Here is a 68,560-nt window from a genome sequence, read left to right on the forward strand (position 1 = left end):
TACTTTGTATCTTTCCAACTGCAATTTTTATACATATACTGGCAAATATGACTGTATCTTTCCCTTCTACACAACTAATGGCAAAGAATACTCACTGTTCACAACTTCGTGGTATTGAATTGTATGGATGTACCACACGTTACTGAAACAGTCCCCAATCCAATCTACAAACAACCTTGTACACACATCCTTTTTCATGTGTGTGAGAATATACAAAGGATACATATACCCAAAAAAATCGCTGTTAAAGGATATCTGCATTCATCATTTTGGTGAACTTTTACAAAATGCCCCCAATAAGACCTGGATTAATCCTACACTCAGAAATGCGGAAATCAAGAGAATTTTAGATCAGAGATACTACATGAGAGATGTAAACACTACACAAAATTAGACTATAATAGTGCCACCCGCTTGGCCATAGTTTTATTATCCCTGAGGAATCAAAGGCACCACAGTGGAAAACGGTACACTCAAGTACAACTGGTTTGAACCTTCACAGGAACAGCATCAAGGAACCTCATTCCCTTCCCAGGCGCTGAGATAAGTGCGCCAAAACCAATCAGAAGCAAAATGTCTAGCGGAACGCTCAGCACCCAGGAGCTGTGAAAGGCAGCAGAAGCGGACAGGGGGCCTGAGGACCCCCGGGACGTCTACGGTCCTTCGCAGTCTCCCTGGCGGAGTCCCGCCTCCAGGGCCGCACGCCCCTTCCACGTAACTGTCTCCGAGGGCAAGCAGCAGAGAACCGCGCGGCGGTGGCCACAGACCCGACTGTGACGCAGAGAACGCCGAGGTCCGTGGTCGCGGGGCTCCGGGATTCTCATCACAGCGATGGTCGGCCCGAAAAGGCCACTGCGGACTATGGACGGGAGGAAACGGGGCGCCTCGGTGGGTTTCCTCGACGTGAGAGGGCGCCTGGACGCCTGTCAGGTGAAACGCGCCCCGCGGCCAGCTCCCTACCTTGGAAACCTCCGCACTCCTCTCGGGTCTCCGCGTCTTGAGGCCCCAGGGTCGGTGGTCGCAGGGAGTCTTGGCCTCGGGCCGCACCCCTGCCGGGGCCCGCGCCCCCTTCGCGCCGCGTCCACCCGCTCCGCCCAGGCCCGCCCGCGGCGCCCGCGGTCACGTGACAGCGGCCTCGCACGTGACGCGGGCGGGCGCGACGTCATCACGGCGCGCGGCCGCGGGCGCGGCGCCGGAGCCTCCGGGTCCGGGCGGCGGCGCTTGGGCACCTCCCGGGCCGCCCGCTCGCCCCGCGCCCGCCCGGCGGGCCGGAGCGCAGGTGAGTGGCCCGGGGGCGGCAGCCGGTGCCCTCCCCCGCCGCCGTCCCCTCAGGGCGGGCGGGGGCCTCCAGGCGTCGAGCGCCGCGACCGCCGTCTGGAGGCTGTCGGGCAGGGGGGCGCCGCTGCTGTTGTCGCCCGCCGGGAGGCGGCCCCTCCAGCGGGGAGCTCGCGGGGGCCCCGGACCAGGTGCCCTGGGGCGGAGCGCGGCCGGGGACCCCGGGAGCGGGCAGCCGCACGCTGGGGCCGTGTCTGTCTGACAGGCAGAGCCGGCTGCGACCCGCCGCCCCAAGGTCCTCACCGTATAGTGGCGTCCGTGCGGGCCTTTCTCGGTCTCCAGAGTTGAAACGAAGTTGACTGCAGGAAGGCCTTTCTGGATATCATCTTATGCCTGGATGAGCCACCTCCTTTCCTGTAGAATGGATCCTGTGGAGTGGCTGGAGACCGTAAAGAATAGCACGCTACCTATAAACAGGAGTAGATGAGGATTTAGGGGCTCGTTTTCCCTTTTCGTATAAAACTATGGTTGTGAGTTGTGGATTTTTGAAAAGCATAGTTTGATTTAATTTTCTTGGATCCTTACAGAAAATTTTGGATTCCTCATAAGACAGACTCTTAGTCACCTTCCAATTTCGTTCCCCAGAAATTGTCCTTGAAGCAAATAAACAAAAATAAAATAATAACTTAACTGAAGCTTGTCAAAAATCAAGAAATTACTTCTATTAATTTTTTTAACGTGTAGCCTGTTACTGAGTTCATTTAATTTATGCCTACAGTGAACTTTACAAGTAACTGGCTGTGGCCATAAAATTAGTAGTAGCGTTTTGATATGTTTTCTATCCCAGTAATTCTCTCATAGTATAGAAGAATTACTACAAATACTAATTTGTTAATATTGATGAATGTATACTAATAATTAGAGTAGGTGGACTTTCTATAGAACTTCACTAGCTTAAGCTTGCATGGTCTCCATTATTCAGTGTAAGTACTGCATCCCCTGGAGAAGGATAATGGCATCCCACTCCAGTATTCTTGCCTGGAGAATCCCCATGGACAGAGGATCATGGCGGGCTACAGTCCATAAGGTCACAAAGTGTCGGACATGACTGAAGTGACTTAGCATGCAGGCATGCATTGGGTCCTCATTTGAAGTTTCATTTTAAGAACAAATCCAAATATAGTTGGAAGTCATCATAAATGATTAATTGGGTGCTTCTTTAGAAAAAGTTTATTTTCACTGATACTGGCCTTTTGCTCTAGGTTGAAGGTGCAGTTCCTTTCTTGCATTCTGTTACTGAATGTTTATTATACACTTGCTGGGAGAGAAAAAAAAAGATCTCTATATATAAAACTGGGTCCCCACCCTCTATAAATATTCAGCTACTTAATTTCCTTTAGGGTATTAAAAATAGTGACATCACACCTTTAAGAAATTGTATCTTCTGATCTTTACCGTGAGAGAGAGCAGGCTTGTGAAGATAGGTGAGAGAGGAATAGTTTCTTTCTCCTTGCAGCAGAGTGTTGATGACAGTTATGTCAGGTGGTTTGGGCACTCCATGACAAGGGGAGTTCAGAGGGAGGAGGGGTCCGATTTACTCAGGGGAATTAGTGGCTGGGTTGTGTCGGTAATGCCAGGAAGAGGCGTGCGCTCTGCCTGTGGATGTTTGAGTCTGATGGAGCCGCCTCCGTTTGTAAAGCTGACTGAATATATGTAGTGTCCCCAGGCTTTCACACATGCTCCCTGGTTTTGTTTCTTGTACTTACAGAATTCAAGGACCCCTTTCACTCGCTCTCCACGTTGCTTGATGAGAGGCATCATGGCTCCCAAGGACATGATGACAAACACTCACGCTAAATCCATCCTCAACTCCATGAACTCCCTCAGGAAGAGCAACACCCTCTGTGATGTGACGCTGAGGGTGGAGCAGAAGGACTTCCCCGCCCACCGGATCGTGCTGGCTGCCTGCAGCGATTACTTCTGCGCCATGTTCACCAGTGAGGTACGTGGTGGACCGTCTCCTCACAGGTGGAGCCCACACACGTCACCTCGTGGGCATCTTATTCCACTGAATGAAATAGTGGAAATTCTGTATGATTGTGAATCGCTATAGCCTGGTGTTCAACAGCAGACTCTGGATAACATCTGCCATTTGACTGTGTGTTAGTTTTCTCGTCTCAGAATGAGGAATGATAGTAGTACACCATTTCATATGGTTGTTGTGACAGTTACCTGAGGAAACTTACATGTGACGTGCTTAGAACAGCGATGACGTGCTTAGAACAGCGTCCAGCATGTAGCAAACACAGATGTCAGCCATCGGATTTTACTTACCAGTGTTTTAATTTGTTTTCCTATTTTCTTTCTTCTGAAGTGTAACATTGTAAAGAAGACCAGGGAATAGGGAGGAGGGAAGGAAAGAGGAGTGAGAGTCCGTCCTCACCCCACTCCCTCCTGCAGTGTGTGAGGAAAAGCAGCTTTCCGCCTTCTCCCAGGGGAGTGTTAGTGCAGTCTCAGGTGGGTGGCCGAGGACTGGTGCCTGGCTGTGTGGGCACACGAAACATCGCCAGAAAGGTGCCAACTTGGGAGCACAAGCCCTTAACCAGGGAACTGGGGACACGCTGGCCTGGCAAAAAAAACATGGTGCTCGCAAAGTGTTAGGGAAAAGACTGCCGTAGTGATTGCCTGGCAAGACATGCAGCGTGTGGAGGAGCTGCTGACTCATGAGGGACTCGGAAAGCTGAGCAGAGGAGAGCGCTCTCAGCTTCCAGGATTGCAAGTCTGATTTTTTTATTTTAAATAAATTGTCTCGATTACGCTGTTTATCTGTACTTGTGCATAAACCTGACATACTTCGTCATGGTAATCATGTTATAATGAAGGTCGCCAGCCTGTGGGCCAGATGCTGTGTTAGACCATTGCCTGTCCCACTCACCCCAGGGGTGGTTGTTACCATCTCATTTTACAGGTGAAGAAATAAGGTCTCAGATACGAAATGCCATATAGCTTGTAAATGGCAGAGAGGATTTAATCCTAAATTAACTTAACTTGGTTTGCCATTCCCTTCTCCAGGAACTTAACTTGACTCTAATTGTGTTGTTTCCATCATAAAGCTGGAGCCGTGTGAGACGCCTAGCCAGTGCTCAGCCACAGGGCTGGCGGGGAGAATGTGGAAGCCTGACCATTTGCAGGTCCTCCCAGGCTGCTGCGAGTGGCATTGTTCTTTACTGCTTTTTCATGACTGAGTAATATTCCACTTGTGTATGTCTCTGTGTGTGTGTGTGTGTGTGTCCCCCACGTATATACCACATCTTTATTCATCCGCTGATGGACGTGGAGGTTGCTTCTGTGTCTTGGCTGTTCTAAGTAGTGCTGCTGTGAACACTGGAGTGCATGAATGTTTTCAAATTAAAGGTTTCATCTTTTTTGGAAATATGCTCAGGAGCAGTATTTCTTAATCATGTGGGACTCTTATTTGTAGTCTTTTAAGAATCTCCAGACTGGTCTCTATACCCTTGAATTTGTTGGTAACACTAAATGATTTAAACAGGAGGGTCCAGAGACCTGGATTTTAGGTTCAGTTCTCTTAGAAATTCTGTGTGAACCCTAACGACCATCTAACCTCACTAGGTTGTCTGTAGAACAGAACGATTAAACTTGCTGGTGTCTTCCTTCTCTCCCAGCTCCAGATTTCCCCATAAATGCGGCGCCACTGAAATAGCACAGGATGTGGCAGGAGGCCTGGCTTCAGTCTGTCTCTTATTATTAATAGTGAAGACCTAGGTTAAGTCACATTGTTTCTCTGAAGCTCAGACCCTTCGTGTGTTAAATGGCAGTGACATCAGACCTAATTGCCTTACCAGGCTGCTGTGACCATCAGATGAACTGACAGTAAATGAGAGGCACTCTGACAAATTGTAAAGCGAGTATTAATGTGAAATAGTGCAGTTGCTGTAAGTTCTTAGATAGTAAACTCATTTATATATTTAAACTATTAGGCTAATGGGAATATAGGTTACTGACTAAGAAACTCCTGACATGAATGCACTTATATATTTCTGTTCGTAAAGACTTACAGTTAGTAAAATGTTTTTCCAAAATAATGTACTGATGACATTTTCTGGTTTCTGGGATTTATTTTATTTTTGGCTTTGTTAGAGAATACTTTTTGATGATTCTGGACTGATGAAGGAATCACAGTTGATCAAGATGTTTAGTTTCTAACAGACACACACTGGAGTTTTGTAAGTAATTGAAATTCCTGAACTAAGATCTAGTAAAACATTCATAAGGTGACCAGTTTTCAGATGGTTACTGTCCTGTGAAGCTGAAGATTTCCACCCTTAGACAAACCGTTTTCTATGCGTGTCTGGCCTCAACTATACTCATAACCCCAAGGATATAGTCTAGACTAAATGTACCGCCAGTAATTCAGTAATCCCGAAAGAGAATCAACCCAGTATTTGAGGAAGTATCAGACAATCCAGTTGTCTTCAGTGGTACAGTGGGACACCCTGAAGGTGGCCAGTGCAGCCTCAGGACAGGTGGGACGGTGCTGGCTCATTCTGGAGGGTCTGCAGCCGGAACTCAGCGAAGTTCATGTTTCCTCTGAAAAGCCCATGGACGCTAGTGGCATGCTCATGGAACTTTTGGTTCTATTCCATGTCTGCATTTGTTTTAATAAGAGAGCAGCATATTAAATTATTCACAAGTAAAATTGATATTCTCAGAAGGTGTCACCTCTGTGTGCTCTTGGGTTGCACATAGCTCCCCCCATTTGAAAAGCTGCAAATATATGCTGTATTTGCTTTGCATAGATCAAAAGAGACGACCTTTTTTTGTTAAAGACGTGTATGCAGTTAATATTGTTAACATCCCTACAAGGACTCCGATACGAGCCTCTGCCTTAACCTTGTGGAATTGCAACCACCATGATCTCGTGCCCTTTTCACTTTCAGCTCTCAGAGAAGGGGAAACCGTATGTAGATATTCAGGGTTTAACTGCCTCCACCATGGAAATCCTGCTGGACTTTGTGTACACGGAGACCGTGCACGTGACTGTGGAGAACGTCCAGGAGCTGCTGCCCGCGGCCTGCCTGCTCCAGCTGAAAGGTACAGCTGCGGAGACGTGTACCCACAGTGGCCCACAGACGCGCCAGGTCGCGGGACTGAGGGGCACGATGGGCCTCAGGGTTAATGTCCATGGCTGAGAAGCTGAGGCTTCAGTCGCAGAGTAGAAGACCCTCCAGGTGTGCTCTCTGGCTCTTTAGTAAAGAGGGCACGTGCTTTCTATTTGTGAAAATATGCAGGAGGGGCCAGTAGAGGCCTTGCCTTCCATCTGTGTGCACAGCCCTCCTGTAGGGGGTCATGAGACACAGTTACAAGTCATTGTCTCCATGGAAGGGAGCTCCCGCAGGTGCCCGGGTGGGTAAGGGGGCTGGGGGCCACTCACACGGGCCCTTTAACCTTCTGAACCATAGAAATTGTATATTGAACATGTAGGTTGACCCACAAGAGTGAAAGTGTAAGGTTGCCACAGCACTGGAGACGGTTCCGCTTCCAGGTGCCAGTCTGCGCTAACCTCCAGATCTGTCTCTGATAGTTTTTAGAACATGACTGGAGGAGTGTGAGGCCTTTGCATTAGTGCCAGCTCTAAACGGACGTTACACCGAGAGCTTTTCAGTTGGACAAATAGGAGAGTGTTTCCAGCCCCTCCTGTTTGTCCTTCTTTGGCGTCTTTCAGTAAGTCCTCGTGTGGAGTAGGGATTAGGTGGATTGTGCTCAGTGACAGTTGGTTCTGTAGCGTGACGCCCAGGAGTTCTGCAGGCATGTCTGTGTGATTGTGGCGGTGTCCATAAACACAGTCCGTCCTGCTGCACTTGTTTCAAGGCTGCAGCACACATTTGTAAAGGCTTTGCTGAAGGCTGCATAGCACGTAAGACGGAAATAGGATTTGGATTCCCAAAGAATGAAATTTCTAAACTGATTCTTAGGCATTGAGCCAGGGTCCCTCTGATCCCACTCGGAGAGGTTGTGACCCAGGGACTGAGGCCCGTCCTGCCAAGTGTCCTCAGGACCCCTGTCTGTGTCTGTCTAGGCGTGAAGCAAGCCTGCTGTGAGTTCTTGGAAAGCCAGCTGGACCCTTCCAACTGCCTGGGCATCCGGGACTTCGCTGAGACTCACAACTGTGTTGACCTGATGCAAGCAGCTGAGGTTTTTAGCCAGAAGCATTTTCCTGAAGTGGTACAGCACGAAGAGTTCATTCTTCTCAGCCAGGGAGAGGTGGAAAAGCTCATCAAGTGCGATGAGATTCAGGTACCTACCTGCTTGGCATCACCTCTCTTCAGGACTGGGCCAAAGACCCAAAAGAAAGATGGAGCTGCTGTGCTTCTGTAGCAGGGCTTTCAGTCGGGTGTCCACATTAGCTGAAAGGTTTGAGCACGTGTCCCTGAAATTATATGCCAAATGGATTTGCATGTTTATGGGAGGGAGTTCACTTCTTCCTCAATGAAATCTGTGATCCCAGTGGTTAAGAGTCACTATTAAACAGCATGGAATAAGCAGAAATGGGAAGTTAAGTGGATTTTTGTAGAATACGTCTCGTTACCCATTCACTTCTTTTGAAACATGTACTGACAGTGTCTCTCCCACGCAGCAGCCACGGTCCGGGTGCTGGGGAGCTGAGAGTGAGTAAGGCACAGTCTTGTCTGCAGGGAATTCACAGTGTCGTAGTGGAGGCAAACGAAAAGACGCAGGAGCTAACGGTGTCGGGAGAATCACGAGCCTGCTCAGAGTGAGGAAGAAGAAAGCAGAGTCAGCCTCTGGGTCTAGATGAGGCGGTAGAGGAAGTGGGTCAGGAGGACGGAACGGAAGGCTGCAGACTGCACGCGGGAGCGCGGAGGCCGGCACCTCTGGGCGTGGCGGGCTCTGCTGGCTGAGCTGGGCAGCAGTGGTGTCCCGCCGGCCTGCGCCCCGCATCCAGGGATGCCGCCCCGCAGGGAGGAGCCTGGGGGCTCGTGTAGGTCTGTAGCTAAGCGGGACCCCGAGTGTGCGCAGTGGGGCCGTCATGTCGCTGAGGCCAGCAGCCATCTTGGCGGCCCAGCTCTCCCGTTGGCTTCTGGAAGCTCCGAGCAGAGGCTCATTCTTGGGGAGGAGTCCCTCTGGGGGCTTTGCTTCCCCAGCTGAGGAGATGGTGACCCTCAGGGAGGATCCATGAGGCTGAGCGTTCCCCCCTCTCTCTCTCACTGTCCTCAGATAACAATGAAAATGACTGCAGATGACTGGGCCCCAGACGTGCAGGGCACCTCAGTATAAACGAGAGGTGTCAGCACATTGGAAGGAAAGTTTGACTGATCCTCTAAGTGGTAGAAAAGGATGTGTTGCTTAAAGACAGTCTAATATATTTAGTAAGCATATTCAGTAAGCTGATTTATTTTGTTAAAACTAGGATTTTCATGCAGTAGCAAGTCTTCAGTGTATCTCTTAGCAGCATTCACCCGGCTTTGTGTTGGCACCTCTGCCAGGTGGCCTTTCTGAGGGAACTGGATCGGGGCATGCCCACACCCTTGTTTCTGACTAGGCTCACGTGTGGTTCACGTCTGCTCGAGACGCTGCTCCTGCAAGGGCTTCGGGGCCGAGTGTCTGTGACCTGTTCTCGCCCGTGGGGCGCGGGGGGAGCTGGGTCCTCGCACGGGACACCAAACCGGTGGTAGAGGGGGCCCCACAGACGTAAGCTTCACTGCGAACACTCATAAAGTAACTAACTCCTGGCTCATTTATCAAGTATTTATTGAGTTCTTCCCGTGTGCCCAGAGCAGTTCTGGGCTGGGGATCTGGTTATGGACAGAATGGACCAAAAGCCTTGTACCCTGGAGTTTCCATTCTCACGATACCATTCTTGGCATTTTAAAATGTGATTTAATTCTCAGAACCGTCTCTAGTTTTCCGAGATGAGTCATCACCCACACACGGCTCGAGGGGCAGGACTCGGCCACCCTCGCCTCCAGACCGTTCTTGCAACCACGAGGCCGGAAGCCGGCCTCTTAGTTTGGCTCTGCTTGACCGAATCAGGGAGCCTTCGTTTAAGAGCAGTGGAGACTGTGAATAAAGCTGGCTGGAGCCGGGAGGGCAGTGAGCTAACCCCTTCAGAAACCAGGACTAACTCTTCCGTACCATCTTCCTCAAGTATCTGGCGAGAATGGCCTTTGCTTTTTCCAGAAAATGACATTTTTTCCTCTTTTATATGCCAGCCAGAAGCACTAGCCAGATGTCTGACCCTGTTGCTAACTAACACTTCCTCTGGGCCATATGAAACGATACCACTCGAAACAACGGAGGCAGTATGGCACGTTGTGTAAAACACCATGGGCTTCAGAGTCAGGCTGGAGTCTGGTTCTGGCGGTGGGGCATGTGCTCCTAACCACTCATCTTCAGATTCCTCTCCCATAAAATGCAGAAAATAGTTGTACTTAGTACGTAGGGCTGTTCTAATGTCAGCTGATACATAAAAGAATTCTCTGTGAAAATTTATTGCAGAGAAATGTTCTCTGTAGTGAAGCATTAATGTTGGGGGCTTCTCCTCTCAGTTTAGCTGTTTCTCTGCAATGCTTGTTTATTCCATCTTTAGTAAGATCAAAGATCTCTGCTTATGATGGAAAAACCCCATTTTCAATGGATGTATCTCATTGAAACCTAGAATGTGTTCAGAACTCTGAGCCTGTCGTCCTTGCCAAAGCCAAAGTTCATTTAAAAATCACGGCCTCTCTTCTGCACCCTCCCTTGCGTCTGGTCCATCAGCAGACTGGGCTCGCTTGACCCCCTGTGAGCTCAGTGTGTGAAGCCTGTCAGCACTGCCATCGTCTCAGCCTCGCTGCCCTCTGCCTGTTGGGCCCAGGGTAGCCCCTGTCTGGGCTCCCAGCACGCAGCCCTTCTAAACCATCCTCTGTGGTCGCCAGAGTAACTTTACGAAACATCGGTGTGGTCCCGTCACTTACCTGCTTGGTGCCTTTTCACGGTTTGGAGGAAAGTCCAGTCTTGTGCAGGGTTTGCTCCTCCAGCTTAACCTTTTCTGTCGCCTCCCTCGCTCATCCCGCCACACCGGGCTTGGTCGTTTCCCAGGCTGTCCAGCAGAAGGTTCTGTGAAGGTGGAGGGGCCCTGTGTCCGTGCTGGCCAGTTCACTGACCCCAAGCACGGGTGGCCTGGAGCACTTGTGAAGTGCAGCCAGTGGGACTGAGAAGCTGAGTCTGTTTCCCAGCTGCACTGCGCGGCTTGCAGGATCCCAGTTCCCAGACCAGGGATCGAACCAGGCTCCCAGCAGCTGAAGCGCCATCCTAACCATTGGACCGCCAAGGAATTCCTGAAGCGGGATGTTTAGTTTTAGCTTCACTTGAATTAATGTAGATGTCAGCAGCACGTGGGGCTCGTGGCTGCTGTTTTGGACAGTGTGGTTGTAGGGCTTCTCCAGGCGCTTGCTGTCTGCCGAGGCTAACTGCTGCCCCTCCGCCAGGTGGAAACCTTCAGCTCCTACAGGAAGGCCTTCCCTGTCCCATCACTCTGCATAAAGAAATCTCAAGTTCAAGTCAGTCTGTCTCCAGCCCCCGGACTTTTCCCATTTGATACATAATAACAAAGTGAGATTGTTTGTGTTTCTGACTTAACAGTTATCTCCCCACGTTAAGAGGAAGGTTCATGTCTGATTTGTCCCTCCAGAGTAGTTCCTGGCACTTAGTAGGTGTTTGGTAAATCCATCAAATGAATGAACGTTCGGAAGCATTTTCTGTCCGTTCAGTTCTTTGGAGAAGCCCCCAGAACGGCTTCTCTCTCTGGGCGCTGTCACACTCTGAGAGGATCTCAGGACAGGCAGACGCCGGGGCCAGGTCCTCGGTGTCAGTCTTGTGAGTCCTGGTGCTCACTGTACCGAGTGCTCCTCCAGGGAAAAGGTTTCATATCCTGCCTGTCACATGTAGCTCAAACCTCAGTTCCCCAAAAGATTAATTATATGTATCATCTCAAATTGCATGGTACCTAGTACAGCATAGTTGCTCAAGTGCTCATTGATGATGCTTTGAAGACTCCGTGTTCCTTGCAATGTTTTGAGGGAGGTTCCTGCTCACGGGCCTGACTGAGGAGTTGGAGAGCAAGGCTGGACCTCCTTAAACAGCAGCTGTGAATAAATGTGTCCTGAGAGCCAGTTTTGAATAGGGCAGCAGGTTCCCCTTTTGCCTACTAACATTTCAGAAATGACCAGAAAAAATTCAGGAATGGAGAAAATTCTGAATCAAAACCTGATTTGTGGCTGATGGTCTGTTAGGCACCCTCTCTCTTTGATGTTTTTCGCCCATTCTGGCCATAACTCTTCTCATGATCCTAGCAAGTTGTGTCTGAAACGATTGTTTCCCCAAGAGCCTGGCTGCTTCTGGGAGATGGGAGTTACTCAGGGGAGGGGATGGAAGATGGCTCCAGCGCGCCCCAACAGCGTGTCCCGCGCCTGCAGGTGGATTCTGAAGAGCCGGTCTTCGAGGCTGTGATCAACTGGGTGAAGCACGCCAAGAAGCAGCGGGAGGGGTCCCTGCCGGAGCTGCTGCAGTACGTCCGCATGCCCCTGCTGACCCCCCGCTACATCACAGACGTCATAGACGCTGAGGTGAGTCGCCAGGACGGGCGTCTCTGCCGCTTCACGTCCTGCACCCAGAACTGGTCCCCCTAGAGGCACAAGCACCCCGGGGCCTGTCCCGGTGCCCGGGACGTGCACAGTGCAGGGTCTGCCGGCGGTCGCCAGGCAAGTCGGGCTCCCAGCAGAAACGAGAGTCTGAGGCTTCATTTAACTTTGCTCTTTGTTGTCTTTTGCTTTGCAAGCCCCTCATTATTTTGCATAGCAGTGTTGGATGATAAATTTTGTCCCTTTCTCCGTTTAAAAAAATGATTCCAAAAAAAATTCGTCCATGAGAGGGGACATAGGTAAGCCTATGACTGATTCATGTAAAGCAATTATCCTTCAATTAAAAATAAATTTTAAAAAATGCAAGGCAAAAAAGAGCAAAAAAAAAATGTTTGTTTCAAATTGCCTTGGAAAAGACACTTTCCTTATCAAGTCTCTTCATTTTTGACCTCTGGGAAGGTCAGCTTGAAAGGAGTTTGATGTGTTTCACATCAACTTGGGTCATGTCTTGTTTGTTACAAGCTTTTCTTCAGCCTCAGGTCCCTGTGGGGCGTTTCCTGACTTTCTCCACAAGCTATCGGGACCACTCTGGAGACCACCAGTCTGTAAAGTGTGGGCGAGACTGGCCCAGCCCGTCTCTGAAAGTTCATCACAGACACGCCTTTCCGGTCGTTGGTATTCGGGGGTTGCCAGCTGCTTAGTGTCATCTCTCAAACTCCGTCTCATTTGTGTGACTCCTTCCTGTGGTCCATTCACGTACCCTCACCTACCTTTGAACCGTGTGATGTCTGTTCAAAACAAACCTCTTTGAAATCAGTCCCGGAAACCCGCGGCCTAACCCCTTCTGGCAGCCCTCCTGAAGGCCCGTGGCTCACTCTCCTCCTGCTCTTCCAGCCTTTCATCCGCTGCAGCCTGCAGTGCAGGGACCTCGTTGACGAAGCCAAGAAGTTCCACCTGAGACCCGAGCTGCGCACCCAGATGCAGGGGCCCCGGACGAGGGCGCGGCTTGGTAAGCTGGCGGCTCGTGTTCGCTGTGTCGTCGTGGGCAAGGCCCACTACCTCCCTGACCTTGCGCTCCTAGAAACCAAGTTCATGTGACTGTTTGGAGGGTAAGATGAGATACAGCGAGGAAAGCACGTTATAAATGTCAAGTGTTAGGCAGTGTAAGTTCCAGGTATATTTCAGCGTTTTGGGGCCTGTGGATTAGAGCTCTCTCAGATGCCGTGTAGTCAGCGAATGGCCTGCTGCCCTGCGCCTCCCTCCTCCATGCGGAGAGGAGGCAAGGAGGAAGCCTTGCGGGTTAGGCAAGGGTCTGGGAGGTCGGAGGCGGTGCCGTGCAGCGGGCGAGGGCCTGGAGCCAAGCCAGACGGGCGGTGCTCACCCCCCGATTACCACTCACCGCGGGCGTGAGCTTTGGCAAGAAACTTAACCCCTCTGGGCCCATCACCGCATCTGTGAAACGGGTCATCACAGCTCCAGCCTTGCGAGTTACTGTGCGTGCCGCCTCTGGAGGCTGTCACTTCAGTGGACAGGCCTGGGCTCAGGTCCCAGCAGCCGCTGGCCGGCCTGTGGGCCTAGGCAGGGCGTCCGCTGGCCTAAGCTGACGCCTCTGCCTCTGAAATGAGGATGCCAGGGTCTTCTCACGCTGGTTGCCGCGGGGGCCGGATGAGATCGTGCGTGTACGATGCCTGCGCTCCACCTGGCGCGGGGTCTGTGCTCACATGTGCGCTCGCTGTCCCGGGAGCCCAAGCGTTTGGCAGCTTCTAACTACTCTGTGCACATGAGGCAGTGTTTTGCTGCTGTTATTTCCTGATTTTACTCTGACCTGACTGTGGCCTCGTGCGTGCTGAGGGGTTAATTGATAATTAAGTCTTTCATTCATAGATATAAGTAGAGTGATGATTTATCTCATTCTAGTGGCAGAATTAATAGGTCAGTAGACATTTCAGAAATAACGCAGAGCAAAGCGTAGGCGAGTCATCTGTGACCCCACCACGCAGAGGCGCTGCTTTCTGCTGCTTTGCCTTTAAAGGGTGCCACTCTGTTAGTCCCGGGAGGTGACAAAATGCGACTTGTGTCTCGTGATGTGTGCAGAGATTGATGATCAGCGTGAGACACGTGGAGAAAACATAAAAAGAAAATTTTTGAAAAAGATTGAAGGACTGAGTGTGAAAAATCATGAAAATATTAGAAGAAATTATAGGAAAATATTTGTATAACTTCTGGGTGGCCTTTTTTTCTATTTTTATGATAAATACAAATGACATAAAATTTATCATCTTACCACCTTGTATACATTTCAGTTGTTAAATACCGTCACACAGCTCCCATGTCCAGAACCGCTTTTATCTTACAGAACTAACGTTCTGTATCCGTGAGACAGCAACCTCCCCTTCCCTCTGTCCCTTTTTAACTAAAACAGGAGAACTGAGAGCCCTTCATGGTCACTTGACTGCATCAGGTTGATTTTTTTGGTGTTTTTTTAATGATGGCAAAAGACAAAGACACGGACTGGTGGACTGGGAGAAAATACACTCAATACATCTGACAACAGGTTAGCATTTCTACTATAAAAAGAACCTGTGCGTAGCGACAAGAAGAAGAGCCGTGACCTCGTACAGCAGGGCATGGGAAGCAAACAGGTAGTGCCCAGAGCACCTTGTGAGAGGGAGGCTGGGCGCCCGAAAGACGCTGCACCCGCAGGTCTGGACAAGGTGCACACCCTGTGTGTCCCACCTCGGGAGCCTGTCCTGTGGGGCCAGTGTACAGTATAGACGTAAGCACAAAAGAGTCCAGACACAGGCATAAGAATGTTCACCACAAATTGCTAATATCGAGAAAAAAAATGAGTATGACCTGCACGCCAAGTAAAGGGGAGTGGGTGGTTGAATTAGAGCGCAGCTGGAATGCCAGGAAACTTAAAAGGCGTTGAGTCAGGTTCACTGCCTTAATTGTGTGCTCTGAGTGAGGGGAAAGAAAGACTCTTCTGGGTGTGTATGTTTACCTGAGCACAGAAAAGGGTGTGTATGCAGGACAAACACTAACCCTTTAATAAAGTGAGATTGCAGGGGGATATTAACCACTAAGGCTTTGTTTACATGCCTCTTTGTTACTGCCATACGCTTGTGGTTACGCAGAATAACAAGGAGTGTTCTCTGAATACCAGCTGAGCAGTGAGGTGCTGCAAGGAACCTGGCGCTCGGAGACAGGACATCCCACTCGCTTTGGTTCCTGCTCCCACTTCCGCCACTTGCTCTAGTAACTTGCTGTCTGAACCCGGACGCACCCTTCAGCACCTCTGGATTACCACCAGCTGCACAGCCGAGGAGTTAAGTCAGTCACTAGAGTTCTTTCCAACACGGAAGATGTGTTTCTTTTTTGTAGAGCCGAAAGGGCCCCAGCCACTACATAATTCTTAAGTGGAGCTACAGTGACACTCTGTGTGAACCAGCAGCCCAGAGGGGCTTTAGACTTCGATTCCTGCCTTTGTTTGAACAGACAGCAGAAAAGCTCTGTGGCTCAAAGAACTGGCTTGTGGTTCTGCCCTGGAGGGTTAAGAATGTGATCCTGCACGCCCGCATGGTGCTGAGGTCCTTTTTGCAGAAGTCCTCAGTTCAGTCACTCAGTCGTGTCCGACTCTTTGTGACCCCATGAATCGCAGCACGCCAGGCTCCCTGTCCATCACCAACTCCCGGAGTTCACTCAGACTCGCATCCATCAATTCAGTGATGCCATGCAGCCATCTCATCCTCGGTCAGTCCCTTCTCCTCCCACTCCCAATCCCTCCCAACATCAGAGTCTTTTCCAATGAGTCAACTCTTCGCATGAGGTGGCCAAAGTACTGGAGTTTCAGCTTTAGCATCATTCCTTCCAAAGAAATCCCAGGGCTGATCTCCTTCAGAATGGACTGGTTGGATCTCCTTGCAGTCCAAGGGACTCTCAAGAGTCTTCTCCAACACCACAGTTCAAAAGCATCAATTCTTCAGTGCTCAGCCTTTTTCACAGTCCAAATCTCACATCCATACATGACCACAGGAAAAACCATAGCCTTGACTAGACGGACCTTAGTTGGCAAAGTAATGTCTCTGCTTTTCAATATGCTGTCTAGGTTGGTCATAACTTTTCTTCCAAGGAGAAAGAGTCTTTTAATTTCATGGCTGCAATCACCATCTGCAGTGATTTTGGAGCCCAGAAAAATAAAGTCTGACACTGTTTCCACTGTTTCCTCATCTATTTCCCATGGAGTGATGGGACCAGATGACCTTCGTTTTCTGAATGCTGAGCTTTAAGCCAACTTTTTCACTCTCCTCTTTCACTATCATCAAGAGGCTTTTTAGCTCCTCTTCACTTTCTGCCATAAGGGTGGTGTCATCTGCATATCTGAGGTTATTGATATTTCTCCCGGCAATCTTGATTCCAGCTTGTGTTTCTTCCAGTCCAGCGTTTCTCATGATGTCCTCTGCATAGAAGTTAAATAAGCAGGGTGACAATATACAGCCTTGATGTACTCCTTTTCCTATTTAGAACCAGTTTGTTGTTCCATGTCCAGTTCTAACTGTTGCTTCCTGACCTGCATACAGATTTCTCAAGAGGCAGCTTAGGTGGGCTGGTATTCCCATCTGTTTCAGAATTTTCCACGGTTTATTAAGTGATCCACACAGTCAAAGGCTTTGGCATAGTCAATAAAGCAGAAATAGATGTTTTTCTGGAACTTTCTTGCTTTTTCGATGATCCAGCAGATGTTGGCAATTTGATCTCTGGTTCCTCTGCCTTTTCTAAAACCAGCTTGAACATCTGGAAGTTCATGGTTCATGTATTGCTGAAGCCTGGCTTGCAGAATTTTGAGCATTACTTTACTAGCGTGTGAGATGAGTGCAATTGTGCAGTAGTTTGAGCATTCTTTGGCATTGCCTTTCTTTGGGATTGGAATGAAAACTGACCTTTTCCAGTCCTGTGGCCACTGCTGAGTTGTCCAAATTTGCTGGCATATTGAGCACAGCACTTTCACAGCATCATCTTTCAGGATTTGAAAGAGCTCCACTGGAATTCCATCACCTCCACTAGCTTTGTTCGTAGTGATGCTTCCTAAGGCCCACTTGACTTCACATTCCAGGATGTCTGGCTCTAGATGAGTGGTCACACCATCGTGATTACCTGGGTCGTGAAGATCTTTTTTGTACAGTTCTTCTGTGTATTCTTGCCATCTCTTCTTAATATCTTCTGCTTCTGTTAGGTCCAGACCATATCTGTCCTTTATCGGGCCCATCTTTGCATGAAACGTTCCTGTAATTTTCTTGGTTTCTGTAATTTTCTTGATGAGATCTCTAGTCTTTCCCATTCTGTTGTTTTCCTCTATTTCTTTGCATTGATCACTGAAGAAGGCTTTCTTATCTCTTCTTGCTATTCTTTGGAACTCTGCATTCAGATGCTTATATCTTTCCTTTTCTCCTTTGCTTTTCGCTTCTCTTCTTTTCACAGCTATTTTTAAGGCCTCCCCAGACAGCCATTTTTTGCATTTCTTTTCCCTGGGGATGGTCTTGATCCCTGTCTCCTGTACAATGTCACGAACCTCATTCCATAGTTCATCAGGCACTCTATCTATCAGATCTAGGCCCTGAAATCTATTTCTCACTTCCACTGTATAATCATAAGGGATTTGATTTAGGTCATACCTGAAAGGTCTAGCGCTTTTCCCTTCTTTCTTCAATTTAAGTCTGAATTTGGTAATAAGGAGTTCATGATCTGAGCCACAGTCAGCTCCTGGTCTTGTTTTTGTTGACTGAATAGAGCTTCTCCATCTTTTGCTGCAGAGAATATAATCAATCTGATTTTGGTGTTGACCATCTGGTGATGTCCATGTGTAGAGTCTTCTCTTGTGTTGTTGGAGGAAGGTGTTTGCTGTGACCAGTGCATTTTCTTGGCAAAACTCTATTAGCCTTTGCCCTGCTTCATTCCGTATTCCAAGGCCAGATTTGCCTGTTACTCCAGGTGTTTCTTGACTTCCTACTTTTGCATTCCAGTCCCCTATAACGAAAAGGACATCTTTTTTGGGTGTTAGTTCTAAAAGGTCTTGTAGGTCTTCATAGAACCATTCAACTTCAGCTTCTTCAGCGTTACTGGTTGGGGCACAGACTTGGATTACTGTGATATTGAATGGTTTCCCTTGGAAATGAACAGAGATCATTCTGTCGTTTTTGAGATTGCATCCAAGTACCGCATTTTGCACTCTTCTGTTGACCATGATGGCTACTCCATTTCTTCTAAGGGATTCCTGCCCGCAGTAGTAGATATAATGGTCATCTGAGTTAAATTCACCCATTCCAGTCCATTTTAGTTCGCTGATTCCTAGAATGTTGACGTTCACTCTTGCCGTCTTCTGTTTGACCACTTCCAATTTGCCTTGATTCCTGGACCTGACATTCCAGGTTCCTATGCAATATTGCTCTTTACAGCATCGGACCTTGCTTCTGTCACCAGTCACATCCACAGCTGGGTATTGTTTTTGCTTTGGCTCCATCCCTTCATTCTTTCTGGAGTTATTTCTCCACTGATCTCCAGTAGCATATTGGGCACCTACTGACCTGGGGAGTTCCTCTTTCAGTATCCTACCATTTTGCCTTTTCATACTGTTCATGGGGTTCTCCAGGCAAGAATACTGAAGTGGTTTGCCATTCCCTTCTCCAGTGGGCCGCATTCTGTCAGACCTCTCCACCATGACCCTCCCATCTTGGGTTGCCCCACAGGCATGGCTTGGTTTCGTTGAGTTAGACAAGGCTGTGGTCCTAGTGTGATTAGATTGACTTAGATTTCTGTGAGTATGGTTTCAGTGTGTCTGCCCTCTGATGCCCTCTTGCAACACCTACCATCTTACTAGGGTTTCTCTTACCTTGGGCGTGGGGTATCTCTTCATGGCTGCTCCAGCGAAGCACAGCCGCTGCTCCTTACCTTGGATGAGGGGTGTCTCCTCACCGCTGCCCTTCCTGACCTTCACCATGGGATGGCTCCTCTAGGCCCTCCTGGGCCCCAACTAGGCTCTTAATTCAGCATCTCTGTGTTTCCGCTTTAGAATGAGCCGTGCCGGCCCCCCTGTGCTCTGCTGTCCCCTTCAGGGAGGCGGCTGAGCCAGTTACCAGGACGGTGGCTCTTCTGCACACAGCACAGGACAGTGCAATGCACAGGAGTGAGCCTAGCGTGCCAGACCCTACACGTGGGGGCTTCTGTTTTCCTTACTAACCGTGCCCGCTGCTCTCACCAAAGATGTAATGGAAACTGCAGCCCCTGCCTGCTCACTGGCTCCTTTCCTGTCCAGGTGCAAACACAGGGCCCAAACGCGTTCCTGGCGGTCCTGCCGCCCATCTGCTCTTTGCTCCAGCAACATACCCCAGGGCAGGGACGCTCCCCAGAAAAGAGCGGTGACCAGGCCCTGCCAGGAGGCCTCGGTGTCAGCAGTGTGCCTGCACACACAGTTGTCGCCAGGTCTTTTAGACACATTTTCCTCCGCGTAAACATGGAAGTCCAGCTTGACAGGCCCCCATTGATTGGCCGAGAGCTAACAGGCTTCCTTCTGCTTAGCCGTTTCCCTGATTCTTCTTCACAGTAGGCAGACTGCTGGAAAAGTGGTCCCAGCTCAGGGTCCAAAGATAGTGAGACCCTTGGAATTGTTCTGAGGAAGGAAGACTTCCAGGCACAAAGCAATAGAAGAAATTTAAAAGTCAATGTTTTTGATCAAATAAAAATCAGGTACAACGTTGTAAGGTCAGTTAGGAAAATAAATTCACTACAGCCACAGCAAAGGGTTAAAGTTCTTTGTAAAGAACTAAACAAAAAAATGCGCATAAGACAAAAACACTAGAGACTTGAGTGTATGGTTCACAGCCAGGGAGTCCTGGTAAATATAAGGGGACAGGTTCAGCCTGCTGCTGCTGCGAAGTCACTTCAGTCGTGTCCAACTCTGTGTGACCCCATAGATGGCAGCCTGCCAGGCCCCCCGTCCCTGGGATTCTCCAGGCAAGAACACTAGAGTGGGTTGCCATTTCCTTCTCCAAATAAAGTCTTAATAGTGATAAATAATACAATAAATACAATTTCTTGCCTACCAAAGTATCAGAGTAAAAACGTGCAGTGCTACAGAAAGTAGAAGGGGCGGCACCTTTGCAGTGTTGGTGGGAGTGTAATTTGCTTCACCCTCAGTATCTTATAGATCAGAAGAGTCTTTAAGGTTCATGTTCTTCGCTAGACACTGCTCTCATTTCCGTGTTAAAGAAACAGGGAAACGTCCCATAGTCACGGATGTTTATCACAGGATTATATGTGATTATTTATAATCCAATCACCAGCTCCTGAAATGCCTAAAATATTAGACTCATAAAGGACTTTGTTAATATCTTGAGAAAATGGAATGAAAACAGGATGTACTATGATATGACCCCACTTCTGCTGTACAGGTATCTAGGAACAGAGCTGGAAGGAGGTAATCTCATGTTTTTGTGTCTTTGTGGAATTACAGATAGAGTTTTTCATAATGCTTTTATTTTCAAGCTTTTTAACAGTGAAAATGTATTTTACATATTATATGTTTTATAATCACAAGACGTAAAATTTTTGTATCTTTTTAACCAAAGGGAGGGTCATATGCAAGTAAGGATGACAGGCATACCCGCTCTTGAGTTGCTTTTTAAACTTTTTGAAAGGAAATCATCTTTGTAATAGAAAAAGCTACACAGGCTAAACAGACATCAGTATTGCCTAAAATTATGTTTTCAATGTTAAAACACTGGCCACCTTATCCTTAGCAAAAGCTCTGTTGGCACTGACATGAACTCTACTGCAATGGGAAGTGAATCACTTCACTCACTTGGCAGACAGGCTTCAGCACGGAGGCTCTTTCAGGGACGGTAATGGGTGATACATGAACCATGAACTTCCAGATGTTCAAGCTGGTTTTAGAAAAGGCAGAGGAACCAGAGATCAAGTTGCCAACATCCGCTAGATCATCGAAAAAGCAAGAGAGTTCCAGAAAAACATCTATTTCTGCTTTATTGACTATGCCAAAGCCTTTGACTGTGTGGATCACAATAAACTGTGGAAAATTCTGAAAGAGATGGGCATACCAGCCCACCTGACCTGCCTTTTAAGAAATCTGTATGCAGGTCAGGAAGCAACAGTTAGAACTGGACATGGAACAACAGACTGGTTCCAAATAGGAAAAGGAGTACATCAAGGCTGTATATTGTCACCCTGCTTATTTAACTTCTATGCAGAGAACATCATGAGAAATGCTGGACTGGAAGAAACACAAGCTGGAATCAAGATTGCCGGGAGAAATATCAATAACCTCAGATATGCAGATGACACCACCCTTATGGCAGAAAGTGAAGAGGAGCTAAAAAGCCTCTTGATGAAAGTGAAAGAGGAGAGTGAAAAAGTTGGCTTAAAGCTCAACATTCAGAAAACGAAGATCATGGCATCTGGTCCCATCACTCCATGGGAAATAGATGGGGAAACAGTAGAAACAGTGTCAGACTATTTTTCTGGGCTCCAAAATCACTGCAGATGGTGATTGCAGCCATGAAATTAAAAGACACTTACTCCTTGGAAGAAAAGTTATGACCAACCTAGACAACATATTGAAAAGCAGAGACATTACTTTGCCAACTAAGGTCCGTCTAGTCAAGGCTATGGTTTTTCCAGTGGTCATGTATGGATGTGAGAGTTGGACTGTGAAGAAGGCTGAGCACTGAAGAATTGATGCTTTTGAACTGTGGTGTTGGAGAGGACTCTTGAGAGTTCCTTGGACTGCAAGGAGATCCAACCAGTCCATTCCAAAGAAGGAGATCAGCCCTGGGATTTCTTTGGAGGGAATGATGCTAAAGCTGAAACTCCAGTACTTTGGCCACTCATGCAAAGAGTTAACTCATTGGAAAAGACTCTGATGCTGGGAGGGATTGGGGGCAGGAGGAGAAGGGCACGACCGAGGATGAGATGGCTGGATGGCATCACCGACTCGATGGACATGAGTTTGAGTAAACCCCGGGAGAAGGTGAGGGACAGGGAGGCCTGGCGTGCTGCGATTTATGGGGTCACAAAGAGTCAAACACGACTGAGCCACTGAACTGAACTGAATGGGCAGGGGCTCGGGGGCCGGTGGGCTTGGCACCTGGGCGCTCAGAGCCCTGAGCTGCTGAGCAGCCCCCACGCTTGCCCTGTCTGCACTCCTCTGTGACCCGGGGCCAGCCGGAGCCTGCACTGAAGCCTTCCTGCCAGCCGGCTGGCCCTCTGGGTGTGCTTGGCTCAGTGGAGTTTGCTTTACTGTGCGAAGCATAGGAAACCCCCTCAGTTGTGAGTGTTTTCGCTCAGTTGCCCCTCCGGGGTCATCATGGCCTCCCCATCCGTGCGCACGTCAGAGGGAGAGAAGAGCTGGGGGAAGAAGTGGGTAAATGGGAGAAAGGGCTGCCAAGGAAGACCCCGGCTCCCAGCTCGGAGGAGCTTAAACATTAGTGTCTTGCGAAAGGACCCTGTGTTCAAATGCTTTGTTTGCGGAAAGGAAGTGACTGCTCACCTTGAAGTAGGGCCCACCTACTTTACTTGGCAAGTGCACAGAGAGGTGCCCTCTCATAAGAGGAGGGTAAAATCCGTGGCTTATGTGTGGGTTATTAAGGAAAATAGCAAACATATATAAAAGCAGAATAATCAAAGGATTCCCCCATACCTGTCACCCAGTTTCAACAATTACTGACTCGTAGCCTATCTATTTTGAAACAAATCCCAGACAGGATAAAATTCCATCCATATTATGCTTTTGTGTGTGTCTCTGAAAGATGAACCATACAACCAATTATTTACTTTCATCAGATGTAAGTACACGTTCACATTTCCGCAGTTTTCCCGTAATTTATTTTTCTTTGTTTTTGAATGCTTCAGCTGCTCCAGCCGGCATCCAGACAAGGCTCACGTGTTGGGCTGGGCTCATGGCTGTCCTCACTCCCTGTAAAATCCACAGGCTTTTCCCTCCTGCTTTGGGTTTCCTCTGCAGTTTACCTGTTGAGTCTCCCACGAGCTAGATTTTGTTGGCTACATCCCAGTAGTCTCATTTAACGCGTTTTCTGTCCCCCGTGTCTCCTGTGAACTGGTGGTTAAACTAGATTTGACCAGTCTTGATAAAATTTAAGATTCAGCTTCAGTTTCGTGGCACAGGCTCTCCGCAGGCGACGGTGGCGTGCTTCGTGCTGAGCGGTTGTTGCTGTTCCCCTGCCGGTCGTGGCAGCCGTGACTTCACTGGGGGCTTGTCTGTGTTTCCTGTCAGTCTAGAGGTACTCCATTTGGTCTTTCCAGTCCAGGTCAGCTAAATGCCCTCCTGAATGTCCTGAGATGCCCCAGCTAAGTCCTCTCCAGTAGAGCAGCCACACAGGGGATTTTCTCAAAAGAAACATCATCGGAATATCATCCAGAGAAGTCCCTAGGGGAAAGGGGAGACACAAAAGCTATCAAAATGCCTCGTTTGGTAAGATAGTAGAGAAAAAGACTCCCTTTAAAAGTCTAGCCTTATGGTCAGTTACCTGGCAGTTTTGATGAATTAACAGGACACGTGGTTGTGGAGTTGGCTAATTTGGAAAAAAAAGTCATGGAAAAGATTTTTAAATATATTATTTGGTTCCTAAGCCACATCTCAAATTTTGGGAGCCAAGGTTAGGAGAAAATTCTTTGCCATCACAAAAAACTCCCGTTTTTAGTTTTACAGGGTGAGAAAGGCAGGGAGCTCCTCCAGCCTACCCTTAGAGCCTGTTGTGAACTCAGCTGGAATCGTATAGATGGGCTGATGTGGTGTAGGGTGTGTTCAAGCTTCTCCCATGGACAGAGGAGCCTCACAGGCTACAGTCACGGGGTCACAAAGAATCCAACACAAGCGAGCACACACGGGGTGTGTTCAGGCGTGCCCTCCGGAGTTTTAATGTTGTCTAGAAATTCACGTTTCAGAGGTTCAGGCTCTTAGGGAGGAGCAGTTTGCTGCTGGGCAGACTCGTGGAGGACCTCCCGTCTCGGGTGGCTCCTCCAGGCCACGCGGGACAAGGCGCCCGGGTGCTGTCTGCGCTGCTCCATCCCCGAGGCAGTCAGCCAGCAGCCAGGGGAAAACGACCCCTCTCCTCGCTTGTCCTCAGGGGCCAACGAGGTGCTTCTGGTGGTCGGGGGCTTCGGGAGCCAGCAGTCTCCCATCGACGCCGTGGAGAAGTTCGACCCCAAGACGCAGGAGTGGAGCTTTTTGCCAGTAAGTTGTGGTGGAACCAGGCCCGGGGAAAGAGCTTAAATGTCCGCAGTCCCTGACTCCGGGTGGTAACTAACCCAGCCCTCAGAGTGGAAAGGCCTGGTCACAGCAGCAGTGTTCCTGACAATAGTCAGTTACAGTAGTTGGTTGTTGACTAACTCGGCTTCGGGAGGACTCACGGCCCTGTGTGCAGTTACACTCAGCTGGTCGCCACCATTCCCACGCGTTCCGGCCACCCGAGTGGTTCACAGGGTGCCCGCTCCTGCCCTGTTAGCCTGAGCACGGTGCTCAGCTGTGCTGGACTGAGCTGGTGTCCGTGGGACCCAGGGTCTGTGTCTCCTTGGGGGTTTCTGCTTTAGTGCAGTAACTGAGAACCATGGGGATCTTTGGGTCATTTCTCATGGCCTTTCAGGTCATTGGGTCCTGGCCCTTAGAGAGCAGTGCACTAGTCTCTTCCTGCTTCACGGAAGGATGTTGGTCTTTAGCGCAGTGCTTATGGAATGGGAAGGAATCAGATACTGGATAAGGGAAGGATGGTAGATCCTCTGGAATCCTTAGAGACAGACGCACAGAAGGCGCTCATCGGTAAGACCATCACTGAGCAAGAGGCTTTTGTCCAGTGGACAGACAGCAGATAAACCTCTGCTCAGAGGGCTTTACGGCACAGGCGAAGCAACAAGGTGCGGAGGGAAACCCAGGAAGGACCACAAAGGTGAGGCCCGAGACTTGCCTGGCTGAAGTGGCAAAGGCGCCTCTTCTCCCTTGAATCCCAGAGCATTACTCGGAAGAGACGCTACGTGGCCTCGGTGTCCCTTCACGACCGGATCTACGTGATTGGTGGCTATGACGGCCGCTCCCGCCTCAGCTCCGTGGAGTGTCTGGACTACACGGCAGACGAGGACGGGGTCTGGTATTCTGTGGCTCCGATGAACGTCCGGCGGGGCCTGGCTGGAGCCACCACCCTGGGAGGTAGGCTGCTGCACAGGGCAGCGCGTGCATCTCGGGGTGGCTGGATCGGGGTTCACACCTCCATGAAATGCGGAGGCAGCCGGCAGGGTCAGTCACACCTTTCTGCTTTCGGAAACACTCCCAGGCGTCTCAGTGCTAACACTGGAGTTGGTAACTCAGGCTCCAGTGTGCTGAGGGGGCAGCTGGCGCTAGTGGTAGTTTTGCAAACTCCCATCTAGGGAATGTTCCTGAAGATTCCATCTTACCCTGTTCTTCTCACGTGTCTTGACTGTGCTGTCCTCTTTAAGAAAGACTTGATTTATCCCTTAAAAAAAAACCAAACAGTTGTTTTTGGCTCCAGGCATTTGGAAGAGTTGTGGGAGATTTGTAGAGGAGTCCTTACAAACCTCTCACTCTCTAACGGTCTGTGACTCCTTCATTCTGAGCAGATATGATCTATGTCTCTGGGGGCTTCGATGGAAGCAGGCGCCACACCAGTATGGAGCGCTATGACCCGAACATTGACCAGTGGAGCATGCTGGGCGACATGCAGACGGCCCGGGAAGGTGCCGGCCTCGTGGTGGCCAGCGGGGTGATCTACTGTCTAGGTGTGCGGGGTCTGGGACGGGGTGGGGGCGGGACGACTAAGGGCAGCGGCCTCGGCGCAGGATCCCTTTCACTGGAATTGGTTCATAGACTTCCTCCCCCTAAAACCCTGGTCTGTCCCAGTATAGTTTCCACTCACTGGGATCCTCCTTTTCGTGAGAGCAGAAGATAGGTTGCTCTCAGATTTCTCTCTGGAGCCCTTGAGGAGAGCTGGGACTAAGAGCATCAGTCGGGGCACTTGAGGAAGGCAGGCCAGGAGCGGGCGTCCACACTGACCATTCTTTCTGGGATGGTTCCTGCTCTGTCTTTCAGGAGGATATGACGGCTTGAATATCTTAAACTCAGTTGAGAAGTATGACCCCCATACAGGACACTGGACTAATGTCACACCGATGGCCACCAAGCGCTCTGGTAAGACCGGGCAGGCCCCGGGGGCCGGAGGCGGAGCTGTCAGAGCTGCCTGGGCAGTGGGGCTGCGGGCCTGTCGCACTGGCGACCTGGGAAACGTGGGTCAGGGCCGTTGTCCTCAGTGTCTGTGCTCCCTACATACAGCAGCATTGGAGACAGCCCAGACTCTCCCTGGGTTAGGGTGAGAGCAGAGCCTCCTTGCCTTGTCTTTTTGTACCTGAGTCCCTCCCTCCATCCTGGCCTCCAGCCCAGCTCTGTGCAGTGGCGCGGGCTGCCTGAGGGAGCACGTGCAGGAGCCGGGCGGGGAGGGGTCTTTCTGAGCCCTCAGGCTGGCGTGGAGGAACACAGAGCCCTGCCTCCCGGTACCAGATGCTCCAGACCCATCACGACCCCTCTCCTCTCTTTCCCTCTTTTCCCACTCCCTTCTCTCATGACAAGGGTTGGGCTCCGAGTTAATGAAAGCGAGATGACAGCCAGGCGAAGAGGGCTGCAGGTGCGTGGCCTGTGCTGGACTAGATCCTCCGGGCTGTCTGGCCCTGGCCCATCCCTCGGCCACTCTGGGGCTCACCCAGCCGTCTGTCACTGTTTTGTTTTTAGGGTTCAGATCCTCAGCCCAGCAGCCGTCATCTGTTGTGCCCTTTCCTCCCCAGGTGCAGGGGTAGCGCTGCTGAATGACCATATTTATGTGGTGGGGGGATTCGATGGTACAGCCCACCTTTCTTCTGTGGAAGCCTACAACATTCGCACCGACTCCTGGACAACGGTCACGAGCATGACCACCCCGCGGTGCTACGTCGGGGCCACAGTGCTTCGGGGGAGACTTTATGCAATTGCAGGGTGAGGGGTAAATCTGGGATCCAGGGCCGTGTGAGGTGATCCACGTGTGTGGTGGAGACAGGGTTTGGTTCCGCAGAGAGGGCTCCGTGGCAATCTTAATGTGGGGCCGTGTGGGCAGGGGGGGCGTGGGCGTGGGGTGGGGCCGTGGGTGGGGGCGGGGCCTATTGAGACAGGCCCTGGGCGGGGCCGGTGGGCGGGGCCGGTGGAGGTGCGCCTTTCTCTATCACTGCTGGCCCTTCTCCCTCAGCTACGACGGGAACTCCCTGCTGAGCAGCATTGAGTGCTACGACCCCATCATTGACAGCTGGGAGGTCGTGACCTCCATGGGAACTCAGCGCTGCGACGCCGGCGTGTGTGTTCTCCGAGAGAAATGACTGGGCGAAGAGACAGTTTGCAGAGAACCAAGGGTCCTTTCCAGAATGTCTGTTCTCAGTGTGGGGAGGGGATTACAGGCTCAGTGCCGCAGCTCTCACTGCGCTTATTTGACACGCCCTGGCGTTGGGGGTGTCCCCGAGGAGGGCGGAGGCCGCAGGCACTTGAGGGCAGAGGCCGCACCCTGCATGGGTGTGATCGGCCAGACCCCTCTCCTCCTGGCCGCGGGGGCACTTGGTCCTCGCCTTTAACCTCGTGTGCGCTCCAGAGAATATACCTTGTGCCTCGTGTGCTGTGGAGAATTAAGGTGAACATGAACTCCAGGGTGTGGGCAGGGTTGGAAGGGTACCAACTCTCTTGGTTTTCCAAGAATAAATCTCTTTCCTAGTCTACAGGTAACAGAGGCAACACAGTTCTGTTTTGGAGGAAAACGAGGGAAGAGCCCTGGCAAAACCTCGGGGGCCTCGGGAGTGGGGAACTGGGTGTCCAGTGCAGGATGGGACCTGGATGCGGTGGGGTGTGAGGGAGCCTGCAACACGTGGAAGGCTGAGGGGGCGTGTTACTTGAGGGTCTTTGCTGGGCCCTAGACACAGAGCAGCAGTGCAGGAAACGTGTCCCAGACCGAAGTTCCTGTGACTTCACCATTGCCCACCCCCACCCCCGCCCCGGCTGCCGCACCTGTATCCCAGGAAGGCTTTCCTCTGTTGAATCAAGGACTGCTTTCTCCACTGTTGCCGTCGGTACTGTTTATAGGGGGAGGGGAGGAGCGGGGGTGGCAGCTGCCTGATGACTCCCCTGGTTCTTGTAAGAGCATACTTCTGCCAAGGAGTCGTTTTTACTGCTGTGTTTTGTACATGTTGTCCTTTCTTATTAGAACACCCCTTCCCTGTCTTTAGACTGGATCTCACTCATCCCAGGACGGAATAATCGATGACAACCGAAATCCATTTGTTAGTTCAGTACCTCCCGGCCTTCTGAACTTCCAAGGCTCCCCTGTGCTGTGCAGTGACATTCCTGCTCGGAGAATTGGGAGTGTGGGGACAACATGGTCACCTAAACAAGGAGGCACTTTCCCTTTGTTCTGAAATTCCTTTTTTTCCTCTTTCCCTGAGTTATACTGACGTAAAGTTCGTTTTGTTTGTATTTTTTTAAGAAAATATTAAAAAAAAAAAAAAAACAGTGGTCTCAAATGCCTGTAAGTTTGTGGCAAGCCAGCGCCATCTTCCAGACGTTTCGGGGGCAGGGCATAGAGATCTGCTGTAGCCCTGCCTCTTCAGCCCGCTCTCGTGTGCTTGCCACTAACTGCTCTGTCTCTGTTAGGCAGCTGAGAGGCCTCTGGAGACTCACCGGCGTGAGGTTGTCCGAACGGCACATTCACGGCCTCCCCTCACACTTGGACCTGACGCGGAGACCACAGGGAACAAAGCGGAGGCAATCTTGGGCTGGTTTTGTACCCGCTTGAATTTCAGGGTTTTAGTCGCCCCAGTCCTTTTACCGTTTACCTCGGTTTTGTGCCATGTGACACAAATAGCTACGCAGAACGCTTGCCAAACTGCAAACATCCTGATATTTCCAGAGCAGAGGGAAGGGGGAGCCAAAGAGGTTCAGGAAAGAGGCCTGCCAGCCTTTCCCTAGCAGATGGATTGTGCCTGCTGATTAAACCAAGTGGTGACACTTGTGACTCATTCTCTCAGGGATGAAGAGGGGAGGCAGAAGAGGGGGGATGAAGAGAGGATGGCCCCAGGCTGTCCTCACCGCTGACTTATTCCCCATTTCCCAAATAGTTCTGAGAAGAGTGTTACCTCGGTAAAGCTTTTTCTGACTCCCCAGATGGAATTACTCCTAATCGGTGCTTCCAGTTTACTTTGTTCTGCGGATTGTCTTTATCGTATGTCCTTGTGTTTGTGTCTGTCTTCCTGTTTAGACTGTGTTTTCCAGTACAGAGTGCCGATCATCATAGTATGCTCACATTCTACAATTGTAGAATATTGTAGTATATTAATTGCTCAGCAAAGGTTGACTTAATGAAGGACAAAGAGGAGAAGAAAAACATGCCGACCGGGGTGGTTGGGTAGACGAGACATTCCTCACAAGACTTGGCTCCCCTTCCTATTCCGCTTCCCTTGCCACCTCGGGAAGACCGCGCCCGCCACACTACAGCCAGTAAGCTAGACGTCTTAAGACTAACCGGGGAGAATGAGAAGCTGGAACGACCCAGAGCAGGGGCTGCAGGCCATGCCTGGATCCCGAGCCCCGGAAGGCAGCCCTTCCGACCGTACCCCCATAGGGAAGCGCTTGAACACCGAGTCTTGCCCCGCAGTGAGTGGTCAGTGCGACCCGAGCAGAGAGCAGCGTCTGCAGCTTCCAGGCCCCGGTCTCCGCCCCAGAGAGCAGGTGTCGCGCGGACGCTACTGCGGCTGAGATTTGCTCTGAGATCGGGACGTCCCCGCCGCTCCCGAGACGAAGCGCACACCCGGACTGGCCCAGCTTCCATCCGGTGTGAGGGAGGCCCAGCGCCCAGATGAGCCCGAGCAGCGCCCCGTCACGCCCCAGGACACACCTGTCACAAAGCCCCGCCGACCCCGGCCGCCCGGCCCGGAAGGCCCGCGCCTGCGCAGTGGGGTCCGGCGCCGAGGCCGCGCCTGCGCCGAGCGCGGGCCGCCGCGGCCGCGCCTGCGCGGTGCGAAGAGGCGGCTCCGAGCTGCGCGTCTCCGCCGAGCGCCCGGGTGGCGGCCATGGAGGCCCCGGCGCCGCCGAGCGAGCTGGTATCCGAGGAGGGCCGGAACCGGAAGGCGGTGCTGTGCCGGCGCTGCGGCTCCCGCGTGCTGCAGCCGGGCGCGGCGCTCTTCTCCCGCCGGCAGGTGAGGGCGCGGGGGGCGGGCCTCGACCCCGTCCCGTCCCGCCGGGGCCGCACACAGCGCGGGGCCCCCACGCCGGGCCGCGCAGACCGAGCTCCGCGGGGCCTGGGCCGCAGTTCCTCAGACCCAGATGTCGGTGTCCGTGGCCCTGCTGTCGCGACTTCCTGCCTCTTTTCCCGCGCGCCGCCGCGCTCCGCGGGGACCCGGGGAAGAGGACGTGGACGCGGGGACCCGGGGGGAGTGGGCGCGGGGACCCGGGGGAGTGGGCGCCGGGACCCGGGGGAGTGGGCGCGGGGGCCCGGGGGAGTGGGCGCGGGGACCCGGGGGGAGTGGGCGCGGGGACCCGGGGGGAGTGGGCGCGGGGACCCGGGGGAGTGAGCGCCGGGACCGGGGAGAGTGGGCGCGGGGACCCGGGGGAGTGGGCGCGGGGACCCGGGGGAGTGGGCGCGGGGACCCGGGGGAGTGGGCGCGGGGACCCGGGGGGAGTGGGCGCGGGGACCCGGGGGAGTGGGCGCGGGGACCCGGGGGAGTGGGCGCCGGGACCCGGGGGAGTGGGCGCGGGGACCCGGGGGGAGTGGGCGCGGGGACCCGGGGGAGTGGGCGCGGGGACCCGGGGGAGTGGGCGCGGGGACCCGGGGGAGTGGGCGCGGGGACCCGGGGGAGTGGGCGCGGGGACCCGGGGGAGTGGGCGCCGGGACCCGGGGGAGTGGGCGCGGGGACCCGGGGGGAGTGAGCGCGGGGACCCGGGGGAGTGGGCGCCGGGACTGGGTGCAGTGGGCGCGGGGACCCGGGGGAGTGGGCGCGGGGCCCCGGGGGGAGTGGGCGCCGGGACCGGGGGGAGTGGGCGCGGGGCCCCGGGGGGAGTGGGCGCGGGGACCGGGGGGAGTGGGCGCGGGGCCCCGGGGGGAGTGGGCGCCGGGACCGGGGGGAGTGGGCGCGGGGCCCCGGGGGGAGTGGGCGCGGGAGGAAGGGACGGCAGGCGGGGGACGTCCTGAGGGCGGGCCAGAACACGCGGAGCCAGCGCTCCGGGTCGGTGAGCCCCGCCCACGTCGTGTGGGTCGCCCGCTGCCCAGAGAGCGGTGGAGGGTGGACACAGACCCTGGGGTTTAAGTGAGGGAGTGAGGCGCTCGGCCCTCGCGAGTAAGTCCCACGGTCCGTGTTGTTTTTAAGTACGATGAACAGTTTCTCTATAAAATGTTCTCGGTCCTTTGGTAAAACTCAGGTTTCAGAGAGGAAATTGCAGTCACAGAGAAAAGAAACACTCAGTGAAGGGCTTGAGACTGCAAAGGGTAGTAAATTAGGGAACGGAGTCGCCGCTTCCTTAGGCTTTTTGAGGGGATGGGTGGTCGGGGCAGGAGAGCCGGAGGAGGTGGGCTGGGGGGAGAGAAGGGGAGAGCCCGCGTGGGTGGCAGTGGGCTGTTCTCCAGCTAAGCGGGCACCTCACAGGGCCCAGCAGGCGTTCTCCCCGCCTCCGTCCCCGGGCGGGGGAGGGATGAGAACGTGTTGGCACCAGAGTTCAGTGCACCTTGGTTCCTGAGAGCCGAGACCCAGCAACAGCCCAGGGCCTCCCAGGGGTGACTGAGGAGCTGTGGGACAGCCGCACCCTGGGCACCACAACGTGGGTGACTCTCCAGGGAGCTCTGCTGAGTGAAGAAAGCTGGTCCCAGAAGATTACTACTGTATCATTCCGTTTGTGAGACGTTTTTGAATTTTAGAAATGGAGAACCAACGAGTGATTGCCAGGAGGTAGGAAGGGGAGGGTGGGTGTCAGGGGTGTTGGTGAGTGTGGTTATAGACGGATAGGTGGATGGCAGTGAGGGCGGCACCGTGCTGTGAATGTCCTTAATGGCACGTTGTCTGTCGTTTATCACAGTAAGAGATGAGGAATCAAAGTGGAACATGCTGCCGCTCTCTAGGCAGCCTCGCCCTGGTTATTGTTGCAGAACAGAATTGCTCTAGACCGTGACGTGAAACCATTTTGCTCACGAATTTGGGGATTGGCCAAGCCCAGCTACATCTTGGCTCTTCCACTGGGGGTCTTTGATGGAACAGCAGTCAGAGGGGCTGTCTCAGAAGCCTGCTCACGCCTGTGTCCACCTGTGGACCGGGAGGATCCCAGCGTCTGGAACAGGCTGCGGTGAGGTGCTCCTCCGTTTCTGCCAGCGGTCTCAAGGAAGCCGCAGTTCCCACTCGGGCTCCAAGAAAAACCCGCAAAAGAGGCCCAGCCTTCCCTCACCTTGCCTCTCCCCTCTCCTCAGCCCACCAGGCTCAAGCGGGGAGGCAAGGTGTCCAAAGCTTGGGAGGACTGTCAGAGAATGTATGGACATGCTTTAAAAGCACCACAGGTACTTACTGAAGGGACAGTTGCAAAAAAGGTTAACAGATGGTTGATGGCATCACCAACTCTATGGACATGAATTTGATTAAGCTCGGGGAGTTGGTGATGGACAGGGAAGCCTGGCGTGCTGCAGTCTGTGGGGTCACAGAGCCTGACACCACTGAGCGACTGTGCTAAACCGAAGTGCACTCTGTCTTGTAACAGTTTTTATCCTCAACTACAGTATAGCATGGGCTTTCCAGGTGGGGCTGGAGGCAAAGAGCCCGCCTGCCAGTGCAGGAGATGCAAGAGACTGGGGTCCAATCCCTGGGTTGGGGAGATCCCCTGGAGGAGGGCGTGGCAGTTCACTCCAGTGTTCTTGCCTGGAGAATCCCAGGGACAGAGGAGCCTGGAGGGCTACAGTCCAGAGGTCACAAAGAGTTGGACATGACTGAGCAACTTACCACGCACACACACACACACACAGTGTAGCATGCTTGCCAAGTTTTCTATGATGAGAATGTATTTTTATAAAGAGAAAGAATATTTTGTATTTAAAAGGGTACTGTGGATAATTAATGAAAAAAGCACAAGAGGTTTCCCCGAGACATCAGCAGAATCCCCGAGTCCAGTGCAGCTCAGCAGGCTGTCCAGGACCAAGGCGCTAGCTAGGGTCCACCACGTGGGAGGAATCACAGGGACTGCCTGTGTATGTGCGTGCGCGCGTGCACCGGAGGCTCTCCTCGTGGGTGGGGGGTGCAGAATCCTGGAGATAACAGTCCAAATTCTAGGAGGCTTCTTCCTGCTCCTTTTCTGAATGCAGCATATTCGTAACAGTGATGGAGCACAGTGAGGCCAGAAAGCCGGTGTTTACCCTGTTAGTAAACGCGTGAGCTCTGCTCTGGATGCCGTGCTGTGGCAGGCACTGGGGATGTGCTCGTGAGCGGGCAGATGGACCTGGTGGAGGAAGACCCGGATAAACAGCTGAGCCAGTGAACAGATAAGATGGTCTCAGAGAACGATAGGCTAGGAGCAGTGTGAGCAAACGGGGGGCGATGGATCCTTGTCATCTTCATGGTGTGGCCAAGGCTCACCGCTGAGCAGTGTGCTGTGTGTCCGGTTGTCCACTTGAGTTGTGTGTGTGTGGCAGTTGTGCCTCAGTCAAGCCACTTTGAAAAGTGCAGGCATGGGAAGGTAGTCCAGGTTGTCTGGTTGGAGGAGACCCGAGGCTGTCACATGTGAGCCAAGTGTTAGGGAGCCCTTAGGAGCTGGCAGGAAGGCGGGTGCGTCGGGCCGGAGGGTGGGAGCGGAGGAGGGCGGGCCCTGTGCGCCTGGGGAGGCCCCGGTTCCCCCCGCACCCAGGGCGCGCTCTGCCCGCTTTCCTGAGGACCCCTGGCCGGGGCGCTCTGGGCCGCGGGGAGTGAGCCGGCCCTGGCCTGTGTTCTCCCCTGCAGCTCTTCCTCCCTTCCATGAGGAAGAAGCCGGCGCTGGCCAGCGGCGGCGGTCCGGAGGGCGACCTCCTGCAGGAGCACTGGCTGGTGGAGGACATGTTCACTTTCGAGAACGTGGGCTTCACCAAGGACGTGGGCAACATCAAGTTCCTGGTCTGTGCAGACTGTGAGGTGGGCCCCATCGGCTGGCACTGCCTGGATGACAAGGACAGTTTCTACGTGGCTTTGGACCGGGTTTCCCATGAGTGACGGGGGGCGCAGCTCCCCCTGCTATTAGAGCTTTCCCCGGGGACCGCCCTGTCGCCTGCCCTGCACTGACGTCCATCGTGAGCGCCACCCGGCCGTCCAGCCCAGGCCCACGCGCCTCCCTGTGGCCTCCGCGCGGGCGCTCGCTTAGGTCGTCTCCCCCTCCTCTCTCCCGGCTCCAGGACACGGTACTCCCGCAGGTCTCCCCTCCCGGCCTCCCTCCCGCGCCGGCCTCCCTGTCTCCCACTCAGGAGTTAGCCGCTGTCCGCCCGGAGGACACGTGACCCGGAGCACTCACGACGGTGCTGACCACTGAAACGTGCCTCTGGGTCTCCTTCAGGAAAGCACGCAAGCACCTCAGAGCGACTCGTGTGGCTGACTTTGTCTACAGTAATTTATTCTCTGAGAGTAAATCATTTCCAGACTGCAGGATTCCAGCCAGCCCTCAGAAGTACCTTACTTTGGACACACATCTGAGACCACCTCGGGGGCCTCTCCTGGGGCTGATGGAGACTTCATTGTGCAGGCGGACGTGGCCCCCTTCCCTTCACACCCTGCTGTGGTTTCTCTCTGGGTCAGCTTGTCACTGCTGTCAGTAAGCTGCAAATCCGGTGTGCGCTTCTGTCTGTCGGCCACGCCAAGGAGACCCCGGCCCTGGCTGTGCACCCGGCATCTCCCAGGACAAGTGGAGAGGGTGGGGTGCTGGGGGCGGCCTTTGCCGTATCTCGCACGGCTTTCTGTGTGGTTTTCCTGGATTCGTAAGCCTTCCGGGGCACCCACGGGAGGCGACACAGTCGGCACAGAGCTGGCTCAGCAGGGCTCTCCAGGGGCCAGACCTCCGTCCAGTGCCTCTTGCTGTGGCGGGGCCGCTCTGACAGTTCCACGTTCAGCACCCTTCTCGGTTCTGCTGTCTCTCTGAGATGCCTCACCGGCTCAGGAGTCCATGAGGCCAGGTTCTCGGCCTCCTCCCACATTCCCTGCCTCCGAGGCTCAGGAGGCTAGAACGGGAGCGAGGACGCAATGGAGACCTTACAGACATTCCTTTCCCCATTTTCCAGCTGCTTTCTCCGTCCTCCCCCCAGAACTTACTCTAAGGGTCCCCGACTAAAGTGCGGGCCTTGGACACAGTTTTGCAACCAGCCTCTCACCTGGGCAGGTGGCTTCAGTCCCGGCTGTAGACTCACAGGCTCTGGAAGAAAACCGATTTGCAGGAGGGCGGTCAGGCGTCCGTGATTGTGGCATTTTGCAGAAAAACTGAGCATATCCCCTCGGGTCAGAAGGGACAAACCACGTAGATGCCTCTGGGGACATACAGCCCCTCAAATTATGAGCCAAAACCTGGGCAGTGTTTTTTAAATTAGACTTTTCCTTTCCTTTCCTCAATCACAGAAACGGTATACAGTCATTGCAGATAAATACAGACGTGTGCATGAAGTTGTTTCTAATCACTCATACTTGTGCCATCCAGAGACTGCCGACGGTGACGCGTGTACATTCCTGTCAGTGGTTTCCTGCGTGTACTCATGTAGGATTTTCAAAAACAAATATGAGGTCATATTTTTTCTCATAACTTACTTTTTCCATCTAACAAAGTACAGGCTTCCCACGCAGGAAACATGCACCTCTGCCCACCATCGTGGTGAGCAGCCACTTGTACTTCTGTGCTGTGACTTGTTTAAACGATCCGCTGTTAGACTGCCTCCGGTTTCTCGTAAATCATGTGATGCCAGTTGACTGTCCACGCTTTCCTGTCACTTCCTCGCGCTCGTGAGCCGTGGGCTCGTGGGGTGGGCAGTGTCCCTGGGCTCCGCTTCCTGACGTGGCGCCTCGGAGTGGCGGAGCCCCTCAGCCTCCTGCCCGGCAGCTCCTCACGCGGTATTTATCGTCTTAAATGAACATGCTGCTACTGTGATGGGAGGAATGATAGTGTCTTGTTTTCATTTGTGCTCATTGCTAATGAGTATTTGACATACTTGCCATTTGTGTTTCTTTTTTTGAGAATTGCCAAACATTGTTCCTCCAGTAGCCAAAAATATAGTTGTTTCTCTGCCTTTTCAGCTTGATTTGAAAGAAATAAATGCATTTAAGCAGTGGCAATTAGACTTCTGCACATCCTTGGGCCGAATATAGAAGTTGAGACAGAGAGGAGGGCTGAAACCTGCGGCTCAGGACTATCCTGGGGTCTCTCCACTGAATAACCAGCCCCTGGGTGTCTGCCGTGAAACGGGTCGTCATCCACCACACACACACACACGCAGGCACGCAGGCACGCACGCACGCACGCACGCACGCACACACACACACACACACACACACACCCCACCTCTTGCGCTGGAGCAGTGGGCTTTTCCAAGGCCTTCCTGTGTTGACCCAGAACCGTACGTGTACTGACGTCTACTGCCGTTACCCCATTGCACAAGGCTCCTCGAGTAACTCCACCCTGTGGCTGTGGCGAGGCCTTCTGCCCGGGTACCGGCTTACTCACCACCCCGGTGAGGTCAGTTCAGAAGGCGGCACACAGCATTGTAAAAGTCCTGCCGCAGCAGGGTACTCACAGGAGTTTGGAGAATTATTGGACCAGGATCGCTGAGAAGACGGAGGCCCTGGGTGGTGGGCTCACTGTGGTGGGCGCTCCCCTCCCAGGGGCGTTTCCCGTCTTCAAGGAGGCTGACGGGCGGTTCTGATGACTTGCGTAGTCGGGAGTAGGGCCTGCCAACGGGTGTGCCCCTGGCGGCCACCCCTCACTTTGGGGTGAGGGCCCCCAGTCCTCTGGCCCAGGAGCAGGTGAAACAGTGGGGAGCAGAAGGCTCTGAGGGGTTGCAGCTCGGCCTCGAACTCGCGGCCTTAGCATTGGACTCCAGTGATCCCAGTGTTGGCAGGAGCCAATAAAAGCCTCTAGAGGAAAATGCCATCAGCGTAAGTTTTTGAGTCCTTTCTACAGGCAGTGTCGCTAATTACTAATTTATTGCATCCTGAACGCAATGAGCTGTAACCAAGTGTATGAGACAAGATGATAACACCAATAAAACGAAGACTATGGAACAGGCCCCTTAGGCTAGGGAATATAGGAGCTTTCAGACCAAGCCTGTAAAATAACTGCTTACTCTAAAGGAGATACCAGACATGGGGGGCCGGGGAGTGAATTCTAGAATCTTAAAATCCAAAACCAAAGTAAGAATTCACGGGAAGCTTATAATAGTGGATTAGATACAGCTGGAGAGAGAACTAGGAAACGAAATTGACAATAAGTCTGCGAGCCCACAACACAGAACGAGCAAGTGAGCTCATGGGCCAGAGAGCCACGCCCACAGGCCGGACCCACTCCAAGTCACATCTGATTTACTGAGATTCAAGAGCCTTCAAGTTAAGAATGGTTTTGCCTTTGTAAATGGGCATGTAAATATCTACATAAAATTCTCAGTTTTGCCTCAGCCCACAAAGTCTATTTATCTAGTCCTTAAAGAAAAAAGTTTGTCAACTCCTAACTGTAACAGTGAGAAAGCTGGACCATAAAGAAGGCTGAGCGCCAAAGAATTGATGCCTTTGAACTATGGTGCTGGAGAAGACTCTTGAGAGTCCCTTGGACTGCAAGGAGATCAAACCAGTCAATCCTAAAAGAAATCAACCCTGAAAATTCACTGGAAGGACTGATGCTGAAGCTCCAACACTTTGGCCACCTGATATGAAGAGTCCATTCATTGGAAAAGACCCTGATGCTGGGAAAGATTGAAGGCAGGAGGAGAAGGGGACGACAGAGGATGAGATGGTTGGATGGCATCACTGACTTAACAGACATGAGTTTGAGCAAACTCTGGGAGACAGTGAAGGACAGCGAAGTCTGGTGTGCTGCGGTCCATGCAGTCTCAGACACAACTGAGCAACTGTACAAAAAGAATTGTGACAATATCAACTTATTCCTCAAACTGATGTATGTAAACTTAATAAAAGCCCTATCAAAAAACCCAGTAGGTTTTTTTGTGTGTGAAATTCAACAACTGATTCTCAAAGTTGCATGTGAATGCAGAGGACTAAGAGCAGCCGAGACAGCCAGGGAGGAGAGCCAGACGGGAGGGCTTCTCTCTGCGAGAGGCATGGCAGCTTGTCTCAAGGGTAGAACAAAATCTCTTAGAAACAGCCCCATGTGTATGGATGCTTGACTTTCGACAAAAGCAGGGGCCATGGTCTGGAAGGGCAAGGTCAGGAAGACTGCAGCAAGGCTGGGAATGCTCTTCTTTTAAAAGGTCGGCATAGTGGTTATGTCATAAATTAAGCTGTACATCTTTTGTGCTCTTTTCTAGTAGGTTTTTAAAAGAAAGCAACAGGACTTCCCTGGTGGTCCCTTGGCTAAGATTCTGCACTCCCAGTACAGAGGGCTCTGGTTTGATCCCTGGTCAGGGAACTAGTGACAGATTTTATTTTGGGAGGCTCCAGAAAGAGGACAGTGAAAAAGTTGGCTTAAAGCTCAACATGCAGAAAACTAAGATCATGGCATCTGGTCCCATCACTTCATGGGAAATAGATGGGGAAACAGTGGGAGACTTTATTTTGGGGGCTCCAAAATCACTGCAGATGGTGACTGCAGCCATGAAATTAAAGGGCGCTCACTCCTTGGAAGGAAAGTTATGACAGGCCTAGACAGCATGTTGAAAAGAGACATTGCTGGCAAAGGTCCGTCTAGTCAAAGCCATGGTTTTTCCTGTTGTCATGTATGGGTGTGACAGCTGGGCCATAAAGAAGGCTGAGTCCCGAAGAACTGATGCTTTTGAACCAAGGTGCTAGAGAATTGAGGATCCCTTGGACTGCAAGGATATCAAAGCAGTCAATCCTGAAAGAAATCAGCCCTGAATATTCATGAGAAGGGCTGATGCTGAAGCTCCAACACTTTGGCCACCTGATGCGAAGAGATGACTCAATGGAAAAGACCCTGAAGCTGGGAAAGAGAAGGGCAAGAGGAGAAGGGGATGACAGAGGACGAGATGGTTGGATGGCATCATTGACTCAATGGACACGAGTTTGAGCAAGCTCCAGGAGATAGTGAAAGACAGGAAGGGAAGCTTGGCACAGCTTGGCGGCAGTCTAGGGTGTTACAAAGGATCAGACACGACTTGGCGCCTAAATGACGAGCAACAGGGAACTGGGGGTCTGCACGCCACAAGTCAGAGCCAGCGCAGCCGCATACGCACAGTGGCCAGCGGTCCTGCGCAAAGCCTGCTTGTGTGAGCAGCTCGGGAACCACCTGCACAGCCTCACACTGGCTCAAGAATGACTGCTCCGGGGATGGCCCTGCTGTCTGCCTGGCACCTCGATTCTTTGCCCCTCCATCAGGACAATCTCGTGCCCACAAAGCCCGTCCACCTTCCCTGGCCCCTCCACTGCCCAGGCTCACGTGTAACTGCTCTGAAATGGGGGAGAGAATGTAGGCCTGTCAGGATTCTTCAGAAGGCTTGGACACTAGAGGTGACCCCGGGCCTGCCCCTCCAATCGCAGGTGTATTTTAAATTCCCGAAGCAGGTATGAGTGGGGGGTGTGAAAATATGCAACCTCATCTTACCTGGAGTGAGGTCAGAAGGGGCACTTTCAGGCCCCGTTTGCAACACCAGCAGGAAGAGGGAGACGGGGTAGGGCTGTTTTCCCCCGGCACAAGGCAGGACACTTTTCACACAGGCAGTTTTTCTCCTCCTAAGCTCAGTGAAAGCACATCCCTCTCTGCTCTCCTGACGTGCCTGTGACTCACCACAGCTTGCCTGTCGCAAGTCGCAATTCTCTGCTATTCCTGAATAAACCTGTTTTGCTGGTAAAAATAACTGCCTTTTATTTTTGAGGTTGACGAGAGAGAGGAAAAAAAAGAGATGGAAAAGTCAGAAATAAAAATCTAAACTTGGAAATAGATAATAGAAGTAAATCCAGATACCATGTAAAAGGACTAATTTTAATTGGTGTGATGTAAAGAAGCATACTGTCAAGGTATGGAGCTGGGTAATCCCACAAGTAACAGAAGGATGTTACTGTTTCAAATGCATTTATAACTCCTGGGTCAGTGGAGGATGGAAAGAGGTTCTTAACCGGCTGAGTCTCCCAGCAGGTGGGGTGCAGGCCAAAGAGGCAAAGGCAGATGATGGTGTTGAGTTCAGGGCCAGGCAGCTTCACACTGACCCTTGACGGGCCCACCTTCCGCAGAGCAGGACTCCCCACGCAAGTTGTTTTGTTCAGGGCAGTGACGCCCAATGGCTTATGCGTCTGAGCTTTGTACACATGAAGTTTCAGAGCACTCGCTTGAATTTCCACCCACTCTCCCCTTATCCCTTGACCAGAACATCCACTGTGGAGCTGGCAGCCTCAGAAACCACCACGGTTGAGACCAGAGAACACGCTTCATAGTTCCAAGTTCACCTGGGCGCCCTGGGCTTGAGCCACCTGAGCCACCAGGCATTTCATCTTTAAATAGTTCAGGGCGCTTTCAGATGGCATGGCTAGGGTGTTGTGGGTAAACAGATGCAGGAAGCCAGGGGCACTGGTGGGCGACCCCGACTGTCTCCCTGAGCTCTACCAGGGGGACGTCATCGCCCCTGCAGGGTTTCCAGGGCAAGAATCCAAGCCCAACCCGCAGACACTGCTGCACACTGGCAAGGGACTGCAGGAGGGGACAGGGCAGGAGTCCTCTAACTGCGAAGGACACAGCAGTGAGGTATCACTGCGGGGGCCCAAGCACCCTATAAAACCAAACTCCAGCCATTCCTCCCACACGAGGAAACGGACCCGCGTGTTGGACTCGGGTGTTCAGAATTAGAACCGCACCTCAGAGGTCCCTCAGCTGGTCACTTGAGGACAGGCGAAATGTGTGCAGGCCCGTCTTCATGGAAACGCCGGAAAGCAGCCCGGGGGGCGCACAGCCGTGTCCCGCGGGGGACGCCGCGCCCGCTGCAGGCCGACGCCGCGGCTCGGGCCGCAGGTCCGCTGGGCTGCCGGGCGGCCTGGCCCGCTCTCGGGGCTGCCCTCCCTGGACTGCAGCACGGCCCTCGGCCGCACCCGGCTGCCGCCCTCTGTGCCCCCGTCCGCGTTCTCCTCGGGCGGCTCCCGCCCTCCGCCGGTTGCGAAGCGAGCCTCAAGCGGGCGGCGCACCTCCCCGCCAGGCCCGCGGGGGCGCCCCTTCCCAGGGCTTCGGCGGAGGGCGGGCTGGCGGACGGGGCGCGGCCCGGGGCGAGCGGGGCGGCTCCGGGGCGCGCGCGTGCTCCCCGGCCTCTCAGGGCGCGGCGGGGCCGGCCCCTCCGCGCTGCGGCCCGCGGCCAGAGGCGCCCCTGCCTGCGCCGTCGGCGCCCGGGGCGCGGAGCCCCTGCGGCCGGCGCGGCGCCCCCTGGCGGCGGGGCGGGCGCGCGTGCGCCCTCTGCCGGCGCCGTGGCCCCGCCGCCCTCACCCGGACCAGCTCGTCCGCGCTGCGGGGCCGCCCGCCAGCAGGCGCCGCTGTGGGCGAGCTTTCACAGCCGCCCAGCTCCGGGGCTCGAAGGGCCCGGGCCCGGCGCGGGGCGCCTCTCCGAGAGCCGCGCTGGCATCGCCCCGCCGCCCCACCTGCAGGCCGGGCCGGACGGGGCGGGCTTCTTGGTCTTGTCGCGCCCCGGCCCCTGGGGACTCGGAGCCCCGAGGGCCTCAGAGCGGCGGGCGGGGGGCCCGGAAGCGGGGCGCCGCCTCCCGGGACCGAGGCCCGCTGACACCCTGCGAGGCCTGGCCTGCGTCCCCCCCCCGCGCCGGGGCCAGGCGGGCCCTGCCCGCCCGAGGGCACCGCACCCGGCGACGGCGGCCTGGGGACGCGGGAGGAGGACCGCAGCGCCTTCCGTGAGGCCGGCGCGGCAGCGCGGAGCTGCGGCTGGCCCGAGGCCTGCAGCCCTCGGCCCTGGGACAGCGGGTGCTGGGGGTCCCCCCGCCCAGAGTCAGGGGAGCTCTGCTTGCGGGAGGCGCTCCTGGAACTGGGTGGGGGCGTCGGGACACCGAGCCTCTGCGAGACTGCTCAGGAGGGCCCTGGCAACGCGTTTCCTGAGTCGGGGTCACACTCAGAACGGAGGCTGCGGGGGGCAGCGGATGTACAGCTGGGCCTGGACTTCCTCGCCTGCCCCTCGGGCTCCTGAGGGTGCTCGCGGGCCCCTGCTCGGCCTGACCTGAGGCGGCCCGGGGTCCCCCCTCCCGGTCCCCTGCTCCTGACAACCCCTTCCCGGCTTTCTGAAGATGTGTTGTAGGCTTTTTGCACCAGCGTGTGTTCTTATCCCTATGGAAAGTCAGTGAGGCGCCCCTAAAGCAGGACCAGGTGTCTGTGAGCAGAGGGAGGGGCCTATCAGGGCCCCTGAGTGCCCCTCACTGGCCAGGCCGCAGGCAGGACTGCTTAGACGTGGGCCTCAGATCCCTCACGCCCTGCCTTGGGCTCTGCCTGGGTCCTGTGGGGCGGGAAATGAGGCCTGGTCTCCCGCCCAGATGGGGTAAGAACTGGCTCCGTCAGGCACCCAGCCTGAGCCGCTGCATCCGGCGAGGAAGATGCAGCCAGCCCCCCTGCCCAGTCACTGCACGCGGGAAGGGGATGCCGCGGCCAGCACTGGATCCACCGGACGCTAGTGAGCGGACACGCCCGCAGCACCTGCAGGACATCCGCATGTCCGCAGCCTGCTCTCTGGCCCGGGAGGCTGGACACGTGTGGAAGCACGGGAAGCCCAGGTTGGGCTGTGGCTGGTGCTGGCGGCACCCACCGCTTCCCTGGGGCTGCCGTGTAGTCCGGGTGTGGATCTGGGGCTAGAAGCCTGAGCCGCCGGCCCTGCCACGCTGGCGCCTCACGTTGCCACCTGACGTCTTTTGCAGCCTCCTCTGACTCTGATCTGTGTCTAGCCCAGCAGGTGGGGGGAATCAGCCTTGATGCTCTGCTTGTTCTTCGATGCCTGAGCACGGCTTTCCAGCCGGGAGGGGCTCCCGCTGGCCTCCTGCCCCTTCTCCAGTTCCGCCCGGACCTGCCCAAGGCCTAGAGAGCTGGGGGCAGTGGCTGGGAGCTGGCAGCTCGTGCTGCCCCTTCAGAGGGACTGTCCCGATGCTGTCTCCGTGTCACCTGCGGGCCTGAAGCATCCCCAGGCTGAGGTCTTTCTTAAACGGCGCATTTTCTGTTTGTCATCAATTTGAATAACAGCTGCTTTTCTTTCTTTTTTGCTTTTCTTTTTTAAAATTTATTTTTGCTGATACACAGAAGACAACATAGCAGTCTCGGGGCACAGCACAATGATCTGGTACGAGTGTGTATTGCCAGTAAGTGGGGTTCTGCTGGGCGGAGGCTGTCTCAATCTTCCAGCGTCCTTGCCTCCTTCCAAGGTAAAGCAGAGGTGCCTCCGCCCACAGGGGGCCAGGATTGGCCCCCACACGGGTCCCGGGGGGGCCAACGCCCCTACGAGTGTTCGGGGCCCTGGATCGGCCCGAAGGAGAGGCGAGCCACGCCACCTTGGGGCTCTGACTGCAGCTGCTGGGAGTGTGTTCCCCCTCCCGCTGGCACCAGAGGGCAGTGGAGGCCGGGGCTGTCCCCTCCAGGCCGGTGGTGAGCCTTACCAGGGCTCCACCCAGCACCTTACGACCATGCAGGGTCCCAGAGCCAGGATCCCAAACAGTGGACACCTGAAATCATTATAAAGTGCCTGTGAGCCTCTTAGGCAAGAAGGCCCATAGCTTTTTATCCTCAAAGGGATCCCCACAGAGAGAGAAACTGTTAGGGGAAGCACGCTGACTGACACCACCCACCCTGGCCGGCACCATAGCAACCATTTGCATGAGTTGTTTTAAGACAGGAGGTCCTGGTAAGGAACCTGGAACTAATAAGCCTCCATCAACTGGAAGAGTTTGGGAAAGGTCAAAAGGAGACCACGTCCCAGAATCCTCTCTGGCATTCATCTTGGCTGAACAAGCTGTGCCCACCAGGAAGGACTCTGAGTCAGAATGATTGGCTAAGGACAACCTGGAAACTAGTCCCATCACCGTAAAACCCGAGACTGCGAGCCACGCGGCCGAGCGGTTCTCCTGGGCCCCCTTGCCCTGCTGCTCTCCACCCGGGTGCCCTTTCCCAGTAAAATCTCGTGCTTTGTCAGCACATGTGTCTCCTCGGACAATTCATTTCTGAGTGTTAGACAAGAGCCCAGTTGCAGGCCCTGGAAGGGGTCCCCTTTCCTGCGACAGAACCACTGATTGAGGGCCCAGCTGCCTGCGGTCTGAGGGATCAGTGTGTTCGCAGCAAAAAGGCCCAACACGAACCACAGGCTGGACCGGACTTCCTTCTGGCACAGCCCAGGGTCCAGGTGGTTTGAGAGGCTCTTGCAGCGAGACAGGAGTGGGCCCAAGGTGGGGTCTGTGATGTGGGCCTGAGTCTTCATGCTCTGATTTCCGGACACACTTCTAGAGTCAATGTGTGTGTGCCCGCCACTGAGCGTCTGTGAGCCCAGCTTGATTCAGCCCTGGGAGGGGTGTGCTGAGAGGGTGGCGCCCAGCTGCCCTCTGACCCCCGTGGTGCCCCTACGGGAGCTGTCATCTGGCGGTGGGTCTGGCCCCCAGCCTCCCGTGTCCCTGCAGGTCCGAGGGCAGAGGCCCGCTGGCCCCGGCTCGACGCGGCCCTTGGCTGTACTGGTTTGTCAGTCTTAGGCCAGCTCCGGCCCGGGCCTGGGTCTTCCTTACCTGCACCCCTTTCCTAACTGGCTCTTCCTTACCTGCACCCTTTTCCATTTTAGGGAACAGTTTCCCTGCTAGAGCTGTTCAGTTTCTACTTGAGAACCTTTAAACTGCCTGGCTCCCCTAGGACTCCAGGGGCTCGGGGTAGAGGGGCAGTTAAGGTCCGAGAGGAAGTGGGGCGGTCACAGAAAGCTGCCCGGCACCTCCTCAGGGATCTGGGTCTGTGTCGGGTGGGTGTGCCCAGCCTGCTCTGCTGGGACCTCGTTGGACACAGGAGCTGGCACTCTGCTCTCTTTCTGCCTCTGCTTTTCCCCTGCTGGGTGCATGAATTCACACCTATTAGCAATTCTGTTCGTTCGGAGCATCAGGGAGAGACCAGCCCTCACCACACAGGAGCCCAGGCAGCCGGAAGGAACCTGAGCCGAGCCCTCCTGTGCTTTGGTGTCAGACAGTGAGTCAGTCAGTGGTGGGCAGAGCAAGCTGTGAGATTCATCTGCACCAACTCACAGCCGCCGCTTCCTCCCCTCGTGATCCCAGAGTGGAGTAGAGTGAGCTGGGCTCTGTTCCTACCCCCCATCATTTTTGTGTTTTTTAGATAATCAGGGAGAATCTGTTAAGTCAGTGCTGGACCCCACCTCCAAACCCCACATGGGCCAAGTCCTTTCCCAGGGAGAGCCTTGCACAGGTTCCATTCTTTTATTCATGTTAAGTCACGTAGCTGCGCCAGGTCTTAGTTGCAGATCACTCCGATCTTTGGCGTGGCAGCTGGCGTCTTTGCGGCATGTGGGATCTAGCTCCCTGACCAGGGATCGCAGCCAGGGCCCCACGCGTTGGGGGCTCAGAGTCTCAGCCACTGGACCACCAGCGAAGTCCCCCGGGCTCCTTTCCAACTATGGAGCCCGTGGTGGGGTGAGGACGGAAAGGGAAAGCATTGCCTTTGGAGTTGTGTCCTGAACCAGGGACACCTGCAGCCCGCAGATGCTCTGCCCAGGGCATGATGTGAGCCCTCCCCGGCGGGTGGGGTCCGCGAAGCTGCTGCCGTGGGGCTGGGGCCCTGGGGCCGCCGTCCTGGCTGCAGCAGAGTCCGAACTCAGGGGACTTCCCCCCCGTATCCCCTTACTCTTCGTGCCTGACCCTGCCCTGGGAGCCGTGGGAAGTCGGCTCCCTGCAGGCCTGCCCGTGATCCAGGACAGGAGACAGAGGACGTTAGTCCCAGTGATGGGACGATGGGAAGGTGAGGGGCCCTGCGCTCGGAGGGCTGTGGCAGGGTGGGAGGCGGCACCTGGCTTCAGACTCTCTCTGCCTGGGGTGGCTGAGAACTGTTCCCCTGTGACCCTTTCAACAGTCTTCCTCCTCTCACGCGTGCCCCCATCCTCCCTGGAGAGAGGCTGCGACGGGTCAGCGCTGTGCCCGGGGCCTCCTGCCTACAGAGGGGCTCTCCCTGTTCCCTTCTTCCCTCCTTAAAGCCCCCTGGAGCTGGGGTGAGAAAGGGGCAGATGTGGGTGGGGGGCACAGGGGGCCCCACCCGGCCGAGGGCAGGCTCCCGGGAGCCAGACGCTGGCGGTGGCGGGGTGCTTGAGGCCGAGCCGGGGGTAGGCAAAAGTGTGGGCAACACGGGCACGTTTATGCTCAGATGATGCTGAGTCCAGTTGTTTGCAGCTGAAACTGGAAGAGAGGGAGCTGGGGAAGAGTCGAGAGCTGGACAACCTTGACTTGGCACTTTTCTTTCAAATACTCCTCCTGCATTTCTGCATGCCTCGGTTTATTCTAGACGCTACAGGGAACCAGTGGGGAACAAAAGGGTTGAACTTCCTCCTGCATGAAGCCTTCAGGTGCCTGCGCTTGGGGAGAGCCTGTCCTCCGAGCAGCGGCTGTCAGCCTGCAGTGGTGCGGTGGGGCCTCCCGGGTTGCCATGCTGGTGGGCAGAGACCACGGTGCTGCTCTGCGCCCTACCAAACGCAGGGTGCCTGTCTGTGCAGAGGAGGGCAGTGACCCTCTGAGACCTCGAGTCTAGGGATTAAGGTTCAAGGCGAGGTCATAAAAGGCGATCACCCCTGTGTTCCTGACAGCTCACCCCCTCCAGCGTGGTCGGCTCGTCACCCCCGGGAGACAGAGCTGGTGACTTAACGCCTGCTCAGAAGGGCCTGGCGGGGCCCCCCAAAGAGCAGCATTCCCCCCATGCTCTCTCCCCGCCACCCTCGGAAAGAAAGCCGGGTGAGGGGGGCCCCTGGGAGGGGATGCTCTCCTCCGGCCCCTCCTGGTCTGTGAGCTGAGGGTGTGGGCTAGATCCCAGACGTCCCTGCGTCTCTCTGGAGGAAGACATGGGGTCCAGGCTACGAGGACACAGCCGAAGGCAGGCTGAATGAGGTTCTTCCCTGGCAAGCCGGGGCGGCCTCTCCTGGGAGAGGCATGCAGGATTCCATGCGGCAGCCCCTGCCGGGAGGCGGCTAACCCCAGCCCACTCGGTCGTCTCCTCTAGAGAGGAACCCAGTGGGGTCAGCGGTTAAGGCCCCGCAGAGGCGTGAGGGGCCATGTGGAAGTCCAGCTGTGTTATTCAGGGTTGAGAGTGCAGACTCTGAAGCCAGACTGGCCACACGTGGGCCCCGGACTTGCTGCTTCAGCACTGAGTGGCCCCATCGAGTCGCTGGGCCTGTTTCCTATCTGTAAACTGAGAGGCAGGGCTTCCTTGGTCCAGCGGTTAAGACCTCTCCTTCCAGGGCAGGGGCTGCGGGTTTGATTCCTGGTCAGGGAGCTGGGATCCCACGCGCCCTGCAGTCAAGAACCCAAAAGCATAAAACAGGAGCAATACTGTAACAAATTCAATTAAGACTTAAAAATGGTCCACATCAAAAACTTAATTAACAAATTAAAAAACAGATGGAAACAGTGGACCCACGACCACGGGCTGAGATGAGGATTAAGTGCCTGGACTGGGTCCTGGGCGCAGCAAGGCTGGCCCATCAGCAGCGGCCACGGGGCCTGGTCCGAGCGTCCTTCCACCGCCTCCCTGTGTCCAACGAGCCTCCGTGCCAACTCGGAGGAGTCCTTTCTGTGCTTCCCCCAGGCACTTCCTTTCCTCCAAATCTAGCTCTTTTGAAGACACTTGTTCTTGATAGTTCATGATCCCAACTTCCCCCGCCAAGGCCTCTTGCCACTCTTCTCGGGGTCTGGAGCCTCACGACTGTCCCTGAGAGTCCAGGCTTGGGCTGCACGCCCCCACCCACCCACCCACCCACCAAGCGCCCCTCAGGGCCTCCTGGCCAGACCCTCATCCCGCCTGAGCCCCCAGCAGCTTGGAGGTCCATCAGAGGGGACCCTTCCTCAGCTGCAGGCAGAGAGCTCTGTCCTCATTCCCAGCCACGCAGCTGGAGTGAGACCCAAATGTTTTACTGGAGTGACGGGTGGGGCTGGATCCTGGCAGCAGGACCTCCGACCAGAGGAGCGAAGTGTCAGTGACGGGCCTGTGGCCCTTGTCTCCTGATGAGTGACAACACCCCAGGGTCTGGTGCTGGCAACCACCCCACGGGTTGCCTCACGGTCCCCCAGGCAGGGTGTACTAGGGCCGCCCAGGCTGGCCGTACTCGCCCCTGCCTTCCATAAGGTGGCTGGACAACCCCGCCTCTGCCCAGGGCCCTCTCTACAGCACTGGGAACCTTCATTTGTAGAGGACCACTTCCAGAGGGTGAACAGAAGCCAGGGGACTGGAGGCGCCCAGGCTTAAGGCCTGGATGTGTTAGGTTGGACCCCAACCCCGGGGTTATGGACCTACCAGCCCTATAGCTCCCCGTGTCCTCCTCCGAAGGCTCTGGGCCTGCCTCCGGTCCCACCGTCCCTATCGCAACCCACAAGCTGAGAAGGAGCGGGGCTTACTCCTGAAAGTCAAGAAGAGGGTCCCTGCCTTGGACAGAGCCCGCGAGAGCCCTGCATGGGCGCCGTGCCCCCTTGCTGCCGCAGCGCCTCGTGGAACTCAGATCCGAGGTCCTGGCACCACCCCTGATCTGATAGGCCAGCATATGGGTGGAAAGGAGGCGGACAGGCCCACTCTGAGCTCTAGGGACCCCGGTGAGGCCCCCGACGGGCTGGAAGGTGAACAGATCTATCGTGCTGACCTCCTACTGAAGTGTGTGGCAGCCTGACACTCAGGCAGTGAGTCCCCTGCAGTCTCGGCTCTTTGGGGAGGTGACATTTTTGTTTTGCATGAGGAAACTGATATCCAGCCTGGACAGTCCCTGCTCCCGGGTTAGGGGGAGGGCTGGGAGAGCCAGGAGGTTGGCCGACAGGTTACCCCGACCATGCCTAGAAGAGCCCAAACCTGAAGGCAAGGTGAGAGGGCGATATCCCACGGTCTTCTGGGGTCACGAGGGCAAGGAGCAGACATGGCGGGCAGGGGAAGGCGAGAGGGAGGGCGGCAGGACAGCCCGGTGTCCGCTCAGGGGTGGTGCGGGGACAGGCGTGGGGCGGACGGTGCAGTGGGGACTTCAGGCTCAGGGAGGAGGGCCTGCCGGGCACCCCGCGAGGCCTGGGGGACAAGGGTGCAGGGAACAGCCAGGCAGCTCCGGGGCAGGAAGCGCGCTCCAGGACCCCGGCAGCAGGGCTGCACGAGGAGAGGGTCCCAGACGCAGAGCCGGCCAGGGCGGAGGTCGTGGGGAAGCGCAGGCCAGCGGAGCCCCGGCCCCTGGGAAGAGCCCTGGGGCGGCAGCTCCAGGGGGAGAGGCTGCAGGCGGGACAGCCCCGGGACCCGCCCGGCAGCAGGAGCCAGCGGGAGGGGCTCCTGAGAGTCCCGGGGCCTCACACACACAGACCCCACGCGCTTTCTCAGCAGCCCTGAGTGTCTGCATCCTACAGGCGAGACCATCTGGGACCCCAGAGGTCGGACCCCCCCCTCTGCCCCTAGTTCTCCTGCCCGCAGCGTGGAGGCCGCAGGGAGCCAGCTGCCCCCTGAGTGAGCTCGGCCTCGGGGCGGCGGCACTGCGTCCCGGAAATCCAGCAGGTCCCAGAGCGGCCGGCCAGCGAGGGGAGGAGACGCCCCCTCTCCGCCTTCCGGCTCCTTCCCGCTCTGACCGGTCTCCCCCCGGGACAGCCCTGCTGATAGCCCCGGACCACGGGGACGCTGTCGAGCCGGGAGGCCCTGGGGGCTCGCACGCTTCCCTCCGCTGTCGGCCGCCACCCCCGGGCAGCCTCCCCGGCCTCCCTCGCCCCGTCCCGAGGCTCCGCAGCGCCTCTCGGGGGTGGACAGGGGCCGCCCGCGGCCGGTCTGGAGAGGCTGACCCGGGCCGGGCGGCGGCCTGGGCGAGGGCGGGGAAGCCGAGGCCCGCTGCTGGAGCGCGCGGACGGGAGGGCGCGCCGGGCTGCGCGAAACCACTTTCAGTAAGCAATTCCAGGGGGCCCTGCTGTAAGCAGCGTACAGACCATTGTTTCAAAGCCCCGTTTTAGGTCTGTGAGTTTACGTCGATAAGGTAACCATCGTCAGAAATGGACAAGGCTGCAGAATTTGCCGTCGGACGTGCTGGGCTGACAGGTCCAGCCAGGGGCCGCCGAGGCTCGGCTGGAGGCCCCCGAGGATGGCGTGGACCGGGGCGCTGCCCGAACGTCCCCTCAGGTGAGGCTCTGACCCTGCCTGAAGGCGGGAGGAAGAGGTGGCAGAAAGGCCCGGAACGTTCCCACGTTCAGGGCTGGGTGGAGAAGCTGCGGCCGTGACCGAGACCGTGAGTAGTCAGAGAGGCATGCGGGCAACGCTTCGTTTCCGACCGACTGCGGAGAAGGCGGGGGACGGGGCGGGGGACGGGGCGGGGGACGGGGCGGGGGACGGGGCGGGGGACGGGGCGGGGGACGGGGCGGGGGACGGGGCGGGGGACGGGGCGGGGGACGGGGCGGGGCGCCCGGCCGCGCGGAGGCCCTTCGCGTCTTGTGGGTTTTCCCGCGTGTCTCCTTGTGCGCATTGATCGGTTTTGCTGTGCCGGGTCTTCGTTGCGGCGCGTGGGGCCCTTTTTTGTGTGTTTTAGTAACAGCATGTGAACTCTGCTGTGGCACGTGGGATCTAGCTCGATCCCTGAGCAGCGATCGAACCCGGGCCCCCTGCACTGGGAGTGCGGAGGCTTAGCCACCCGACGTCCAGGGAAGCCCCCATCTTGTTAGTTCTCATGGTTCCCCGGCCTGACCCCCTCCAGCTACCTCACCGGGGTGCCTGGGGTGACCTCCCCAAAGCACCCACAGCCGCTTCCTCTCCTGCTCAGGACCGCTGTGACCCTCTGTTGCCGCCAGGGTATTGTAAACCCTTTCACTGGCTTCTACAGCTTTAAACAAGTAACTGCTTTGTTGAGACATAATTCACATACCCCAAAATTCACTCTTCTTAAAGTATACAATTCAGTGGTCCTCAGTATGTTCAGAGTGCAACCATTACCACAGTCAGCTTTTCCTCGCCCGCAGATACGAGTCCCTTTGGACTTGCTGATTGTAGGCGTCTCATACAAGTGGGGCCGTAAGCGCTCTGGCCTTTGTGACTGGTTTCCTTGATGCCGCACAGTGTTTCAAAGGTTCCTGCGTGCTGCAGCGAACCTGTGTGTTCCAGCCCTTCTCCTGGCCGAGCAGTTCTCTCATCTTACAATACACACCGTGTTTCACTAACCCGTTCCTCAGGGATGGACTTGTGGATTGTCTCCACATTCGGGCTATTACCATGTTGCTATGACCATTCTGGTGAAAGCCCTCGTGTGGATAAACGTTTTATTTTCTTAAGTACATACAGACCTAGGAGTGACGCTGCTGGATCGTGTGGTAACTCCAACATTTTGAGAATTGTTAAACATTTTCCAAAGCGGCTGCCCCATTTTACAGCTCTGCTAAGTATGCATGTGCTATGGTGTTGGAGAAGACTCTTGAGAGTCCCTTGGATACAAGGAGATCAGCCTGTTAGTCCTGAAGGAGATCAGCCCTGAATACTCACTGGGAGGATTGATGCTGAAGCTGGAGCTCCAATACTTGCTCACCGGACGTGAAGAGCCGACTCACTGGAAAAGACCCCGATGTTGGGAAAGATTGAGGGTGGAAGAAGGGGACGACAGAGGATGAGATGGTTGGACGGCATCACCGACTCAATGGACATGAGTGTGGGTGAACTGCAGGAGTTGGTGATGGACAGGGAGGCCTGGCGTGCTGCAGTCCATGGGGTTGCAGAGTCAGACAGCTTAGTGACTGAACACAACAGTAGCACGTATGAGGCTCCAGTTTCTCCACACCTCACCAGCACTTACTTCCTGTTTTTTAAATAGCCATCCTCGTGGGCGTGCAGTGGTGTTTCAGTGTGGTTTTGATTCGCATTTCCCCAGTGACTACCCGTGGGTGCCTTTCCACTCGCTTGTTGGCCATTTGTGTATCTTTTTCAGAGAAATGTCTATTCAAACCCTTTGCCCATTTACAGTTGTGTTGTCTCTTTATTATTGTGAGTGAGCTTTCTTTATATATTCTGGATATCCATCTCTCATCGGACATGACTTGCAGATGGTTTTCTTCCCTTCTGTGGGTTCTCTCATCACTCTCTTGACAGTGTCCTGTGAACCATAAGCCCAACTTATCTGGGGCGTCCCTGGTGGCTCACTGGTAAAGAATCCACCTGCAAGGCAGGAGATGTGGGGTCAATCCCTGCGCTGGGAAGATCCCCTGGAAAAGGAAATGGCAACCCACCCCAGTGTTCTTGCCTGGGAAATCCCATGGAGAGAGGAGCCTGGCGGGCTACAGTCCATGGGGTCCCAAGAGTCGAACACGACTCAACAACTAAACCACCAGCCACGACCAGCAACTTATTTATCCTTCAGTGACTTGTGCTTTTGGTGTCATGTCTGAGAATCTGCCGCCTAACCAAGGTCGCAACAATTCACACTTCTGTTTTCTTCTAAGAGCTTTTTTGTTTTTAGCTCCTCCGTCTGGGTGTAGATCCATTCTGGGTTCATCTTTCATGTGAGGTAGGAGCCGCGCTTCACTCCCTGGCACGTGGACAGGCAGCTGTCCCAGCACCGCTTGTTGCAAAGGTCATCCTTTCCCCCACTGAGCTGCCCACGGCCTTTTGTAAACCGGTTCGTAGTCCTGCGGCTGCATCTTCCGCCTCACTCCTACTCCAGCTCGCCCTCCACTTCCAGCCCCATGGCATGAGTGGTCTCCCCGATGAGTCAAGCTCCTTCTCACTTCTGGCCCACTTCCCTACATGCTATTCTTTTACTGGGAAATCTTCCTGAACCTTCCTCGTCACCTGGCTTTCTTCTCCGAAAATCTGGTGGGTCAGGTTTAGATGTCGTGACTTCCAGAAAGCCTTTCCTAAGCTCCCAGTGAAGTTTTAACACAGGGCCATACTCCCCAGGGGTCCTGTACTTCTTAACCCCAAGAGGAGCTCCTTTGGTCCCTGGAACATGGTCTTGCGAGCCTGCTAAGTCCCTTCAGGCGTGTCTGACTCTGTGCGGCCCCGTGGACTGTAGCCTAGAATACTGGGGCACCCTCAGTAATACTTGCCACACCCTCCTCCAGGGGATCTTCCTGACCCAGGGATTGAACCTACACGAGCCTCCTGCATTGGCAGGTGAGCTCTTTACCATTAGCGCCACCTGGGAAGCCCGGGACATAGTAGGGATTCAGTGATTCTGATGAGTGGACGAATCCCAGGAGTCGAGAGGAAGACTGATTTGCACTGTGTGTTGCTGCAGAGAGTAAGGAGACAGACCTGGCAACCCCTCCAGGTGTGACTGCTTTTCTCGTTACAAACAGGGAGGAGTCTCAGCAGCACTGGGATTCAGAAGCCGGCGTGGGGTGAGGAGTGAGCACCAAGGAGAAGGCGATGCTTTGGTGGGAAACTGCTCATTCTGCAGTCGTCTGAGGGAAGGCGGGAGCTGGGCTGGCGCCACAGAACAGCTCAGAAAGACAGGGTCAAGGGCTCCGTTTCACTTCTGCGCATGTGTCTGTGAACTCCAGAGCCTCGGGGAGTTTAACTTCTCAGGAGAGACCCTTTCTTAGCTGCTTCTGTGTGAATTCCAGGGCCTGGCCATGATTTCCCCCCCGGTTACCCCTCCCCTCCCGGTGGGAGAACACACACCATCATCCTGTCCTTGAGCTGACCTCAGCACCCCAGGAATAGAAAGGTTCTGGGAGCGACCAGGGCCTTGTCCCAAATTGGTCTAAGCTACATCTGGCCCAGGAAAAGACAGCCTGTGAAGAGTCCCTTGTTTGGGCAGAAAAAGGAAGGAGCAGGTGGAGCATCTTGTTGGCACCACACTGTCTTCCCTCTCTGCCCCTCATTCCCTGGCATGACCCCCCCCCCCCCACCGCCGCCCCCAGATCACTCAGACAGGCTAGAATGATGTGGCTGCAAGATTTTAATTTTTCGGTGTCTTCCTCGTCTGTCTTCATCCCGAGCGGCCCGCGTCTCTGGCATGCTCCTCCCAGAGGTAAATGTGCCTGACGATGAGCCCGCCCGCCTGGTTGGCGTTTGCCAGCAGCCTCACGCAGCTCACCTGGTGCCCCACGGACCTGGGCACTACCTCCTGATCCAGCTGCCCCTCTAGGAGGCGGCCCAGCAGGACGAAGCTGGAGCAGCGCTGCGGCATGCCCTCGGGCCCGTAGCCCAGCTCCACCTGCCCCCTCTCCAGGGCGTACCTGCCCTCCACGATGGTGCCCGTCAGCACCTGCACCCTCCTCAGGTCGGCCGGCTGGTTCAGGATGACGGTCAGGTGGTTGCCGGCACTCACATTCTGGGTCCAGAAGAAGGACTCATCCAGAGTGTAGGCCTCCCAGGGGGAGTGGACCTCGAACACCTTCATGTCGGTGAAGGCGGCTCCCGGCGGGTTGTCAGGGCCGTAGGGGCTCTTTCTGTGCGCGCCCGAGGCCTTCGGCCTGTCCTTCCGGGGGTAGTAGGGGGCCCTGCGGTAGAAGAGGAAGGGCGTGCACAGGATGGGGTCCTTCTGGGCCAGGAGGACGCGGAAGTGGGCGAGCAGCCTGTCGAGGGGCTTCTCCCGGCAGAAGAGGAGCAGGAAGTGGGCCAGCGTCGGCAGGTCGCGGCTGCGGAAGAGCTTGCCCAGGACGCCCAGGTTGGCGAACTCCAGGAAGGCCCAGGGCTGAGACCGCAGCGCGTCCACCTTCCACTGCAAGTGGCTGATGAAGCTGGGGGCGCAGAAGGCGTTGCCCTCCAGCAGCAGGAAGTACTCCGAGAGCTTCGAGGCGGAGCTCACGAGGAAGGCGTGATCCACGTTCTGCTCGGAGTAGAGCTCCCGCCCGGAGGCCCCGGCGGCCCCGGCGCCCGCGGGCGGGTAGGCGTCTGGGGGGGCGTGGATCAGCAGCAGCTGCCCCGCCAAGATCTGCGGGCTGAAGAGGCTGGAAACGTGCAGGACGGTCTCCCCGAGCCAGGCGGGGTCGGCGCCCGCCAGGTGGACCAGCACCGTGAGGCGGTCCTGCTCCACCTTCGAGGTGGCGCGGAACACCGAGAGGAGCGTGTGCAGCAGGCCGCTGGGGTCGGGCCCCGGCCGGGGCCGCGAGGAGATGCCCACCGTCAGCCACGCTGGGGAGGCAAGCGGCGGCGTCAGGGGGCTGGCGCCGGCTCTCTCCCGCCCGCCCCCCTGGAGTGGGCTGCAGACCCTTGCTGTGGGGAGTGCGGCCCCACCGGGGCTCTGCGCTTGGACGCCGTCAGCAGGTGCCTGGTGTGCGCGGAAGCCTGAGGAGCCCTGAGCCAGGGTGCTGAGCCTCGCGGCCGCCGAGGCTTCCTGGAGCCACGGTTCTACCGCCCGCGGTTTAAGTGATCAGCACACGTATTAGCTGCTTTTACATTCACTGTCATTCCTTCTGATTTTACCTAGCTCATCTTCACAAAGCTTTCCTTTAAAGATCTCCTGGAAGGAGCCCTCTCCTGGAAGTCAGGAGCCCGAGCCCGCTTCAGCTCTGTGGGGCCCGCGTGGCTCCTGGAGTCCCGGCACCCCTGAGCTGCGATCTGGGCAAGTCGGGCTGTGCGCCCCGAAGGCCCCCCTCTCCCAGGTACTTTCAGGCCCTCTTCCGGGGGCAGCCACTTTATCTTCCCCCTCCTTGCTCCTCATCCCTGAGACCAGATGCCCTGACGGGGAGAGGACTGTCTGCCCGGCCCACGGACTCCCAGGCACCCTGCCCTCTCTCCCTGCCTCGTCTCTCCGAGTCCCCACCTTCTTCTTCCTCTTTCCCTCTATTTCTGCCCACACCACGTGGCATTCAGGATCTTGGTGCCCTGGGCAGGGACCGAGCCCACGCCCCTCGCAGTAGACGCGCAGAGTCCTCACCGCTGGACACCAGGGAGCCCCCCGCCCTCCCTCCTCTTGACCCTCTTGATCCCGGGGACCCACTGCCCTCCGTCCTCTTGACCCGCTCGATCCCGGGGACCCACTGCCCTCCGTCCTCTTGACCCGCTCGATCCCGGGGACCCCCTGGAGCTCACTCTTCCTCTGCTGGAGTCTTGCCAGGTATTTGGAGGTGAGGTTCTGCCAGTCTTCTGGCGGTCCCAGGTCCCTCCTTCTCCTGTGGCTGTCCTCCTGGGGCACTGGCAGAGGCAACATCTGGTCCTTCTGCCATAGAAAGCACAGGCTTTATCGCTAGTGGTCTCTCCAGAGCTCCTCCGGGGAAAGAGTGGGTCACTCCCCCCAGAGTGAGCCCAGAGCGGTATCAGGACCTCTGACCACCGACCAGAGTATCCAGGGCTCACACAGTACTTGCTGTGTTCCTTAGCTTAACACATATGGGGGGAGGGACAGGGAATCAGCTTCTCTGTGGACCAGTGGGTCCAGCCAGGTCCACACCCTCCCCTTGGAGCCTCCTGCGCTCCCGTGAGGGGGATGGGTGCTGTTCACAGCCCCCACCCCCCCGAACCCACACAGCGAGGGCTAGGCCGCTACTTGGACCTTGACAGCCATCCTGTCCTGGTCGTCGTCAACTTCCCTGGGCACTTCCAGCGTGAACAGGAGCCACAGGACCCCGAGGCCCACCGAGACAACGCAGCAGCGCCGGAGGGGACAGTGCATGGCGGCTCCTGGGCGAGAGGGGGACAGGCCGGCATGGCTCCCCCGTCCACACCTCACCCCCTGTCTCCTGCAGGCCCACCCCTCCCAGCCGTCCTCTGTCCACTGCGCACTCAGTCCCCACGCCTGCCCTCTGTCTGAGCCGGGACCAGAGCCCGCTTCCTGGCCGGCAGGGGGGAGGCTGCCTGCCCCGGGCCCTCTGTTGCCCTCTCTGTGCAGGTCTAGAGATTTCAGTTCTCCAAGTTTTCCCTGCTCCAGTGATCACGGTCTGCTGGGCCTTCATTGGTGAAGCCCATTTATCTTAGAAAACAGATGGTTACCACCCACTCCTACTTTTTTAAACAAAAGTCAAACTATTTATTAAAATAGCTGAACTTGAAGTGTAGCTAAGTGCTAAGCAGTTTGATGCCTTTCCTACTTTTTGTAAAGGACGTCCTTAATTTATTCCAACCCTTAATCTTATTCACAGACCTTGATTAGAACATAATTCTGTTAACTCAGAGCAAAAGAAAAATTCTTTCGGGACTGATGGGCTGCAGGAATTCAGACTGGCTCAGCCTCCAGAGCACTCGTATGCTGCTTTTTCCCTGTCTGTGTCTTTCCTCCAGGGAGAATGTGTTTTTCTGATTGTTTCTAAATGATCAGAAGAAAGGCTTTAATATACCTTGTCTCCCACGTGTGATCCTTTCTCTGCAGTCAGTACACAAAAGAAAAGAAATTGTCATCAGTAATTATGATGCTCCCAAGACTATGATATTCTCTAATTTCCCCCATTTTCATGGCTCCCTGCCACTTTACTATTTTGATAGAGGTTACCATGCTTTTCTGCCTTAGCCATTTAGCGTTTTGATAAGAGTTATAAAAACAGTACTTATTCAGCAGGAAGACTTAGACTTTTCTTACCTGGCTTTCTTAAGCCAGGACTTTTAGCCCGATGGGTAATTCAGATACAAATCAGTACATGTGACGGAAATAGGCTTGTTTTTTGTAGACCATAAATACATAGATACATATATTGAATAAAAGGCTTTACAACGACAGCCGGAGGCATTCACCCTCAAGTACACAGCCCTGTTCCCTCTGCTCCTGGCGTGCGGGTTACCTGTCACTCACTGGCGGCCCCTGTGGGGGGGTGGGGGGTGCACTGCCCTGTTGCAGCCCTGAGCCGGTCAGGCTCCTGGACGAGCAGGAGAGGAGCTGGGGTTCCGGAGGACCGGGCATTGCAAACTAGGCCCCTTCCCCGGTGCGCTGGCCTTGAGCTAGGCTCCCTCTGCGATGCTGCTCCGTGTCCCAGCCCGCTGCCCCGTCGTCAGGGGGACCCCTGGCCAGGACGCACCCGTGGGCTGGGCTTGTCTGGGAGGCCCGGACTGGGTCCCTCCTGCCCGGGTGGCTGGCTCCCTGCTCTCGCCCCGTGAGGACGCTCTTTCCTCCTGCCATCTGCCCATGCTTCTTGCCCTACTGGGCCATTCCCGTCACTGTCAAAAGGACACCAACCGTCTCCCAGTGGGTAAAGCAGCAACACCCCCACCCCACCGAAGAAATGTCCTTTCCAAGTCCTGCCCCCTGCCTCTGCAGCCGCGCTAGAATCTCTGTCGCCCTGAATCAGCCCACTTCATCTCACACTCCCTCTCCTCGTCTTCCTCAGCCTCCTCCTGCTCCAGACACTTTGCCCGGCTCGGCTCTTGCTGCTGACTCTCCCCTCCCAGGCTCTTTCCTTTGCTTCTCCTCTTCCTCGCCAGCCCCGTCGGGTGCCCCAGGGCTCTGACCCAGCCCCGTGACTTTACTGTGTACACTACTCGTGAACACGTGTGCGCCCATGTGCGTGTATACATACACGTATGCAGTTGTGTATATATCCACCATTTCATATATACTCCTAAGGCTGGTCTGACCTCCAGCCCTAGCTTCTTTCCTGAGCTCTGAAGGACGTGACGATTCACCGTCTCCACTTGGACAAGAGGTGTCTTCATTTTAACGGAGCTGAAGCAGAGCTACAGAGTCTTCCTACTTGCCAAATCTCTCCTCCCCAAGTTCTCCCCATCTCAGTAAATAGCACCACCATTTTCCCAGCTCCTCATGGGAAAAATCCTTGCTACGTCTCTCCCCTTAACACTCCATGCTCCACCTACCTAGTTCTGTTGTCTCGTCCTCCCCAAAGCATCTGGAATGCGACCCTCTCTCCGTGTCTGCCGCTACATCATCTCCTGCCCGGGCCACCGCCACCCCGACACAGGGGCCTTTTACCCTGGAGATCAAACTCCAGACCACGGCCTCCAAGGTCCTGCCTGACCTGGCCCTCTGTCTGCCTCGTGGACTCCATCTCCCACCCCCTACGCCGCCCCTCCTCCCCAAGCTGTTTGGGGGAGTGAGCATCCTTTGGACAAACCAAGCTGTTTCTTGAGTGCTGGCATTTGGTCTTCTTAGAACTTTCCTTCAGAGACTTTGCTTGAGCCGACTCCTCCCAACACACAGGGTCTTTATGCGGCCTCAGGTCATCATGGTTAAAACAGCTCTCACCTTCTCCCATCCTCCCATCAGCTACCATGCATTCCCTTCTCTGCATTCACTTCTACCAGAAGCTATCTTACTTGTGTGTGTTGCTGTCTCCAGTCACTAGGCTGAGGGCCAGGCCTTCGCTTCACTCCATGCCACATCCAGAGCGCTGCACAGTGCTGGCCCAGAGTGCTGGCTCGGCAAATATGTGTTGAGTCACAAGCTACTGGGACTCTGTGATGTGACAAGTGGTCACCTATCTCTTCAACAAACACATGCTGGGCTCCAGGGACGCTGCAGTGCCAGGAGAACAGGGCAGCTCACCGGAGAAGGGCACTACCTGGGCGACGGATAAGAGCTCAGAGTCTGGACTCACTCAGACTTGTTCTGCTAAACTTACTGGCCATGTGATCTTGGCCAAATGACTCAATCTCTCTGAAGCCCAGTTCCTCATCTAGAAACTAAAAGATAACGATGCTTACTCAGTGAAATCCTTACGAGGGTGAAAAGAAATCATCCACAGAAAAATGTCTGCTTATAGCCAGCACTCAATAAACGCAGGCAGTTTCGTGATAAGGGACGATGACCATTTTTCAACCATGGAGACCAGCACTGCCTTCCTTTCCGTCATATCTGAAAGGTCCCTCTTCCTTTATTCCTAAACCCCACCCAGATTTTACTTTTAGACTCTTAAACAGATGCACAGCATTTTGAGAACATTTCCGCGTCTTGACATCTAATTCCTGCATCTCTAAGTGCTTTAGAGGAGACAAACAGTAGTGAAAGAGAGGGAAAGACACATTTTTAAGTTGAAGGGTAGTAGACTTAAAGTGCAAATAAACGTTAAGCCCTGGCAGGCTCCTCCGCAGCGTGCAGAGAGGGGTGACCACCTGGGATGCTGTGTCTGTTGCCGCAGCGGGTCCTGGGTGCAGGCTCTGGACTTTGCTGGAAGTCAGAGCTCTCCTTCCAGCACAGAAGCATCATCTCGACCCCCGGCTGGGAGAGGGGAAAGGGTCTGGAGGGCACCTCTGTGCCCCCAGCATCCCTGGCTGGGCGTCCCCACTGGGGCTCCCTGGGCAACCATTGTTCTTCCTGAAGGTCAGCAGACTGACCACCCCACCCCCAGCCTCTCCAGGGAGGCGGCTCCACCCAGAACACACTTGGACCACAGGCCTGTCTGGTTGGCCCACACACTGTCTTTTTGAAATTAGATTGAACATTTTAAAATTAGGAGAGACTGTATAAACACTTAAGACATTTGCCTTTTCTTGAAAAATTGCACCTTGCTGTCACCCTGGCCTGAGCAGTGATGGGAAGTGCATTCTCTTCTTCAGAATTTTTTTCTGTCCCCTGTTAGTCATTTGAGTCTTTGGCCTCTGCTTTAGGTCTTGGGCGAGTCGGAGACTATGCTAGGTCCTGGCTTTATACTGGGGGCCTGTATGGGATACGATGGGAAAAGATGGAGCAGGAAGTGATCCCTCTAGTTGAAGGGCTGTGGGCAGAGGTAGGAGATGATGAATAGAGGATGGCAGACGAGTGAGGAATAAACCAAAGTAAACAGCAAACCAAAGAGATAAACAATGCAAACAGGCTGATGTGAGCTGGGCAGCCTGGGCTGGATGGAGAGGCGAGTCGGAGAGGAGCAGCGGCCAAGCCTGGAGGTGGGTGTGAACAGCTCCTTCATCTACCTCTTCTTGAAAGCTGCCAAACAGGAAAAGCTAACCCGCTAGCACCATGTTTCCAGCCAAGGGTCAGAATCTGTAATGGTTACGAAGCCTACTTCATGGGTCTCAACCAGCTCTGTGTAAGGGTGAGCACTGTTGTGTGAAACCATCAGAATGTAAGCAAAGGGGCTATAGATGGCAGTCCAGAGCGCAGGAGAGCGTCGGCGCTTAGCCGGGGGAGAATGGACACGTGTTGGCAGCTGAAGGGCCAGCTGGTGGTCAGATCTGGGATGGGGTTTCCATGTCCTCACGCCTCACCTTGGTGTTTAGGGAAGAGCACAGGGTCACCATTCCAGCCTGAGTTCTGTCACCGCCTGTGTGACTTTGCTGATCAGTTTCTTCATCTGAGAAATGGCTTCTGTTTATTAATATTCAGTTCAGTTCATTCAGTTCAGTCGCTCAGTCGTGTCCGACTCTTTGCGACCCCGTGAATCACAGCACGCCAGGCCTCCCTGTCCATCACCAACTCTCGGAGCTCACCCAAACTCATGTCCATCGAGTCAGTGATGCCATCCAGCCATCTCATCCTCGGTCGTCCCCTTCTCCTCCTGCCCCAAATCCCTCCCAGCATCAGGGTCTTTTCCAATGAGTCAACTCTTCACATGAGGTGGCCAAAGTACTGGAGTTTCAGCTTCAGCATCAGTCCTTCCAGTGAACGCCCAGGACTATCTCCTTTAGGATGGACTGGTTGGATCTCCTTGCAGTCCAAGGAACTCTCAAGAGTCTTCTCCAACACCACAGTTCAAAAGCATCAGTTCTTCAGCGCTCAGCTTTCTTCACAGTCCAACTCTCACATCCATACATGACCACTGGAAAAACCATAGCCTTGACTAGACGGACCTTTATTGGCAAAGTAATGTCTCTGCTTTTTAATATGCTGTCTAGGTTGGTCATAACTTTCCTTCCAAGGAGTAAACGTCTTTTAATTTCATGGCTGCAGTCACCATCTGCAGTGATTTTGGAGCCCCCAAAAATAAAGTCTGACATTGTTTCCACTGTTTTCCCGTCTAATTCCTACAAAGTGATGGGACCAGCTGCCATGATCTTCGTTTTCTGAATGTTGAGCTTTAAGCCAACTTTTTCACTCTCCTCTTTCACTATCATCAAGAGGCTTTTTAGCTCCTCTTCACTTTCTGCCATAAGGGTGGTGTCATCTGCATATCTGAGGTTATTGATATTTCTCCCGGCAATCTTGATTCCAGCTTGTGCTTCTTCCAGCCCAGTGTTTCTCATGATGTACTCTGCATATAAGTTAAATAAGCAGGGTGACAATATATAGCCTTGATGTACTCCTTTTCCTTTTGGGGACCAGTCTGTTGTTCCATGTTCAGTTCTAACTGTTGCTTCCTGACCTGCATATAGGTTTCTCAAGAGGCAGGTCAGGTGGTCTGGTATTCCCATCTCTTGAAGAATTTTCCACAGTTTATTTATTAATATTACCCATCTATTATACTTTGCTTTCCTGGTGGCTCACTGGTAAAGAATTCACCTGCCAAGCAGGAGACCCAGGTTTGATCCCTGGGTTGAAAGGATCCTCTGGAGAAGGAAATGGCAACCCATTCCAGTATTCTTGCCTGGGAAATCCCAAGGACAGAGGAGTCTGGCGGGCTATAGTCCATGGGGTTGCAAAACAGCCTTATAGGACTTGGCAACTAAACAACAACCCGTCTACTTTCACAGGCCAGGGTGTCCAACAGACTATGGATCACTCCAGCCACGGGCAGATCTGGTTCCCTGTGTCTCCAGGTGCCCCCTGTCAGGGGAGGGGAGAAAGGGAGCTGGTGTCAGGGTGGTCAGACCCTGTGCTGGACATGTGACAGGATTCCGTTGAGCGCCGGATTTCAAATGAGTGTGGTGGATTTGGGAGTGCTTCGGGAAGCTCTGAAGTAAAGTTTTATTCCTGTTCCAAGACCCCCCCCGCATTCAGAGAATTCCAAACACTCCGACCACCTGAGGGCCCCCAGGCCCTTTCTTAGGGTGATGGCAGCGGCCGCGGGGTGAACAGAGGCGTGTGCTTTTCTCTCTGCCTCTTCAGCTTTTCCCAGCATAGCCCAGAACCTCCAAAGCGGCCCAACCTGAATGGGAGGAAACACCCTTGGGGTGAGGACGGCGCCCCGCCCTGCCCCACGCCTCAGCCAGGTGACTCCAAGTCCTGACCCCAGGTCCCTCCGGGCTGAAGGGTTCCCACGACCGGACAGGAAGAGGGAATGGGGGAGAGAAAGGTAGTTATCAGGCGCCTTCCGAGGACCCAGACCCAGCTGCCCAGGGCCAGCTGCCCAGGGCCGAGCCCGCCCCCCGTCACGGTGGCAGTGGACCTGCAAGGACGGGCCCATGGCGGGGGGTGGGGCAGAACCGGGAGCAAGCGAGTCCCAAAGAGACTTCCGGCGGCACCGAGCGGGGCAGCGGAGAAGCGGGAATGACCAGGGCCCAGCCCAGTAGGTGGGCCCCGTGGTGCGATCTCTTCCTGCCTCCTCTGGGAGCCAGGTTCATCTCCTTGTCCGGTCCAAAACTCCATCCCCGGCCAGACGGAGCCACGGACCACCATAAAGGCCATCTTCTCCTCCCCTTCTGCTCGGGGCTGGAGGCCTTGGCTTCCCTCCCTTCCAGCGGTTTACAATCCCCAGGGTGAGAGGGCAGGGACCGGGGAGGGAAAAAGACAAACAAGTTAAAGGTGCAGGAACAGAGACACGTTGTGGGAGCGCACAAAATAAACCACGGAGGCCGCCGAGGCGGCAGCTCAGCCTGAGGTCTCAGGGTCTGCGGGTTTGTCTCCACGGGGGACATCCGACACCAGACATTCCAGGGCCCCCAGAGGGGTGGGGGATGACGACAGAGAACCAGAGGGAGGAGCCGAGCCGGACTGTGAGCAGGCCGGGAAGAGGCCTGTGCGTCGGGGAAATCAGAGGAAAGGAGGGCAGAGGGCAGGCCCACCAGGGCTGGGGAAAGACGGGTGGAGGGGAAGGGACGCCGCGCCGAGGGCAGGCGCACCGCGCGCCCCGGAAGCCGTGGGAGGCGGCGGCGGGCGCGAGCGGCCCTCCACGTGCGCTACGTGCCGCGCTGGCCGCCCTCGCTGGGGAGCCGGTCTCTCCGCTCCTGGAACCCAGTCGGGGGTGGGCGCGGGACCACGTTGTGCCCTGGGTTGCGAGTGTGCAGCGCAGCTTCCGGAAGGAACGCGGTGCGCCCCGACACCGGGCGGCCGGCCCGGGGCGCGGGCTGCGGGGCCGGGGTAGGCTTGGGGGAGGCCCGCAAGCTGAGCGGGGCGGGGAAGGGAGGACAGACACCCCAAGGCCGTGTGCTCGGCTCCAGGTAGGCACAGACGCTGCGACCAGAGGGTGAGCCCCGCGGGGCGGGGTGTCGTGCCGGGTGAGGAGGGGTTACTGGAGACGTGGCACCCGGATGCGGCTCGGCTCCGCTCCGGCCGCCGGCGCTACCCCTCGCCGGCCCCGGCCCGACCCCTCGCCGGCCCCGGCACGGGACGTGACGCCGGCCCGCCCCCGCCTCGCTGCCCTCCGCCCCGAGAACAGGACCTCCGGCCGCGAGCGAGCACGACCTCCGGGACGCCCGGCGGCCGCGGGGCAGACAATGCGGCGCGCGCCCCGCCCCCGAGCGCGGCGCCGGCCGGCCAGTCAGCGCCCGCGCCGGCCGGCCAATCAGCGCCCGCGGCCGGGCTCTTTAAAAAAAGAAGGGCCGGCGCGGCGCGGCTGTCAGCTGGAAGGATCCCTCCGCGCATGTAAACACGCATCATAAAGGGCCGAGAGCGCCTCCGCGTCCCCGCGGGCAAAGCGGCCCCTCCCAGCTCCCTTCGAGGCCCCGTCGCCGACCCTCCCTCAGCTGCAAGGCGCGTCTGTGGGGAGGGGCAGCTGCTGCTCTGTTTGCGGGCCACCGAATCCCGTGGCTCTGGGCTCTACCGGAAGTGGCGGACGCGGGGCGGGGAAGCTGCGGTGCGGGGGTGGCCCGAGGGTAGCCCGGGGGTAGCTGGGGACGGGCGCGCTGTCCTGCTTCTCGGCCGGAATCCGTACGTGTCTGGAGTTCGTCTCGGAGTTTTGCCTACCTGGCTCGGAGGATGCCAGTGTTCAGTGTGATAATCGTCTTAACGCTGCTCCCGGGAGAGAGCACAGGACAGGAAGTCCACCCCAGCAAGACCTTCTAGAGCCCAAGGCAAAGAGTAACAACGAGCACTTTTCTCCCCAACATTTTATTGTGAAAAATTTTCAAATATTCAGCCAAGTTAAAACTTTGTGCAACAGATTTCTCTACACCCCCAGCTAGATTCTGTGAACACATGAGCACATTCTAACCTTCAATCTTACATCCTCTGTACACTGACGACTTAATAGGGTGCCAGCTGCCCTTGGTTTCAGCCTTCGTCGCCCTGGCTTAGCAAGATCCTAAAGCCCTAGACAGCAAGGGAGGGATCTGCCTTCTCCAAGGACCTTTGGGTTTATTTCAGAGCTTTCTGAAGAGGAGGCTTCTCCCCTCCGCGGCCTTTAGGAGGAAGGATCCTCAAGGATAAGACTTTCCTTCAGGTGAATATAACATCAGGGTTAGGACTCGGTTGACACCTACCTACCAAGGAGGCCCTGGCGAACAGTCCTTCGTGGGTTTGGCTCCTTTCTAGAGGAAAGAGCTCTTTTGAGGGTTGAAGTTCTACTTTTTGAATTCCCTCTCTTCCCTTTTCTGGGGCAGGACATTATCCTCCCCACACCGCCCCAGATGTGTCAAAAGTGTTATCATCTCTTAGTGAACTTCTTTGTGCCTTTATTGTCTGCTCTGCAAAATGGGGACAATAGCAGGGACTCCCGCGTGGGATGAAGCGCAGATGCAAGCAGCTAACATACCACTGTCCACACCCGCCGTCTTGTTGCTCAAGGAGCACTCTTCCCTGCAACACCCTACCTTCCGGTTAGGTGGTGTCTCCACCACTTGTTGGCCTATATGCAACTTGGGCAAATCAACTTGCGCCTCGCTGGGTTTATGTGTAAATGGAAACGAGTACCTGCCTCGTAGGGTTGTTGTGTATATGAAAAATTCATCATGCGAGCACGTGCACAGGCCTAGTACGGAGTGCTAGTTTCTCAGCCTCCTGTTGTTTTCTCACCTCTGGGCTGTTGTCACGTTCGAGCTGTCCCCTCTACCTGGAAAAGCCGCCTCCGGCCCCGACACCCCACGGCCCCAGGGGTCTGACCAAATGTCTGCGGACTTCCACCAGGGCGCCTCCCACGAGGCGGGGCGGGACAGAGGGTCCACCCGTGAGCCCAGCCTCTCCCCCAGACCCGTAACTTCCTGAGGGAGGGAGGGGACTCTGGCACGCAGTCAACGGTCAGTGGAGGCCAGCTGGGCTGAACCGTGAGGCCGCGATCGTTCCCGGGGGCCGCCCCACCCGGCCCGGGGGCGGGCGCTCGGCGCGGGCTGGGTGGGGATGGGGGTGGGGTGGGACTCCTTTTCCTCGCCGTGGCGGCGGAGGCGCACGGCGTGGCTGGGGCGGCGCGGCGTCGTCGGTCGGTGTCGGAGTCAGAGTCGGAGTCGGAGTCTGAGCAGCCGGATCTGAGTCTGAGGAGGAGGAGGAGGAGGAAGGCCGAGGCGTCGGAGGAGGCCGAGGCCGGCCACCCAGCCGCGTCCGCGGCGCCGCGAGGATGGAGGCCCCCGGCCCGCGCCCCGTGCCGGCCCTCGGCGGCCCCGGCCCACTGGGGGAGTTCCTGCCGCCGCCCGAGTGCCCGGTCTTCGAGCCCAGCTGGGAGGAGTTCGCCGATCCCTTCGCCTTCATCCACAAGATACGGCCCATAGCCGAGCAGACCGGGATCTGCAAGGTGCGGCCGCCGCCGGTGAGTCTCGAGCGGGGCGCGCGGCCGGCGGGGGTCCGGGCGGCCGGGCCTCGGCGCGGGGCGCGGGGCGCGGGGGCGGCAGACGGAGCGCGGCCGGGCCGGGGTGCGGATCCGGACGGAGAGGCGGGGGCGCCGGCACCGGGGTCGCGGCCGTGCGCCGGGGCCGCGCGGGCCGAGGGCGGCCGGGCGGCGGGCGGGCGCGGAGGCCCCCGGGCGCGGGGGGCCGCGGGTGCGGGGCGCCGGGGGTGCGGGGCGCGCGCCCCGCGAGTTGTCGCGAGGAGGAAAGTTTTCAATATGGCGGCGGAGCCCCTGGTCCTTTGTGTGGAGGCGGCGGCGGTCCGGGCGGCCTCACCTGGCGCCCCACCCTCCGGCCCCGGCCCCCCGCCCCGCTCCGGACCCCCGGCAGGTCCTCGGGGCCGGGGGCGAGCCGGGACGGCGGCGCCGTGCGGGGGCACCGCGGGCCGGGCCGAGGGGGCGTGAGCGTGGGCCTCGGGGGGCGGCCGCCGCGAGGCTCTGCGCGACCCCCGCCCCGCCGGGCCCCCGGCCCGGGAGCCGTCCGCGGCGCGCGGTGTCGCCCCGGAGGCCGAGGCCGGCCCGCGCGCAGCCCCCGGCGCGGGTGGGCGTGCGGGGGGTGTTCCCGACCCGGCCCCAACGGCCGCAACGGCCGCCGCCCCGCCCCGCCCCGCCCCCGCTGCGCCCACCCCGGCGGCCCGCCCGCGGTGGGACGCCCGCGGCCGTTGGCCCGAGCCGGAACTGCCTCCGGAGGGTCTGCGGGGCCGGGCGGCCGCTCCGCCCCCGCCCCCCGGGAGGCAGCCCCCGCCCCCGCCCCGCGCTCGCCCTTTGTGGTGACGTTGGAGCTGCGGGGCTCGCCCGGCCGCCCCCGGGTCGGAGCGCGGACTGGGACCCTGGAGTGTGTCTCGGAGTAGTTGGAAACGGAGGTGAGATTCCCACCTCCGAAAATAGCTGGTCCGCTGGTGCGGGGGCGATGTTTGGAAATCGGTGCCTCTCGCTGCAGAAGTGGACACGGTCGCTCGCCGTTGCCGAGGGGAAGTGCGCGTCGGCTGGGGCCGGAGGCCTGCAGAAGTTGTGCGGGATCGGGGCCCGGGCTTGGTTCGGGAAGAGGAGGGCGGGCGCGGACAGGTGGCCGTGGAGCTTGGTGTCGTGCGCTAGGGACGCAGACTGTGGAGAGTGCTTTGCCTCAGTGGGGTCTCTTCTGAAACTAGGCAACCTGAGGAAGTTCTCGGCAGCCCAAATGCGTGCAGTCGCCTCCTGGGAGTGAGGTGTCCTCCATGTTGGTATTGTGGTGCAAACCCTTTATCCACTCTCTCATCCCGTACCTTTTGGGAGGCTCTTTTCCTAAAAAGGTAGTGTTGCTCTGCTTAGGTTTGGCTACTCATTTCCTCATCTTGGCCAGAATACCAATTGTAAGCCCTGCAAGACGTGTGATGTGTCTGTCTTTCCCCATTCTCAATGTCTGACAGACATGATGGCCACCATTTTGTATTGAGAGAGGTGCATCCCACAGCCCGAGAAAGGGTGTGAAACAGGCACAAATAAGGGCTCCACAAACATGACCAGTGCTGTGCTTTGGAGACCTCCTT

At 55.9% G+C, this 68,560-nt stretch overlaps 3 protein-coding genes across 5 annotated transcripts; 2 read left to right on the forward strand and 1 right to left on the reverse strand.

Moving 5' to 3' along the window:
• The first annotated feature begins 861 nt into the window (after positions 1-861).
• Positions 862-28,458, forward strand: KLHL12 (kelch like family member 12). Of its 3 annotated transcripts, none has more exons than XM_068986065.1 (12): positions 862-926; positions 3,034-3,277; positions 6,234-6,387; positions 7,373-7,590; positions 11,769-11,918; positions 12,828-12,942; positions 24,089-24,195; positions 24,966-25,161; positions 25,590-25,748; positions 26,059-26,157; positions 26,805-26,991; positions 27,239-28,458. In XM_068986065.1, exons 1-12 carry the CDS (start codon positions 862-864, stop codon positions 27,363-27,365), a joined length of 1,821 nt encoding a protein of 606 aa, XP_068842166.1. In that variant the 3' UTR covers positions 27,366-28,458. The 3 variants fall into 3 exon arrangements, with proteins under 3 accessions (XP_068842166.1, XP_068842167.1, XP_068842168.1); XM_068986066.1 differs by lacking the exon at positions 862-926 and adding an exon at positions 1,228-1,279 and having other exon boundaries at positions 3,044-3,277; XM_068986067.1 differs by lacking the exons at positions 862-926; positions 27,239-28,458 and adding an exon at positions 1,228-1,279 and having other exon boundaries at positions 3,044-3,277; positions 26,805-27,012.
• Positions 28,459-30,098: 1,640 nt separating this feature from the next.
• On the forward strand, positions 30,099-36,315 carry RABIF (RAB interacting factor). Its single transcript, XM_068986156.1, has 2 exons — positions 30,099-30,224; positions 33,993-36,315. The coding sequence occupies exons 1-2, from the start codon at positions 30,099-30,101 to the stop codon at positions 34,236-34,238; spliced, it is 372 nt and encodes a 123-aa protein (XP_068842257.1). The 3' UTR covers positions 34,239-36,315.
• Positions 36,316-54,295: 17,980 nt separating this feature from the next.
• On the reverse strand, positions 54,296-56,923 carry LOC138090190 (alpha-1,3-mannosyl-glycoprotein 4-beta-N-acetylglucosaminyltransferase-like protein MGAT4E). Its single transcript, XM_068985684.1, has 3 exons — positions 56,804-56,923; positions 56,344-56,470; positions 54,296-55,443 (listed from the first exon to the last, which is right to left on the reverse strand). Exons 1-3 carry the CDS (start codon positions 56,921-56,923, stop codon positions 54,296-54,298), a joined length of 1,395 nt encoding a protein of 464 aa, XP_068841785.1.
• Between the last annotated feature and the right edge of the window lie 11,637 nt (positions 56,924-68,560).

Source organism: Capricornis sumatraensis, chromosome 14, assembly GCF_032405125.1.
Source record: "Capricornis sumatraensis isolate serow.1 chromosome 14, serow.2, whole genome shotgun sequence".
NCBI classification, from domain to species: Eukaryota; Metazoa; Chordata; class Mammalia; order Artiodactyla; family Bovidae; genus Capricornis; species Capricornis sumatraensis.

Coding starts and splice junctions, on each gene's coding strand:
- KLHL12 (XM_068986065.1), top strand. CDS start 862: ATGGACGGGAGGAAACGGGGCGCCTCGGTGGGTTTCCTCGACGTGAGA. Junction 11,919..12,827: donor CAGACGTCATAGACGCTGAG/GTGAGTCGCCAG, acceptor CTGCTCTTCCAG/CCTTTCATCCGCTGCAGCCT. Junction 26,158..26,804: donor GATGGCCACCAAGCGCTCTG/GTAAGACCGGGC, acceptor TTTCCTCCCCAG/GTGCAGGGGTAGCGCTGCTG.
- LOC138090190 (XM_068985684.1), bottom strand. CDS start 56,923: ATGCACTGTCCCCTCCGGCGCTGCTGCGTTGTCTCGGTGGGCCTCGGG. Junction 56,471..56,803: donor AGGACAGGATGGCTGTCAAG/GTCCAAGTAGCG, acceptor TTTCTATGGCAG/AAGGACCAGATGTTGCCTCT. Junction 55,444..56,343: donor AAGACTCCAGCAGAGGAAGA/GTGAGCTCCAGG, acceptor TTGCCTCCCCAG/CGTGGCTGACGGTGGGCATC.
- RABIF (XM_068986156.1), top strand. CDS start 30,099: ATGGAGGCCCCGGCGCCGCCGAGCGAGCTGGTATCCGAGGAGGGCCGG. Junction 30,225..33,992: donor CGCTCTTCTCCCGCCGGCAG/GTGAGGGCGCGG, acceptor TCTCCCCTGCAG/CTCTTCCTCCCTTCCATGAG.